The sequence below is a fragment of the Phyllobates terribilis genome, unplaced genomic scaffold, assembly GCF_046119375.1.
Source record: "Phyllobates terribilis strain yellow unplaced genomic scaffold, ASM4611937v1 Scaffold_12__6_contigs__length_324123572, whole genome shotgun sequence".
In the NCBI taxonomy this organism is placed as follows: Eukaryota; Metazoa; Chordata; class Amphibia; order Anura; family Dendrobatidae; genus Phyllobates; species Phyllobates terribilis.
In genome coordinates, this window is record NW_027362772.1 from 35355243 (window position 1) to 35427331 (window position 72089).

Genomic DNA, 72089 nt, shown 5'->3' on the forward strand with positions numbered 1-72089 from the left:
CCTCTCCTGTGTGATACTGTCTGCTGAGCCGTGTATCTAATCCTCTCCTGTGTGATACTGTCTGCTGAGCTGTGTATCTAATCCTATCCTGTGTGATACTGTCTGCTGAGCTGTGTATCTAATCCTATCCTGTGTGATACTGTCTACTGAGCTGTGTATCTAATCCTCTCCTGTGTGATACTGTCTGCTGAGCTGTGTATCTAATCCTATCCTGTGTGATACTGTCTGCTGAGCTGTGTATCTAATCCTAGCCTGTGTGATACTGTCTGCTGAGCTGTGTATCTAATCCTATCCTGTGTGATAATGTCTGCTGAGCTGTGTATCTAATCCTCTCCTGTGTGATACTGACTGCTGAGCCGTGTATCTAATCCTATGCTGTGTGATACTGTTTGCTGAGCCGTGTATCTAATCCTCTCCTGTGTGATACTGTCTGCTGAGCTGTGTATCTAATCCTATCCTGTGTGATACTGTCTACTGAGCTGTGTATCTAATCCTCTCCTGTGTGATACTGTCTGCTGAGCTGTGTATCTAATCCTATCCTGTGTGATACTGTCTGCTGAGCTGTGTATCTAATCCTATCCTGTGTGATACTGTCTACTGAGCTATGTATCTAATCCTCTCCTGTGTGATACTGTCTGCTGAGCTGTGTATCTAATCCTATCCTGTGTGATACTGTCTGCTGAGCTGTGTATCTAATCCTAGCCTGTGTGATACTGTCTGCTGAACTGTGTATCTAATCCTCTCCTGTGTGATACTGTCTGCTGAGCTGGGTATCTAATCCTATCCTGTGTGATACTGTCTGCTGAGCTGCGTATCTAATCCTTTCCTGTGTGATACTGTCTGCTGAGCCGTGTATCTAATCCTCTTCTGTGTGATACTGTCTGCTGAGCTGTGTATCTAATCCTATCCTGTGTGATACTGTCTGCTGAGCTGTGTATCTAATCCTCTCCTGTGAGATACTGTCTGCTGAGCTGTGCATCTAATCCTATCCTGTGTGATACTGTCTGCTGAGCTGTGTATCTAATCCTATCCTGTGTGATACTGTCTGCTGAGCTGTGTATCTAATCCTCTCCTGTGTGATACTGTCTGCTGAGCTGTGTATCTAATCCTCTCCTGTGTGATACTGTCTGCTGAGCCGTGTATCTAATCCTCTCCTGTGTGATACTGTCTGCTGAGCCGTGTATCTAATCCTCTCCTGTGTGATACTGTCTGCTGAGCCGTGTATCTAATCCTCTCCTGTGTGATACTGTCTGCTGAGCCGTGTATCTAATCCTCTCCTGTGTGATACCGTCTGCTGAGCTGTATATCTAATCCTCTTCTGTGTGATACTGTCTGCTGAGCTGTATATCTAATCCTCTTCTGTGTGATACTGTCTGCTGAGCCGTGTATCTAATCCTCTCCTGTGTGATACTGTCTGCTGAGCCGTGTATCTAATCCTATCCTGTGTGATACTGTCTGCTGAGCCGTGTATCGTATCCTATGCTGTGTGATACTGTCTGCTGAGCTGTGTATCTAATCCTATCCTGTGTGATACTGTCTACTGAGCTGTGTATCTAATCCTCTCCTGTGTGATACTGTCTGCTGAGCCATGTATCTAATCCTCTCCTGTGTGATACTGTCTGCTGAGCCGTGTATCTAATCCTCTCCTGTGTGATACTGTGTGCTGAGCTGTGTATCTAATCCTCTCCTGTGTGATACTGTCTGCTGAGCCATGTATCTAATCCTATCCTGTGTGATACTGTCTGCTGAGCTGTGTATCTAATCCTCTCCTGTGTGATACTGTCTGCTGAGCTGTGTATCTAATCCTATCCTGTGTGATACTGTCTGCTGAGCTGTGTATCTAATCCTATCCTGTGTGATGCTGTCTGCTGAGCGGTGTATCTAATCCTATCCTGTGTGACACTGTCTGCTGAGCTGTGTATCTAATCCTCTCCTGTGTGATACTGTCTGCTGAGCCGTGTATCTAATCCTCTACTGTGTGATATTGTCTGCTGAGCTGTGTATCTAATCCTATCCTGTGTGATACTGTCTGCTGAGCCGTGTATCTAATCCTCTCCTGTGTAATACTGTCTGCTGAGCTGTGTATCTAATCCTCTCCTGTGTAATACTGTCTGCTGAGCCGTGTATCTAATCCTCTCCTGTGTAATACTGTCTGCTGAGCTGTGTATCTAATCCTCTCCTGTGTGATACTGTCTGCTGAGCTGTGTATCTAATCCTCTCCTGTGTGATACTGCCTGCTGAGCTGTGTATCTAATCCTATGCTGTGTGATACTGTCTGCTGAGCCGTGTATCTAATCCTATCCTGTGTGATACTGTCTGATGAGCTGTGTATCTAATCTTATCCTGTGTGATACTGTCTGATGAGCTGTGTATCTAATCCTATGCTGTGTGATACTGTCTGCTGAGCCGTGTATCTAATCCTATCCTGTGTGATACTGTCTGCTGAGCTGTGTATCTAATCCTATCCTGTGTGATACTGTCTGATGAGCTGTGTATCTAATCCTATCCTGTGTGATACTGTCTGCTGAGCTGTGTATCTAATCCTATCCTGTGTAATACTGTCTGCTGAGCCGTGTATCTAATCCTATCCTGTATGATATCATCTGCTGAGCTGTGTATCTAATCCTCTCATGTGTGATACCGTCTGCTGAGCCGTGTATCTAATCCTTTCCTGTGTAATACTGTCTGCTGAGCTGTGTATCTAATCCTATCCTGTGTGATACTGTCTGCTGAGCCGTGTATCTAATCCTCTCCTGTGTGATACTGTCTGCTGAGTCGTGTATCTAATCCTCTCCTGTGTGATACTGTCTGCTGAGCCGTGTATCTAATCCTATCCTGTGTGATACTGTCTGCTGAGCCGTGTATCGTATCCTATGCTGTGTGATACTGTCTGCTGAGCCTGTATCTAATCCTCTCCTGTGATACTGTCTGCTGAGCTGTGTATCTAATCCTCTCCTGTGTGATACTGTCTGCTGAGCAGTGTATCTAATCCTATCCTGTGTGACACTGTCTGCTGAGCTGTGTATCTAATCCTCTCCTGTGTGATACCATCTGCTGAGCTGTGTATCTAATCCAGTCCTGTGTGATACTGTCTGCTGAGCAGTGTATCTAATCCTCTCCTGTGTGATACTGTCTGCTGAGCCGTGTATCTAATCCAGTCCTGTGTGATACTGTCTGCTGAGCAGTGTATCTAATCCTCTCCTGTGTGATACTGTCTGCTGAGCTGTGTATCTAATCCTCTACTGTGTGATATTGTCTGCTGAGCTGTGTATCTAATCCTATCCTGTGTGATACTGTCTGCTGAGCTGTGTATCTAATCCTCTCCTATGTGATACTGTCTGCTGAGCTGTGTATCTAATCCTCTCCTTTGTGATACTGTCTGCTGAGCTGTGTATCTAATCCTCTCCTGTGTGATACTGTCTGCTGAGCCATGTATCTAATCCTCTACTGTGTGATATTGTCTGCTGAGCTGTGTATCTAATCCTCTACTGTGTGATATTGTCTGCTGAGCTGTGTATCTAATCCTCTCCTGTGTGATACTGTCTGCTGAGCTGTGTATCTAATCCTCTCCTGTGTGATACTGTCTGCTGAGCTGTGTATCTAATCCTATCCTGTGTGATACTGTCTGCTGAGCTGTGTATCTAATCCTATCCTGTGTGATACTGTCTGCTGAGCCGTGTATCTAATCCTCTACTGTGTGATATTGTCTGCTGAGCTGTGTATCTAATCCTATCCTGTGTGATACTGTCTGCTGAGCCGTGTATCTAATCCTATCCTGTGTGATACTGTCTGCTGAGCTGTGTATCTAATCCTATCCTGTGTGATACTGTTTGCTGAGCTGTGTATCTAATCCTATCCCGTGTGATACTGTGTGCTGAGCCGTGTATCTAATCCTATCCTGTGTGATACTGTCTGCTGAGCTGTGTATCTAATCCTCTCCTGTGTGATACTGTCTGCTGAGCCGTGTATCTAATCCTCTCCTGTGTGATACTGTCTGCTGAGGTGTGTATCTAATCCTCTCCTGTGTGATACTGTCTGCTGAGCCGTGTATCTAATCCTATCCTGTGTGATACTGTCTGCTGAGCCGTGTATCTAATCCTATCCTGTGTGATACTATCTGCTGAGTTGTATCTAATCCTATCCTGTGTGATACTATCTGCTGTGCCGTGTATCTAATCCTATCCTGTGTGATACTGTCTGCTGAGCCGTGTATCTAATCCTCTCCTGTGTGATACCGTCTGCTGAGCTGTGTATCTAATCCTCTCCTGTGTAATACTGTCTGCTGAGCTGTGTATCTAATCCTATCCTGTGTGATACTGTCTGCTGAGCTGTGTATCTAATCCTATGCTGTGTGATAGTGTCTGCTGAGCTGTGTATCTAATCCTCTCCTGTGTGATACTGTCTGCTGAGCCGTGTATCTAATCCTATCCTGTGTGATACTGTCTGCTGAGCTGCGTATCTAATCCTCTCCTGTGTGATACTGTCTGCTGAGCCGTGTATCTAATCCTATTCTGTGTGATACTGTCTGATGAGCTGTGTATCTAATCCTATCCTGTGTGATACTGTCTGATGAGCTGTGTATCTAATCCTATGCTGTGTGATACTGTCTGCTGAGCCGTGTATCTAATCCTATCCTGTGTGATACTGTCTGCTGAGCTGTGTATCTAATCCTATCCTGTGTGATACTGTCTGATGAGCTGTGCATCTAATCCTATCCTGTGTGATACTGTCTGCTGAGCTGTGTATCTAATCCTATCCTGTGTAATACTGTCTGCTGAGCCGTGTATCTAATCCTATCCTGTATGATATCATCTGCTGAGCTGTGTATCTAATCCTCTCATGTGTGATACCGTCTGCTGAGCCGTGTATCTAATCCTTTCCTGTGTAATACTGTCTGCTGAGCTGTGTATCTAATCCTCTCCTGTGTGATACTGTCTGCTGAGCCGTGTATCTAATCCTCTCCTGTGTGATACTGTCTGCTGAGCCGTGTATCTAATCCTATCCTGTGTGATACTGTCTGCTGAGCTGTGTATCTAATCCTATCCTGTGTTATACTGTCTGCTGAGCCGTGTATCTAATCCTATCCTGTGTGATACTGTCTGCTGAGCTGTATCTAAGCCAGTACCTTCATACCTGACATGGCAGCGGTCAGCACGGACAGCCATCCTACAGCGAAGGACCAGGAGAAGGTGTACAGTGACCCGAATAACGAGTTGAACACAACGACTGAATGAACCATGGCGGCGAAGCCCAAGAGCGCTGCAGAGACAGAGGAGAGCGCGGAGGTGAGTGTTGGGTGAGTGCTGGGTGAGCGCATGAGTCATCATGCTCTGCTAAGCACGGATAAAACTCCAATTTTAAAAAAACTGTGCTTCCTGTTGCCTCCACTAGATGTTTAGCCATCTGTACATGGATCTCATTGACAGGAACAGACTGGTAGAGCTCCCCCTAGTGGCGACAACAGGTAACTGAGAGTTTTACAAGTCGTTTCTGCTGCTGCACTTACTCATGAGCAAAGAAAATCCGCCTAGGAAATCAAAGCAAGCGAAGGTCCGGATGAGCTCCATAATGCCACAAGTCAGGGAGAGTACAGCAGAAAAGAGGAAAACGACGATCAGGAGGTTCTGGACGTCATCTGCAAGGACAGAAATGAGGGCACCCAAAAAGTCAAAAGAATCCCCAGCAACCAAAGCCCCTGAGTAGCCCCTCTGGAACTATAGTCATTGTTGATAGCGCCACCTAATGGCCATAAAGAGAAGAACTAAGTCAGGTTAGGATCAAGGTGAAGATGATGAGGGTTGTGATCTCCTTACCTGCTCCGATGAGCGTCCCAGAGGAACACGACTCGTTCTCGTCACAAATTATCGTCAAGCCGAAGTGTAAGGACTGAGATGGGACTCGCCCCCAGTGACTGGAGACCATGGCGGAGATCGCCAGCACGCTGGTGCCGAAGAGCAGCAGGACCACCACGTAGGTCAGAAGCTTAGACTGCCAGGACATGCCGCCCGATCACCTGAAGGATCTGCTGTATGAGAAAAGGAGGGGGAGGAGGTGAGCTGTGCCATAATCTACTCTATATAGAGGTGTTATCAGTCATTGTACAGGAGGAGAAGGTGAGCTGTGCCATCATCTACTCTATATAGAGGTGTTATCAGCCATTCATTGTACAGGAGGAGGAGGTGAGCTGTGCCATCATCTACTCTATATAGAGGTGTTAACAGTCATTGTACAGGAGGAGAAGGTGAGCTGTGCCATCATCTACTCTATATAGAGGTGTTATCAGCCATTCATTGTACAGGAGGAGGAGGTGAGCTGTGACATCATCTACTGTATATAGAGGTGCTATCAGTCATTGTACAGGAGGAGGAGGAGGTGAGCTGTGACATCACCTATTGTGAATGGTGGATCCTGTGTTATCTACTGTATATAGAGGTGTTATCAGTCATTGTACAGGAGGAGGAGGTGAGCTGTGCCATCATCTACTCTATATAGAGGTGTTATCAGTCATTCATTGTACAGGAGGAGGAGGTGAGCTGTGACATCATCTACTGTATATAGAGGTGTTATCAGTCATTGTACAGGAGGAGGTGAGCTGTGACATCACCTATTGTGTATGGTGGATCCTGTGTTATCTACTGTATATAGAGGTGTTATCAGTCATTATACAGGAGGGGGAGGAGGTGAGCTGTGCTATCATCTACTCTATATAGAGGTGTTATCAGCCATTGTACAGGAGGAGGAGGAGGAGGTGAGCTGTGACATCACCTATTGTGTATGGTGGATCCTGTGTTATCTACTGTATATAGAGGTGTTATCAGTCATTGTACAGGATGAAGAGGAGGTGTGCTGTGATATCATCTATTGTGAATCGTGGATCCTGTGTTATCTACTGTATATAGAGGAGCTATCAGTCATTTTACAGGAGGAGGAGGTGAGCTGTGACTTCACCTATTGTGAATGGTGGATCCTGTGTCATCTACTATATATAGAGGTGTTATCAGTCATTGTACAGGAGGAGGAGGTGAGCTGTGATATCATCTATTGTGAATGGTGGATCCTGTGTTATCTACTGTATATAGAGGTGTTATCAGTCAGTGTACAGGAGGAGGAGGTGAGCTGTGACATCACCTATTGTGAATGGTGGATTCTGTGTTATCTACTGCATATAGAGGTGTTATCAGTCATTGTACAGGAGGAGGAGGTGAGCTGTGATATCACCTAATGTGAATGGTAGATCCTGTGTTATCTACTGTACATAGAGGTGTTATCAGTGATTGTACAGGAGGAGGAGGTGAGCTGTGACATCGCCTATTGTGAATGGTGGATCCTGTGTTATCTACTGTATATAGAGGTGTTATCAGTCATTGTACAGGGAAATGGAGGAGGTGAGCTGTGACATCACCTAGTGTGAATGGTGGGTCCTGTGTTATCTACTGTATATAGAGATGTTATCAGTCATTGTACAGGAGGAGGAGGTGAGCTGTGACATCACCTATTGTGAATGGTGGATCCTGTGTTATCTACTGTATATAGAGGTGTTACCAGTCATTATACAGGAGGATGAGGTGAGCTGTGACATCACCTATTGTGAATGGTGGATCCTGTGTTATCTACTGTATATAGAGGTGTTATCAGTCATTGTACAGGAGGAGGAGGTGAGCTGTGACATCACCTATTGTGAATGGTGGATCCTGTGTCATCTACTATATATAGAGGTGTTATCAGTCATTGTACAGGAGGAGGAGGTGAGCTGTGATATCATCTATTGTGAATGGTGGATCCTGTGTTATCTACTGTATATAGAGGTGTTATCAGTCAGTGTACAGGAGGAGGATGTGAGCTGTGACATCACCTATTGTGAATGGTGGATTCTGTGTTATCTACTGTATATAGAGGTGTTATCAGTCATTGTACAGGATGAAGAGGAGGTGTGCTGTGATATCATCTATTGTGAATCGTGGATCCTGTGTTATCTACTGTATATAGAGGAGCTATCAGTCATTTTACAGGAGGAGGAGGTGAGCTGTGACTTCACCTATTGTGAATGGTGGATCCTGTGTCATCTACTATATATAGAGGTGTTATCAGTCATTGTACAGGAGGAGGAGGTGAGCTGTGATATCATCTATTGTGAATGGTGGATCCTGTGTTATCTACTGTATATAGAGGTGTTATCAGTCAGTGTACAGGAGGAGGAGGTGAGCTGTGACATCACCTATTGTGAATGGTGGATTCTGTGTTATATACTGCATATAGAGGTGTTATCAGTCATTGTACAGGAGGAGGAGGTGAGCTGTGATATCACCTAATGTGAATGGTGGATCCTGTGTTATCTACTGTACATAGAGGTGTTATCAGTGATTGTACAGGAGGAGGAGGTGAGCTGTGACATCGCCTATTGTGAATGGTGGATCCTGTGTTATCTACTGTATATAGAGGTGTTACCAGTCATTATACAGGAGGAGGAGGTGAGCTGTGACATCACCTATTGTGAATGGTGGATCCTGTGTTATCTACTGTATATAGAGGTGTTATCAGTCATTGTACAGGGAAATGGAGGAGGTGAGCTGTGACATCACCTAGTGTGAATGGTGGGTCCTGTGTTATCTACTGTATATAGAGATGTTATCAGTCATTGTACAGGAGGAGGAGGTGAGCTGTGACATCACCTATTGTGAATGGTGGATCCTGTGTTATCTACTGTATATAGAGGTGTTACCAGTCATTATACAGGAGGAGGAGGTGAGCTGTGACATCACCTATTGTGAATGGTGGATCCTGTGTTATCTACTGTATATAGAGGTGTTATCAGTCATTGTACAGGAGGAGGAGGTGAGCTGTGACATCACCTATTGTGAATGGTGGATCCTGTGTCATCTACTATATATAGAGGTGTTATCAGTCATTGTACAGGAGGAGGAGGTGAGCTGTGATATCATCTATTGTGAATGGTGGATCCTGTGTTATCTACTGTATATAGAGGTGTTATCAGTCAGTGTACAGGAGGAGGATGTGAGCTGTGACATCACCTATTGTGAATGGTGGATTCTGTGTTATCTACTGCATATAGAGGTGTTATCAGTCATTGTACAGGAGGAGGAGGTGAGCTGTGATATCACCTAATGTGAATGGTGGATCCTGTGTTATCTACTGTACATAGAGGTGTTATCAGTGATTGTACAGGAGGAGGAGGTGAGCTGTGACATCGCCTATTGTGAATGGTGGATCCTGTGTTATCTACTGTATATAGAGGTGTTACCAGTCATTATACAGGAGGAGGAGGTGAGCTGTGACATCACCTATTGTGAATGGTGGATCCTGTGTTATCTACTGTATATAGAGGTGTTATCAGTCATTGTACAGGGAAATGGAGGAGGTGAGCTGTGACATCACCTAGTGTGAATGGTGGGTCCTGTGTTATCTACTGTATATAGAGATGTTATCAGTCATTGTACAGGAGGAGGAGGTTAGCTGTGACATCACCTATTGTGAATGGTGGATCCTGTGTTATCTACTGTATATAGAGGTGTTACCAGTCATTATACAGGAGGAGGAGGTGAGCTGTGACATCACCTATTGTGAATGGTGGATCCTGTGTTATCTACTGTATATAGAGGTGTTATCAGTCATTGTACAGGAGGAGGAGGTGAGCTGTGACATCACCTATTGTGAATGGTGGATCCTGTGTCATCTACTATATATAGAGGTGTTATCAGTCATTGTACAGGAGGAGGAGGTGAGCTGTGATATCATCTATTGTGAATGGTGGATCCTGTGTTATCTACTGTATATAGAGGTGTTATCAGTCAGTGTACAGGAGGAGGATGTGAGCTGTGACATCACCTATTGTGAATGGTGGATTCTGTGTTATCTACTGTATATAGAGGTGTTATCAGTCATTGTACAGGAGGAGGAGGAGGAGGTGAGCTGTGACATCATCTATTGTGAATGGCGGATCTTGTGTTATCTACTGTATATAGAGGTGTTATCAGTCATTGTACAGGAGGAGGAGGAGGTGAGCTGTGACATCATCTATTGTGAATGGTGGATCCTGTGTAATCTACTGTATATAGAGGTGTTATCAGTCATTGTACAGGAGGAGGTGAGCTGTGACATCACCTATTGTGAATGGTGGAGCCTGTGTTATCTACTGTATATAGAGGTGTTATCAGTCATTGTACAGGAGGAGGAGGAGGTGAGCTGTGACATCTATTGTGAATGGAGGATCCTGTGTTATCTACTGTATATAGAGGTGTTATCAGTCATTGTACAGGAGGAGGAGGAGGTGAGCTGTCACATCACCTATTGTGAATGGTGGATCCTGTGTAATCTACTGTATATAGAGATGTTATCAGTCATTGTACAGGAGGAGGAGGTGAGCTGTGACCTATTCACCTACTGTGAATGGTGGATCCTGTGTTATCTACTGTATATAGAGGTGTTATCAGTCATTGTACAGGAGGAGGAGGAGGTGAGCTGTCACATCACCTATTGTGAATGGTGGATCCTGTGTAATCTACTGTATATAGAGGTGTTATCAGTCATTGTACAGGAGGAGGTGAGCTGTGACCTATTCACCTATTGTGAATGGTGGATCCTGTGTTGTTTCCCTGTCATCTCTAGAGAATAGTAAGTATGAGTCTAGTATTTGGGATAATGGCCGTATTAAAGTTGTAAATTTTCATTTTTCCCCCATAAATATAATATGAAAAATTAAAAACAACGTTATTATTGTTATTTTTAAAAATGAATTTAACATAAAATTCCTGATTGAATGTTACCAGGTGATGTTCACGTTACATTTCCCTTTATAATCAGATCCCAGTGCCGCAGGGACAGGACAGGGATGGGGTCTTATTATCATGGACAGTACAGAGTTGGGGTCTTAGTCCTATTATCAGGGACAGGAGCCGCTATAATGAACCATATTAAAAACACTGCAACAATAGAAAATATCCACCTTGTCTTCATACGATCGACTATCGGTGGCAACAACCCCCCGAGACTTCAGGACACCCCTAAAACTTTCCTCTCTTCCTTATCACACTGCAGAGGTCCAGGAACTGAGATACAGGGGCTGAGATACAGGGGCTGAGATACAGGGGCTGAGATACAGGAGCTGAGATACAGGGGCTGAGATACAGGAGCTGAGATACAGGAGCTGAGATACAGGGGCTGAGATACAGGGGCTGAGATACAGGAGCTGAGATACAGGGGCTGAGATACAGGGGCTGAGATACAGGGGCTGAGATACAGGAGCTGAGATACAGGGGCTGAGATACAGGGGCTGAGATACAGGAGCTGAGATACAGGGGCTGAGATACAGGAGCTGAGATACAGGGGCTGAGATACAGGAGCTGAGATACAGGGGCTGAGATACAGGAGCTGAGATACAGGAGCTGAGATACAGGGGCTGAGATACAGGAGCTGAGATACAGGGGCTGTTTGTCAGTGTGCTCGTTCTGCAGAATTCCCATATCTCAGCTCCCAGCGCCTCAGTTATGGGGGTCCACAGGGACGGCAGTAATGCTGTAGGGGGTCTGCTTACCTCGCCCCTCGCTGTCCTGTGGGTCTCCAGTATCTGCTGCGTTCTGGCCCCAGGACATTGGTGAATAAGGGACCAGGAAGGAACTTTTGCAACATTATTGCAGTTTCCCTGTAACGTCTGTGGATTTACTCAATGTTCTGGTGTTAGGAAATTATTATCACACATTATACAGAGAAATCACTGCCCGGCACTGATATGGGGGGACTCTAGTCATCCTTCTTATGGGGGCTCTCTGGCCAGCTCTATTATGGGGCTCTCTGGGTATCTCTATTATGGGGGCTCTTGGCCATATCTATCATGGGGGCTCTCTGACCATCCCCGTTATGGGGGCTTTTTGGCCATCCCTGATATGGGGGCTCTTAAGCCATCCTTGTTATGGGGGCACTTTAGCCATCCTTGTTATGGGGGCTCTTTGGCCATCCCTGTTATCGGGGCTCTTTGGCCATCCCTTTTATGGGGGCTCTTTAGCCATCATTGTTATGGGGGTCTTTAGCCATCCCTGTTATTGGGGTTCTTTGGCCATCCCTGTTATGGGGGCTCTTTGGCCATCCTTTTTATGGGGGTCTTTGGCCATCCCTGTTATGGGGACTTTTTGGCTATCCATGTAATGGGGGCTCTTTGTCTCTCCATGTTATGGGGGCATTGTTATAGTATCATGTTATGTCCTTGCTAAGGGGGTACTGTGGCCATTTCTTTTATGATGGCACTATGATTATCTCTGTTGTGGGGGATTTCTTGCTGTCTCTGATATTGGGGTACTGAGTCAGACTTTATTATTATTCCTGAAATGTCAAAGGGGTTTTCAGAGACTTTAACATTGATGTCTGATGTCTTATAAACAAGAGGAGGTCTGAAGCCCCCGCGGTCACATAGGGGGCAGTGGTATTAAAATGGCTCACACAGTGGGGGACCCAGGTAGTGCATTTGTGTGGGGTCCCTGGAGCTTAGGAGGTTATTGCCCAAAGAGCAAGTTTTCCCCTATCTATAGTGCAAGGAATAACTTGCTGATCTGTGGGGGTCCGATCGCTGTCACCCTGGAGAAAGCTGAATATGGCGCTCCGCTATTTATGGAAGTTCCATCGACAATAAATGAAGAGGGTGTCAAGTATGCAGACCCCTTTCTTGGGAGCACTTGGGGTCCAGAGTGGTTGAATCCCTTGTTGTTAGCAAGTCATGTTCTGTCCTATGGATAAGGAACAACCTGCGTTAAAAATATTCCATCTGGACCTGTTCATCCAAAGCCTCCTGGTTCATGAATGGAATCCCAGACTACAGTGGAAGGTGACACTGAGGATGTAATAAAAACTTACTTAACGGGGTTATTACCATCTTCACATGTTGATATTGTTGGATAGAGCGCATAAAAATGAACACTTTTGCAATTTACTGCCTATTAAAATTTGCAGCCGTTCTTAAGATATCAACACTTTTTTCTTTTGTTTACATCTCGTTGCCTTGGAGACCGACCACTGCAGCAGCGCTTACAAGTGTTAATATCTCAGGAACGGCTGAAAATTTTAATAAGCAGTAAATCGCAAAAGTGTTCATTTTTACAAGATCTATCCAACAATATTGATTTCTGAAGATGGGAAAAACCACTTTAAGTAGCTTTTTGTTACATTCTCAGGGCTCCTTAGGTGCAATGTGTCACCTTCCACTGTAATCTGGCATTCCATTCATGAACAAGGAAGCCCTGGATGAACAATATTTTTTAATGCTGCACTACCTGTAGCAGTGACGTGCGATTTTTTTTTTTTTTTTACCGGTTATTCTGCTTCTGCGGCTGCACTTTGTGGGGCTTCCTGGAACATAAACAGAAAGACCACCCTCATATCTCACACCATTAAGGTGACAGCTTTCTCAGCCGCTCCCCTGCAGTCACATTTACCAGCCACATCGCTCAGGAAGCAGAATAACAGCGACCACGCTCCCCAGAAAGAGGTGACTATGATCTATATACTGAGCGCACGGGGATGTAGCAGAGCCGAGGCTATTAATGGGGGCATCTTGTTATGTCCAAATCTTATTGTATATTGGAGGGGCATATAGAGGAAGGGGTACCCCAATTTCTAGGACTGGCTCCATATTGAACACGGGCCCATATCACAACTTTTGCAAGGTGGAAATTCAAAGATACCTGAGCCACACATAGGGGGGATTAGTTTCTATCCCCCTATACTATTATACTATATACCCATAGTACGCCCCCACTTGCCATAGATCCTAAGGGAAAAAAAAGTCAATAAACCATGTTGGAATTTTTTGGACATTGACTTTTTCTTTTTTGATAAGCGGTGCCAGATGCATCCAGAAGCTGCTTGTCCTTCAATGAGCAAATCATTATTATTGCATATTATCTCTGGGTGTAAGGACATCACATACTGGAGACAATGGAGATTTATTATAAGATGTATATGTGCAAGAGCGTAACACCAGAACCGATAAAACAAATTCAGCTCTGCTACATCTGCATGTCTCACCATCACTTTGATACAATTGTTATTTCTATTCACAAATATAAATGAAGCTTAGGAGCAGGGCCGGCTCCAGGTTTTTCTGGGCCCCGGGCGAAAGAGTCTCAGTGGCCCCTTTAACACATACCACGATTCATGATGCAGAGATACAGCGGAGAAATATATATATATATATATATATATATATATATATATATATATATATATATATAGTACAATGCAAAGATTTCACTTCTTACATTACATGAGTGATATCTATTGTAAATTCCACAATAGCTCAGAAACCGGTGAATCGCTCCACACAGAAGACTGGCCCCCATATAAGGCTCCATACGGAATACTGGCCCCCATATAAGGCTCCATACGGAATACTGGCCCCCATATAAGGCTCCATACGGAATACTGGCCCCCATATAAGGCTCCATACGGAATACTGGCCCCCATATAAGGCTCCATACGGAATACTGGCCCCCATATAAGGCTCCATACGGAATACTGGCCCCCATATAAGGCTCCATACAGGATACTGGCCCCCATATAAGACTCCATACAGGATACTGGCCCCCATATAAGACTCCATACAGGATACTGGCCCCCATATAACGCTCCATACAGGATACTGGTCCCCATATAATGCTGCATGCAGGCTGTTACCCCCCACATAATGCCCCATACAGCCCCCCCCTTATAATGCTCCATGCAGGCTGTTCCCCCCCACATAATGCACTATGCAGTCTGCCCCCCCCCCTTTATAATGCCCCATGCAGGCTGTTCCCCACCTTATAATGCCCCATGCAGGATGTCCCCCCCTCTTTATAATGCCCCATGCAGGATGTCCCCCCCCCTCTCTTTATAATGCCCCATGCAGGATGTCCCCCCCTCTCCTTATAATGCCCCATGCAGGATGTCCCCCCCTCTCCTTATAATGCCCCATGCAGGATGTCCCCCCCTCTCTTTATAATGCCCCATGCAGGATGTCCCCCCCTCTCTTTATAATGCCCCATGCAGGATGTCCCCCTCCTCTTTATAATGCCCCATGCAGGATGCCCCCCCCCTTCTCTTTATACTGCCCCATGCAGGCTGTCACCCCCCCTCTTTATAATGCCCCATGCAGGCTGTCACCCCTCCTCTTTATACTGCCCCATGCCTCCATACATTAAAAAAAAAAATCAAATACTCACCTCCCTTCTCCTCACCTGCTGCCCGCTGCTCGGGTCCGAACTCCAGCGTTGTCGGCATCTTCCCGCTCAGCGCTCCCTGTGACGGCTCAGGGGAGGGCGCGGTGTAAAGACGTCACCGCGCCCTCTGACCTCACACGTCACAGGGAGCGCAGAGCAGGAAGACGGCTGATCTGCGGAGGCACGGGGAGAGGTAAGTATCCAGCTGCCGGGGCCCTGAGCAAGCTGGGGGAAGGGCGGGCGCTGACACCGCTCTCCTCCGCCCACAGCCCAGCGGGGTGCGCGACCGCCAGTGGGCCCCTCTGCCTGCTCAGGGCCCCGGCATTTGCCCGGGTGCGCCGGGTGCTGACGCCGGCCCTGCTTAGGAGACTTAGAATAAAAGTCACAAACAGCAGCACATCCTGTGTGATCTGCGGCTTCTCTGTGACACATAGTAAGTTTCCAACAAGATCAGAAGCCGCAGCTCGTACCAGAGAGAGCGATTCCGATCACTGAGGCCATAATATGTACAAGAATATAACTACTATAATACTGCCCCTATGTACAAGAATATAACTACTATAATACTGCTCCTATGTACAAGAATATAACTACTATAATACTGCTCCTATGTACAGGAATATAACTACTATAATACTGCCCCTATGTACAAGAATATAACTACTATAATACTGCTCCTATGTACAAGAATATAACTACTATAATACTGCCCCTATGTACAAGAATATAACTACTATAATACTGCTCCTATGTACAGGAATATAACTACTATAATACTGCCCCTATGTACAAGAATATAACTACTATAATACTGCCCCTATGTACAAGAATATAACTACTATAATACTGCTCCTATGTACAAGAATATAACTACTATAATACTGCCCCTATGTAGAAGAATATAACTACTATAATACTGCCCCTATGTACAAGAATATAACTACTATAATACTGCTCCTATGTACAGGAATATAACTACTATAATACTGCCCCTATGTACAAGAATATAACTACTATAATACTGCCCCTATGTACAAGAATATAACTACTATAATACTGCTCCTATGTACAAGAATATAACTACTATAATACTGCCCCTATGTAGAAGAATATAACTACTATAATACTGCCCCTATGTACAAGAATATAACTACTATAATACTGCTCCTATGTACAGGAATATAACTACTATAATACTGCCCCTATGTACAAGAATATAACTACTATAATACTGCCCCTATGTACAAGAATATAACTACTATAATACTGCCCCCTATGTACAAGAATATAACTACTATAATACTGCCCCCTATGTACAAGAATATAACTACTATAATACTGCCCCTATGTAGAAGAATATAACTACTATAATACTGCCCCTATGTACAAGAATATAACTACTATAATACTGCTCCTATGTACAGGAATATAACTACTATAATACTGCCCCTATGTACAAGGATATAACTACTATAATACTGCCCCTATGTACAAGAATATAACTACTATAATACTGCTCCTATGTACAAGAATTTAACTACTATAATACTGTCCCCTATGTACAAGAATAGAACTACTATAATACTGCCCCCTATGTACAAGAATATAACTACTATAATACTGCTCCTATGTAGAAGAATATAACTACTATAATACTGCCCCTATGTACAAGAATATAACTACTATAATACTGCTCCTATGTACAGGAATATAACTACTATAATACTGCCCCTATGTACAAGGATATAACTACTATAATACTGCCCCTATGTACAAGAATATAACTACTATAATACTGCTCCTATGTACAAGAATTTAACTACTATAATACTGTCCCCTATGTACAAGAATAGAACTACTATAATACTGCCCCCTATGTACAAGAATATAACTACTATAATACTGCTCCTATGTACAAGAATATAACTACTATAATACTGCCCCTATGTATAAGAATAGAACTACTATAATACTGCTCCTATGTACAGAATATAACTACTATAATACTGTCCCTATGTATAAGAATATAACTACTATAATACTGCCCCTATGTATAAGAATATAACTACTATAATACTGCTCCTATGTACAGAATATAACTACTATAATACTGCTCCTATGTATGAGAATATAACTACTATAATACTGCTCCTATGAACAGAATATAACTACTATAATACTGCCCCTATGTACAAGAATATAACTACTATAATACTGCTCCTATGTACAAGAATATAACTACTATAATACTGCCCCCTATGTACAAGAATATATCTACTATAATACTGCTCCTATGTACAAGAATATAACTACTATAATACTGCCTCCTATGTACAAGAATATAACTACTATAATACTGCCCCTGTGTACAAGAATATAACTACTATAATACTGCTACAATGTACAAGAATATAACTACTATAATACTGCCCCTATGTACAATAATATAACTACTATAATACTGCTCCCTATGTACAAGAATATAACTACTATAATACTGCTCCTATGTACAAGAATATAACTACTATAATGCTGCCCCTATGTACAAGAATATAACTACTATAATACTGCCCGCTATGTACAAGAATATAACTACTATAATACTGCTCCTATGTACAAGAATATAACTACTATAATACTGCTCCTATGTACAAGAATATAACTACTATAATACTGCTCCCTATGTACAAGAATATAACTGCTATAATACTGCCCCTTTGTACAAGAATATAACTACTATAATACTGCTCCTATGTACAAGAATATAACTACTATAATACTGCCCCCCATGTACAAGAATATAACTATTATAATACTGCTCCTATGTACAAGAATATAACTACTATAATACTGCCTCCTATGTACAAGAATATAACTACTATAATACTGCCCCTGTGTACAAGAATATAACTACTATAATACTGCTACAATGTACAAGAATATAACTACTATAATGCTGCCCCTATGTACAAGAATATAACTACTATAATACTGCCCTCTATGTACAAGAATATAACTACTATAATACTGCTCCTATGTACAAGAATATAACTACTATAATACTGCTCCTATTTACAAGAATATAACTACTATAATACTGCTCCCTATGTACAAGAATATAACTGCTATAATACTGCCCCTTTGTACAAGAATATAACTACTATAATACTGCCCCTATGTACAAGAATATAACTACTATAATACTGCCCCCTATGTACAGGAATATAACTACTATAATACTGCTCCTATGTACAAGAATATAACTACTATAATACTGCTCCCTATGTACAAGAATATAACTGCTATAATACTGCCCCTTTGTACAAGAATATAACTACTTTAATACTGCCCCTATGTACAAGAATATAACTACTATAATACTGCCCCCTATGTACAAGAATATAACTACTATAATACTGCCCCTATGTCCAAGAATATAACTACTATAATACTGCCCCCTATGTACAAGAATATAACTACTATAATACTGCTCCTATGTACAAGAATATAACTACTATAATACTGCTCCCTATGTACAAGCATATAACTACTATAATACTGCCTCCTGTGTACAAGAATATAACTACTATAATACTGCTCCTATGTACAAGAATGTAAGTACTGTTATACTGCGCCCTATGTACAAGAATATAACTACTATAATACTGCTCCCCTATGTACAAGAATATAACTACTATAATACTGCCCCTATGTACAAGAATATAACTACTATAATACTGCTCCTATGTGCAAGAATATAACTACTATAATACTGCCCCCTATGTACAAGAATATAACTACTATAATACTGCTCCTATGTACAAGAATATAACTACTATAATACTGCCTCCTATGTACAAGAATATAACTACTATAATACTGCCCCTGTGTACAAGAATATAACTACTATAATACTGCTACAATGTACAAGAATATAACTACTATAATACTGCTCCTATGTACAAGAATGTAACTACTGTAATACTGCCCTCTATGTACAAGAATATAACTACAATAATACTGCTCCCCTATGTACAAGAATATAACTGCTATAATACTGCCCCCTATGTACAAGAATATAGCTAGTATAATACTCCTCCTATGTACAAGAATATAACTACTATAATTCTGCTCCTATGTACAACAATATAACTACTATAATACTGCCCCTATGTACAAGAATATAACTACTATAATACTGCTCCCTATGTACAAGAATATAACTGCTATAATACTGCCCCTTTGTACAAGAATATAACTACTATAATACTGCCCCTATTTACAAGAATATAACTACTATAATACTGCCCCCTATGTACAAGAATATAACTACTATAATACTGCCCCTATGTCCAAGAATATAACTACTATAATACTGCCCCTATGTACAAGAATATAACTACTATAATACTGCTCCTATGTACAAGAATATAACTACTATAATACTGCTCCCTATGTACAAGCATATAACTACTATAATACTGCCTCCTGTGTACAAGAATATAACTACTATAATACTGCTCCTATGTACAAGAATGTAAGTACTGTTATACTGCCCCCTATGTACAAGAATATAACTACTATAATACTGCTCCCCTATGTACAAGAATATAACTACTATAATACTGCCCCCATGTACAAGAATATAACTACTATAATACTGCTCCTATGTACAAGAATATAACTACTATAATACTGCCCCCTATGTACAAGAATATAACTACTATAATACTGCTCCTATGTACAAGAATATAACTACTATAATACTGCCTCCTATGTACAAGAATATAACTACTATAATACTGCCCCTGTGTACAAGAATATAACTACTATAATACTGCTACAATGTACAAGAATATAACTACTATAATACTGCCCCTATGTACAAGAATATAACTACTATAATACTGCTCCTATGTACAAGAATATAACTACTATAATACTGCTCCTATGTGCAAGAATATAACTACTATAATACTGCCCCTATGTACAAGAATATAACTACTATAATACTGCCCCTATGTACAAGAATATAACTACTATAATACTGCCCCTATGTACAAGAATATAACTACTATAATACTGCCCCCTATGTACAGGAATATAACTACTATAATACTGCTCCTATGTACAAGAATATAACTACTATAATACTGCTCCTATGTACAAGAATATAACTACTATAATAATGACCATATGTACAAGAATATAACTACTATAATACCGCCCATATGTACAAGAATATAACTACTATAATACTGCCTCCTATGTACAAGAATATAACTACTATAATACTGCTCCCTATGTACAAGAATATAACTACTATAATACTGCCCCTATGTACAAGAATATAACTACTATAATACCACCCCCTATGTACAAGAATATAACTACTATAATACTGCCCCCTATGTACAAGAATATAACTACTATAATACTGCCCCTATGTGCAAGAATATAACTACTATAATACTGCTCCCTATGTACAAGAATATAACTGCTATAATACTGCCCCTTTGTACAAGAATATAACTACTATAATACTGCTCATATGTACAAGAATATAACTACTATAATACTGCCCCCTATGTACAAGAATATAACTACTATAATACTGCCCCTATGTCCAAGAATATAACTACTATAATACTGCCCCTATGTACAAGAATATAACTACTATAATACTGCTCCTATGTACAAGAATATAACTACTATAATACTGCTCCCTATGTACAAGCATATAACTACTATAATACTGCCTCCTGTGTACAAGAATATAACTACTATAATACTGCTCCTATGTACAAGAATGTAAGTACTGTTATACTGCCCCCTATGTACAAGAATATAACTACTATAATACTGCTCCCCTATGTACAAGAATATAACTACTATAATACTGCCCCCATGTACAAGAATATAACTACTATAATACTGCTCCTATGTACAAGAATATAACTACTATAATACTGCCCCCTATGTACAAGAATATAACTACTATAATACTGCTCCTATGTACAAGAATATAACTACTATAATACTGCCTCCTATGTACAAGAATATAACTACTATAATACTGCCCCTGTGTACAAGAATATAACTACTATAATACTGCTACAATGTACAAGAATATAACTACTATAATACTGCCCCTATGTACAAGAATATAACTACTATAATACTGCTCCTATGTACAAGAATATAACTACTATAATACTGCTCCTATGTACAAGAATATAACTACTATAATACTGCCCCTATGTACAAGAATATAACTACTATAATACTGCCCCTATGTACAAGAATATAACTACTATAATACTGCCCCTATGTACAAGAATATAACTACTATAATACTGCCCCCTATGTACAGGAATATAACTACTATAATACTGCTCCTATGTACAAGAATATAACTACTATAATACTGCTCCTATGTACAAGAATATAACTACTATAATAATGACCATATGTACAAGAATATAACTACTATAATACCGCCCATATGTACAAGAATATAACTACTATAATACTGCCTCCTATGTACAAGAATATAACTACTATAATACTGCTCCCTATGTACAAGAATATAACTACTATAATACTGCCCCTATGTACAAGAATATAACTACTATAATACCACCCCCTATGTACAAGAATATAACTACTATAATACTGCCCCCTATGTACAAGAATATAACTACTATAATACTGCCCCTATGTGCAAGAATATAACTACTATAATACTGCTCCCTATGTACAAGAATATAACTGCTATAATACTGCCCCTTTGTACAAGAATATAACTACTATAATACTGCCCCTATGTACAAGAATATAACTACTATAATACTGCCCCCTATGTACAAGAATATAACTACTATAATACTGCCCCTATGTCCAAGAATATAACTACTATAATACTGCCCCTGTGTACAAGAATATAATTACTATAATACTGCTATAATGTACAAGAATATAACTACTATAATACTGCCCCTTTGTACAAGAATATAACTACTATAATACTGCTCCTATGTACAAGAATATAACTACTATTATACTGCCCCTATGTACAAGAATATATCTACTATAATACTGCTCCTATGTACAAGAATATAACTACTATAATACTGCTCCTATGTACAAGAATATAACTACTATTATACTGCCCCTATGTACAAGAATATATCTACTATAATACTGCTCCTATGTACAAGAATATAACTACTATAATACTGCTCCTATGTACAAGAATATAACTACTATAATACTGCCCCTATATACAAGAATATAACTACAATAATACTGCCCTCTATGTACAAGAATATAAATACTATAATAATGCCCCTATGTATAAGAATATAACTACTATAATACTGCCCCTATGTACAAGAATATTACTACTATAATACTGCTCCTATGTACAACAATATAACTACTATAATACTGCCCCCTATGTATAAGAATATAACTACTATAATATTGCTCCTATGTACAAGAATATTACTACTATAATACTGCTCATATCTACAAGAATATATCTACTATAATACTGCCCCTATGTACAAGAATATTACTACTATAATACTGCTCATATCTACAAGAATATGTCTACTATAATACTGCCGCTAACAAACACATACTTGGTTCTGCACATACAATTATACCGTCTCATGTTGGGTACAATATTACCGTTATCTCTCTGCCTCTCTAGGATTTTGCAGATTTGGTGTGTGCCTCGCAGTGCATCATGTTGATGAATATTTTTGGCCTCGGTTGCTCCTGTCTCAGCTTCGTTCTCCTGCTCACCGGGCTCCTCACTGACTTCTGGTTGGTTGGTTTCGGGTCTGACTTGTTTCATATGGGATTGTGGCAAACTTGTACTAAGAACATATGTACTAAAGTGTCGGGGAGCGGTGAGTATTTCATTATGACATTCTGTACCTGGGGATATTGAGAAAATACTTTTTAGTGTGAATCTATTATTGTGGTGAGATAAAATACTTACTAGAAAGTAGAAACCTTGATGACAGCAATATTGACCAGTGTAGCTGTGAATCCTGTGGAGGGATAAAACAATTACTAGAAAGCAGCAGCATGACTGACTTTATACAGCAGTACTGAACAGTGTAGCTGTGAATCCAGTACTGTGTTGAGATAAAACAACTAGAAAGCAGCAGCATGACTGATTCTATACAGCAGTACTGAACAGTGTAGCTGTGAATCCTGTGGTGAGATAAAACAACTAGAAAGCAGCAGCATGACTGATTCTATACAGCAGTACTGAACAGTGTAGCTGTGAATCCTGTGGTGAGATAAAACAACTAGAAAGCAGCAGCATGACTGATTCTATACAGCAGTACTGAACAGTGTAGCTGTGAATCCAGCACTGTGTTGAAATAAATAACTTACTGGAAAACAGCAGCCTGGATGACTTTTTACAGCAGTACTGGAGAGTATAGCTGTGAGATAAAATACCTACTTGAAAAGAATGCAGAACCATTGATGACTTTATACAGCAGTACTGAGTAGTGTACCTGAATGCAGCACTGGCATTAGATGAAACACTTACTAGAAAGCAACAGTGCCATCTCTGTGTGTCTCTCTGCTTATTGTATTCTTTTCTTGTCTTCTATACTGCTTCCCCTCTCCTCTCCATAGACTTCAATAAGCAGCTGCAGATTGAGCTGGAAGTCCATTTATTCTTAGCCAATGCAGATTTTCACAGAATGTAAGTGTGAATGATGAGCTGGGGAGGCAGGCTGAAGATCAGAAAGTGGCTCATAAGTGGAGAAAGAGGCAGATTTCTCTGATAAAATGTTTTACAAGGTTTCTTTTAATCGCTTATATTATGGATTTATCTATAAATTAATTTTATTTACTCTTTTTACTTCTAAAAGTTGTCTGTAGTGGTTTCAGCACCGGTTTTCTGGTATAGAGCTCCATAATCTCAGCTTTCCTCCTAACAGCCATTTAGCTAAATTATAAAATAATATCTGCTTTAAGTCACCACTAGAGGGAGCTCACTGCAAAAGGATTTATATGCAGTGAGCTCCCCCTAGTGGTGGGTTCTGCTCACTGATTATATTATGATCTGGTATATAGTGACGATCATTACATGATGGCTCGGTGTGTTCTTCCTCCAGGATACATCAATGCCACCAGAGGGTTAGTTATCTTCTCCACCTCGCTTCTCATCTTTGGGATGATATTTTCCTGCCTCACATTTCTCAAGTTCCATGTAGGAAGAATCACTGCCTGCCTCGGGTCTGCTGTCCTGGAAAGCTTATCAGGTGAGCACAAGTCATGTACATAAGTGACTATCATCTCGATCAGGCTTGATATTTTTTCCAACACTAGATGGCACTGCATTATTATATCACAGCGCCCCCTGGTAACACAAGAGCTAAACTGAAGGGAATAAAAGACCTTACACTAGTAGGGATGGGGAGGTCATTTTAGAAATCTTGTATACTAAAGGGCTTTTTCAAGATTTCCCCACTGGTTGTCGCTGTTTCTGGTATGGCAGTAAGTGAAAAAAAAAGTGAGCTGTAATACCACACTCAGCCACAACTTAATGTGTGGCGCTGTGCCATGTAAAATATGATGAAGACTTTTCAGCCAATTTCATAATGAATGCAGCTCTTGGGGTCCTTGTGGTTCATTCTGCGCCCTTATGTTTTGCAGCCATGTTTCTTCTCATCGGGATGTCCGTCTACACGGCTGAGACGTCCAATGTAGTCCTCAACAGTTCATGTAATTACCAGTGGTCCTTCTACCTGTGCTGGACCGCCAATGCCCTCCTCATCATTTCAGGTTAGTCTGCTGTCTCTTCCCAATCTAAAAACCAGCTAAAATCCCCATAAGAGAGAGTGTATAACATATACATTTTTATTAAATACTGGTTAAAAACATTCTTACAAATAACCAGGACAGGCAAAATAGCAACAAGCAAAAACCCCGGGGTAGGGAAAACACAGCAACATGCGAGTGTAGAAGGTATTATATCATGACTAGTGATGAGCGAACGCGCTCGCCACTACTCGGTACTCACCTGAGCATCAAGGTGCTCGACAAGCTCGGCGCTCGGCGAGAATTTCCGGGTTGCTCGGGCGGGAACTCGGGTCACCGCCCTGCATGTTTGGATCTCTTTAGAGCAGGGATTGCCTGCCACTCACTGTAATGCTGCAGCCATGTTGGTTGTGGTATTACAGTGATTGGCTGGCCGCACAGCGTCATCAGGTGTATATCAGACCTGGCACCGCCGTGCTCATCACAGTCACTCCGGATCAGACAATGTAGGGAGAGCTGCTGCTGAGCTAGGGAGAGATTTGGTTGTGTATTAGGTAGTGTAGGGAGAAAAACCGTACATTACACATATCCATCTTAACAAACAATCCTTCTGAGGACTAATCCATCTGCAGAGATATCAGGCAGGCAGGGTATATAGGCAGGCAGGCAGGGTATATAGCAGACTGCAGTGCACATAGCACAAGAGGCTCCATTCCAATTCTGCCTTCTGCTGCTGTTAGATATTTCTATACAAAGACCCAGGTCTCAGGGGCGAGGAATACTTTTCTTTGCATCTTAATCCTCATTATTTGCTTAAAAGCAATCCAGAGAACACTGTTTTTCTGTGCCATTTGCTTGTTGGCACTGCAGAATACAGCCAGGTCCTTTCCATATTACAGCGCTAGAAGCCCAGCTATTTAAAACTGTGTTTTCTCCATCACACGGATCACATATACGTTGTCAGAAAATACTGCCATTTCTGGCCTCCATTAAAAATTTCCTTCAGTGTGTCAGTGAAGCAATTCACCGGAGTTTGCTGGTCAAACTACTTACCTACAGGCCAGGTATTTAAAACTCGGTTTTCTCCGGCACACGGATCACATATAAGTTCGCTCCAAATTCAGTCATTTGTAGTGAGCGTGGAAGATACTGTCCTCCATTTAAAATGGGCAAGGCACGTGTCAAGGGACGGGGAACTGGACGTAATGGTAATGGTGCATGCAGAGGCCGAGGACAAGGCCGTGGGCAAGCCGAAATTGTGCCACAGAAAAACACCCACATCTTCTCGCCCGACCTTCCTGTCCCAATTTCTAGGGGACCGCAGCACACCACTATTGAACCCAGAGCAGTGTCAAAAGGTTGTTGGTTGGATAGCGGATAATGCTTCCAGTCACTTAGCCACCACCACCACCCTGTCTTCCACACGGTCAAGTCTCAGAAGCCGTGAGTCTGGACCGCATATTCCTCACCCTGATCCTCCTTCCTCCCACCATGCCGAGTGCCCAGAGACAACTGATCCCACACTGGGACACTCTGAAGAGCTGTTCACTTTTCCATTTATAGATTCGGGCCTCTCGCCGGGTCCACTTGAAGCGGGGCAAGAGGAGATTGCGTGTAGCGATGCCCAAATATTTGAGCAGCCACGGTCACACGAAGGCGACGGTGGGAAAGTGCCACAAGAGGTGGACGATGATGAGACACAATTGCCAGAAAGTCAGGAGGAGGACCAGGGTGCGGAAGTGGAAGACGAGGTGGTGGATGATATAGTAACTGACCCAACCTGGCAGGAGGACATGCAGAGCGAGGACAGCAGCACACAGGGGGAGGGAGGCAAAGCACCCTAACAGGCAGGAAGAAGCAGTATGGTGGCCGCAGACAGAAGGCAGGCAACCGTTCCCTGTAACACCAACACGAAGGAAGTTACCAGTACAACTGTTAGGTCTTCCCGAGTCTGGTTGTTTTTTAAAGACTCTGAAGATTACCCCAAAAAGGCCATTTGCAACACCTGCCAGGCCAGCATCAGCAGGGGTGGTGAAACGACCAGCCTGACCACCACCAGCATGATCAGGCTCATGGCAGCAAAGCACCCGACTTTGTGGGCCGAACCCCAGGGTCCAGGAACAGTGTGTGCGGGTGGCACCATTGCTTCTTCCGCTGTTGTGCATGCAAGCCAATCCCCTGTCCATGGTGCATGCAAAGATGCCTCCTGCCCTGCACCTGTCGTTGCACACTCTCAAGTAGCAGCATCAGGAAGCAAGTCCATGTCCTTGTCTCAGCGCAGCGTTCAGTTTTTCCATACCCCAGTCCTTGGAATGCAAGCACAAATACGCAGCCAACGCCCCACAGGCCACACTACTAAATTCTCACATTTCACGACTGCTTGTGCTCGAAATGTTGCCTTTTAGGCTCGTGGAAACTGAAGCATTCCGCAACCTGATGGCGGCGGCCATCCCTCGGTACTCGGTCCCCAGCCGCCACTATTTCTCCCGGTGTGCCGTCCCTGCATTACACAAGCACGTGTCCCAAAACATTAGCCGTGCTCTCAACAACGCATTTACTGGTAAAGTCCACCTAACCACGGACACGTGGACAAGTGCTTGTGGGCAGGGAGGGTACATCTCGCAGACGGCACACTGGGTTAACTTAGTGGAAGCCGGGACACAGTCGGACCTTGGGACGGTACACGTCCTCCCGACGCCAAGAATTGCGGGCCCTAGGTTAATCAGGGTTGCCCCCACGGTCTACAGTTCCTGCACCTCATCCTCCTTAGCCTCCTCCTCCTCTTCAGCCTCCATCTCCGAAATGACCACATTAGTCACAAGCTGGAAGCACTGCAGCACAACCTCAGCCAAGTGGCAACAGGCTGTGCTGAAGCTAATATCTTAGGTGAAAAAACGCACAATGCTGAAGAATTGTGGACAGCTCTGAAAGAGCAGGAAGATCTGTGGCTCACACCGCTGAACCTACAGCCAGGCATGGTCATGTGTGACAATGGACGGAACCGGGTGGCAGCTCTGAGGCGAGGCGAGCTCACACATGTACCATGCCTGGCCCATGTGCTTAACCTCGTGGTTAAGCGGTTTCTCAAATCCTACCCGGAGCTGCCGGATCTGCTTGTTAAAGTACGCCTGTGTGCCCATTTTAGAAAGTCAGCTACAGCTTCTGCCGCCCTTGCAGTGTTTCAGCAGCATTTGCAGCTTCCGGCTCACAGACTGGTGTGTGATGTCCCCATGCGTTGAAACTCTACACTGCAGATGTTGGGAAGGATTTGTGAGCAGAAGAGGGCAGTTGTTGAGTACCAGCATCAACAAGGCCGTCGGTATTCAGTTCAGACTCCACACATAAGACTTCAGGAGTGGACATGGATGTCTGACATATGTACCATCCTCCAAATCTTTGAGGACTCCACCAAGATGGTGAGCGGCGATGACGCCATAATTAGCATCACCATCCCGCTTCTCTGTCTTCTGAAACGCTCTCTGCTCACAATCAAAGAGGATGCATTGCAGGCAGAGCACGATGAAATGGAGCAAGGAACCATACAGGGTGATTACACACAGCCCAGCATCATCTCACCCCAACATGGATTGGGTGACAATGAGGAAGAGGAGGAAGGACAGGATCTAGTTTCATGCACTATAGACGGTACTACCTGCACAACTGTCATACCGTCTGTTCAGTGTGGATGGCCAGAGGACAGAGAGGAGGAGGAGGAGGAGGAGAGCATGGTCAGTCATCCTCTTGGTGAGGACACGTAAGTCTTGCCTGTTAGTAGTCTGGCACGCATCGCTGAATTTATGTCACGCTGCCTTTCCCATGACACTCGCGTTCTCAAAATTTTGGGTGACAGTCATTACTGGTTGGTGACACTTCTAGACCCACGCTACAAGGAGAACTTTATATCTCTTATTCCTGAGGCGGACAGGTCTACAAAAATGGGGCAGTACCAGAAGGCCCTTGTTGCGGAACTATTAAAAAAATTCCCATCTGAAAACGCTGGCGGCAGAGGGCACACTTCATTGGACAACCAAGGAGTACAGGCGAGAGAGACACAACTTCAATCCAGCAGAGGCAGGGGAACACTGTGAAACTTCTGGGAGAGTTTTCTCAGACCCTCCCATCGCACAGGCCCTGAGGCGCGGGGTACTCTCACAAGGAGTGCAAAGTTTCGGAAGATGCTGAGGGAGTACCTTGCCGACCATACCAACGTCCTCCGTGATTCCCCTGTGCCTTATAATTATTGGGTATCCAAGCTGGATACGTGGAATGAACTGGCTCTCTACGCCTTGGAGGTCCTGGCCTGCCCTGCCGCCAGCGTTTTATCAGAGCGGGTTTTTAGTGCCGCTGGTGGAATTATAACTGATAAGCGCATCCGCCTGTCAACTGAAAATGCTGACAGGCTGACTCTTATAAAAATGAACAAGGGCTGGATTGGGCCAGACTTCGCAACACCACCGAATGATAGCAGCGTAACATAAACTCCAATCCAGTGTCTTTTCTTGGGAGGTGTATTCCCAAGCACCTCTTCACACCCACACATGGGTATATGCTTCCTGATTTTGGCTATTTGCTCTTGTCCTCCTCCTTCTCCTCATCCTCCACCACCATATCACCAGGGTGACCGTGGTCCGTGATGCAGCACCCACCTAATTTTTTTTAAAGGGTGTTTATGATGCCCGTAAAAAAAATTTTTTATACAGTATGTTCATGTATACCCCCCAGGGGTAAATGTTTGTCAGCCCATACACTTAGTGCATGGGCATTACAAGTATAGGAGGCCCGCTCCTTTCTAATGGGAACATTTTTTTATGAGGCCCTCCTCCACGTCTCTTCCAAGGGGCATTGAAGTGTCTCCAAATTTTTGGCAGCCCTTGCATTCACTGCATAGGCCAACACTATGGGAGACTCTCTGCTTTCTAATGGGAATTTGTCGTTACTGTGGCCCTGCTCTATGTGTCTTTAAATTCTTAGTGGGGTTTTTCCTAAAATTGGTCAGACATTGGACTCACTGCATACCCTATAACTGTATAGCAGACCCTCTCCTTTCTAATGGGAACATGTCGTACCTTGTTACTGTGGCCCTGCTCTGTGTGTCTTTAAATTCTTAGTGGGGTTTTTCCTAAAATTGGTCAGACATTGGACTCACTGCATACCCTATAACTTTATAGCAGACCCTCTCCTTTCTAATGGGAACATGTCGTACCTTGTTACTGTGGCCCTGCTCTATGTGTCTTAAATTCTTAGTGGGGTTTTTCCCAAATTTTGGCAGCCCTTGCAGTCACAGCATGGGCATTACCAATATAGGAGACCCGCTCCTTTATAATGGGAACATTTTTTTTTACTGAGACCCTCCTCTATGTCTCTTCAAAGGGGTATTGGGTTGCGTCCAAATTTTTGGCAGCCCTTGCAGTCACTGGATACGCAATAATGGTATAGGAGACCCATTTGTTAATAATGGGAACAACAAAGCATATCTGGCTGATGGCTCTCTAACAATAGCTAGGGCCGACTGCTGGCCTTTTAAGAATAGTAAGGGCCGTCTGATGTCCCTATAAAAATAGGCTTTATGACTTTCAGAGTCCCTCCATCATAAATAAAACAGGATGTGTCGGATGATATGTCACACACCACATTGCCAGATAAGGTTGTAAAATGTTAAAATGACATTTCCTGGTGAATGCATTTGTCTTAAAAAATAACGTAAAAAAGCCAAAACAATAGGATCTTTCTTTAGTAGAAAAAACAGCGTCACCAATTTAACCTCAATGTAATCACATTGTTTAGCTCATGCACCTCCTCCTCCATCTCCGAAATGACCACATCAGTCACAATCTGACAGCACTGCAGCACTGCCTTGGCCAAGCGGCAACAGGCTGTGCTGAAGATAACATGCTTAATGCTTAATTGACAAACCGCCCAGCGCTGCAGAGTTGTTGAAAGCTGTAACACAGCAGCCTGATCTGGCTCTCACAGCTGAACATACAGCCAAGCATGGTCGTGTGTGACAATGGGCAAAACCTCGTGACGGAGAAATGACAGCCGGGGTAGATACGGTTTCCCTCTATGCCAGTCCTTTCACCGAGCTAAAGAATATGGCTGTGGTGAAATACAAGTCCCACTGAGAAGCTGTTTCAGATTGAAAAACATTGTGCCCACCAGAGGATTTGATTCTGAGGGCTCCCCCGCTCAAGAGCCCCATAGCAGCTGCAAAGTTACTGCTATCATGAACTATCCTGAGGTATAAGCCAAGGCACACCAGAGGATTCTCTGGTGGGACCGTCCAACCCTGACGAGAAGTAGTCCTGGCTAAGAAAAGTGTGTGGAAAGGTTCCCGGACACTCTATGGCTGCTTTTTTACTGAGGTGGAAACCCACGCAAACACGGGGAGAAAATACTTGCAGATATTGTCCTTGCTGGGATTTGAACCCAGGATCCCAGCGCTGCAAGTCTTCAGTGCTAACCACTGATCCAATGTGCTGCCGTTCACCCTCTAATATCTAACAGGCTGGAGAAACTTGCACCTACTGCCTTTCTATCTTCAGTTCCTTTGTTAGAAAATGTATTTGGGCAGCCACTCAGTCTACCAAATAAAATTCCTGAGAAGGAAATTGGGGATGGCTTCACTACTGGTACTGGGGGCAGTGCTAATACCATGGCGTCGTACCATAGTTTGCTGGAAATATTCCAGGCTGGTAGGAGGCAAGCAAATTCCCACAGAAAAGTACCAGCAGTAATGTTCAAGGACCCGCGCTTGTAGAAGATGGAGACAACACCAGGAGAAAAAGTGACGGCTGGGGACCGAGTATGGACACGAGGCATGTGGTTGTGAAAAGCTTCCGCCTCCACGAGCCTAAAAGGCCACATTTCAAGTGAAAGCAGCTTTACAGGACTTTCTGGGGGAAATGACAAGCAGGGTAGATACGTTTTCCTTGTATGCCAGTCCTTTCACAAAGCTAAATACAACTGTCAGCAATAAAAGTTGTGGACTGGCTCTGTACCGTCCCTGGCCACATTCACCTGTCCACGTGTTTGTGGTTAGGTGGTCCTTCCCAGTAAGTGCACTGGGGAAGGCACGGATAATGTTGTGGGACCCGTACTTGTGGAAGGCGGAGGCGATACTAGGAAATATAGTGGCGGCTGGGGACCGAGTATGGACACCCGGCCGCCGCTGGCATGAGGTTGTGAAAAGCTTCCGCCTCCACGAGCCTAAAAGGCCACATTTCAAGTGCAAGCAACTGTCAAAAATTTGGCAGTATAGTATTGCAACCTGCGGGTGGGTGGGTGGCTGCATACTTGCGTTTGCATTCCAAGGAATGGGGTAGGGACAGCTGAACGCTTCAGTGGGACAAGGATGTGGACGGTGATTGTTGCAAGTCTGCAATGACAGGTTCATGGTGGGAGGCATCTTCGCATGCGTCAAGGATCACTTATGATGAGCACACTTTTAGGCAGTGACCTGGGAGTCAGAGATGCTTCCAGTGGTCTTCCCCATGCTGTTCCCATGACTTTTCAGCACTGTATGCATGTGTCTGATGATGTGTCACACACCACATGGCCAGATAAGGTTGTAAAATGTTAAAATGACATTTCCTGGTGAATGCATTTGTCTTGGTTGAAAGCAATGCAAAAGTGCAAAAACGCATCAAAAACGCTACGTGTGATCATAGCCCAAGGTGTGGAGGAGTATTTTTGTTTTTGGTTATTTATTTTGCATTATATACATTGTACATGTCATGGAAAGGATGTTCCTTAACATATTTCCCAGGAAAATCCATTTTAGTTTTGTTTTTGTATGTTTTATTGTGAGTCCGTAAAAGTGGCGTAATACTCTGACTACATTGTTGACAGAAGTGACCTGGGAGTCAGAAATGCTTTCAGGGGTCTTCCCCATGCTGTCCCCATGTCATTTGAGCACTGTTCTCATCGATTTGGGCAATTTTTAGGCCCTCTGCAGACCGCCGTGGGGAGCTGTCTGAAAAATGCTTGAGTTTCCCATAGACTTACATTGGGCTCTTAGTGCTCGCTCATCACTAATTATGACTGATAGGTGGAATCTTGACATGTATGCAATCTGTCCTATGTCACACATGTGTAAATGAAAGTACTTCAGAAAAAACATCATTGAATAATTCAATGAAAAGAAACCTTACCCATGTGGCAGGTGAAGCACAAGCAGAAAGTGCAGAGCCCTACGTACGCACATTTCAAGTGTCAAATACACGCTTTCTCAAGGGTACTGAGTAGTGTAGCTATGAATCCAGCAGTACTGAGTAGTGTAGCTGTGAATTCAGCAGTAATGAGTAGTGTAGCTGTGAATCCAGAAGTGCTGAGTAGTGTAGCTGTGAATCCAGCAGTACTGAGCAGTGTAGCTGTGAATCCAGCAGTATTGAGTAGTGTAGATGTGAATCCAGCAGTACTGAGTAGTGTAGATGTGAATCCAGCAGTACTGAGTAGTGTAGGAGTGAATCCAGCAGTACTGAGTAGTGTAGCTTTGAATCCAGCAGTACTGAGTAGTGTAGCTGTGAATCCAGCAGTACTGAGTAGTGTAGCTGTGAATCCAGCAGTACTGAGTAGTGTAGCTGTGAATCCAGCAGTACTAAGTAGTGTAGCTGTGAATCCAGCAGTACTGAGTAGTATAGCTGCGAATCCAGCAGTACTGAACAGTGTAGCTGTGAATCCAGCAGTACTGAGTAGTGTAGCTGTGAATCCAGCAGTACTAAGTAGTGTAGCTGTGAATCCAGCAGTACTGAGTAGTATAGCTGCGAATCCAGCAGTACTGAGCAGTGTAGCTGTGAATCCAGCAGTACTGAGTAGTGTAGCTTTGAATCCAGCAGTACTGAGTATTGTAGCTGTGAATCCAGCAGTACTGAGTATTGTAGCTGTGAATCCAGCAGTACTGAGTAGTGTAGCCGTGAATCCAGAAGTACTGAGAAGTGTAGCTGTGAATCCAGCTCTGCCTGTTACCACTTAGGCTGTCACACATGGTGTCTCGTTGCTGCTCCCTGTAGTCACACAGTACATTCTGTGAATACTAAATGTATGGAAGCGGCTGTAAGATATGGGATGTCAAAGCAAGCTATCAGGTATAGTGGCGGCCAGTAGTATTGTGATTGCAGCTCTGTATGTGAATGGTAACTGAAGCCAAAGCACATCTAGTGACCTATTGGTTGGGAACATGGAGTCACAGAGTACCAGGTAAACAATATATAGACACATGTTTAATACATGTTATATCTTGTGCTGTTGTTTCTTCAGGGATTTGCCACCTCCTGGCTCATCGATCGTCACCAATACCCGGATACGAGTCGGTGTAAACACTGGTATCATCCACAGCTGCTGTCCTCCTCCTCATCATCAGATTCCTCCTCTTCTTGCTCCACACTGATTTCTACATCTGACGTCCAGTCCTTCACCCATGAGTCCATAAATTAGTAATAGCTGCAAAAGATTGAACATCCCTGTTCATTCAATGTTTTCCTTGTTCTTATTGGAATGTGCACACTGCAAATTCAGCCTGAAGGCAGCAAAACCACGAAGAAACACATAAGGAAAGAAGGAGTAAAGAGACATATGAGAAACAAACTAGAACTTGTGTTACACCTTAGATTTCTCATGTATTCCCCCTGTTACTCTGAATACAGCTTTACATCCCGCTGGTGTTCTCTCCAGTCACTTCATCAGGTCATCAGCTGGAATGGCTGCCAATAAACAGGTATATCTCGTGGAATCACAAATAATAGTCCTTCATTACTTTAAGACATGAAGGTCATTCAATCCGGAAACATGCTAGAACCTTGAAGGTAACCACACTGGTCCTCATGAGGAAATGAAGCTCAAGAATGACCTCTGCTGCAGAAGATAAGTTCATCAGAGTTACCAGCCTCAGAAGCACCTCAGATAACAGCGCTCATAAATAATATACAGACATCAAGTGACAGAGACATCTCAACATCAACTGTCCAGAGGACACCAGTCAGGATAAGTAAGGGTGATGTGACCTAGAATGAGAGGGATGGAGTCTGTGTCAGATGACATGGCCTCCACAATCACTTGATACTCTACGGAGATGGTTTGGTATGAGATGGACACAGAGTGAAGGCAAAGCAGCTGACAAGAGCTCAGCATCTCTGAAGACTTCTTCAAGACTCTTAGAAGCTATTCCAGGTGACTACCCAACGAAGCTGTTTGAGAGAAGCCAAAGGAGTGTAAAATGGTCATCGAGGTAAAATAGGAGGAATTTGAGGGGTAACACTTCTTCTGGTTTATTTCACACGTTTCTTCTCTCCTTGTTTTCATGTGTTTTGCAGCTTTCTGTCTGAATCTGCAATGTGCACATTCCAAAAAGAACATGCATGAACTTGAACAGGGGTGTCCAAACTTTTGACCGGTGCTGTATATGCTCTATCAGCCCCTGTTATATAACAGTTCCCATATTATTAATGTATCTGTGGTCAGACATTGATTTTTTTTAGGATTTTAGGATGACCTGTTCCTGCTTTTTCTTAGTACCTATGAATATATGGCAGGTAGTGTAGCAGTCAATGATGGGGCTCGTATTAATTATTCCAAAATGTGCATATTAAAGCAAAAATCTATTAAAACTTTTTGAATAACTTTTATTTTTACATGTATTAATTTTCTTCTACTAGAACAGCAGGGGCGGAGGTTCAACGTCTCTTGATTATCCCTCCCCCGATTTCTACTATAACTGTGTACATACGGCTAAAAAGTTACAATGTTATGAAAAATAAACATCTTCATTATTTGTCGTTTATTCTTGATTCCTTGATTCTCTTTTTTTTTTTTTTTTAAGAATTCAGTTTTTTATTGCATTTTCAACATAAAAGTTTGAAACTTTTAGAAACTCGAGAAAACGTTATTCAATGTTTTGAACTTTTGTAAAAACATAACTTTTTTTTTTCTTGTTGTAAATGAAGGGATTTGCCTTTTAAGCAATAATGAGAGCGGAAAATGAATGAAGCAACAAGATTAACTGATCTGGGAATAAAAGCCAAATTTCCAGCAAAGGGCAAAATGCTAAATAGTTAGCATTAACTCATAGGGAGATTCCGTGCCGTGCAGCGGGATTATGATATCACAAAAGAAATGATGACATCACTCTTCTAGAACAGCCAGAGGGAAGTTCTATGCTTCACATATCTGGACCTGACCACTGACCGAACACAGGACTGATCACAGCGCTGAAAACATGCTCCGGTGAGGTTACATTTTCATATTATTTTGCCTGTAGGTGGCAGCATTTTATTAGAACATCCAGACCTGACAATGTATTATTGTTGGGTTTTCTTATAATTACGAGGCTGGAGTTTTGGGGGGCGGCTTGTGTTGGGTCACCCTGGCGCTATTGGTGGCTTGTGTTGGGTCACCCTGGCGGTATTGGTGGTTGTGTGGGGTCACCCTGGCTCTAATGGTGGTTGAGTTGGGTCACCTTAGCGCTATTGGTAGCTTGTGTTGGGTCACCCTGCCGCTATTGGTGGCTTGTGTTGGGTCACCCTGGCACTATTGGTGGCTTGCGTTGGGTCACCTTGGCGCCATATGTTGTTCCATGAGTTTTTTTTGCCCATTCATAATTTTGCTTAAAATTTCAGATTTCCAAAAAATGATGAGCATCAAAATGAAGAATCCGAGGCTCCTCCGAACACAGCGGGCACCACCGATGCGCCGAGGACACTTGATAAGGATCAGAAAAAAATGTATTTCTTCCAAGTGGGCGCCGCCAGCGCTCGAAGATTACTGGAAAGCGTCCCTCAAAGAGGCTACCCATCCCCGGCGGACGCGACTACCGCGTCATCTCTGACGGCTTGCCCAATCTCAGTGGATGCCACCCCAAGACCTCTTGAAACAGTTCCACATCCAATATTGACCACAGACCAAGTCCTAACGCCACTTGTGAAATCTCCACGACCAGAGGAGACAGTCAGTAAGGAAGCCGTGCTGTGGAAAATGGACGCTGAGGACGTGCCGCAGATGTCTGTGAAGCCCCTGCCTCAACCACAGGCGACCACAAGCTCAGGCGCGACCACGAACATCCAGACGTCTTCTCTGATGGCTCCTCCAAAGGCCAGACCTGCGAAAATACCAAGGATGTCAGCCAACCCTGGAGAGGGGCCGAGTCGTTACCCTGTACGGGTGAGGCGTACACCCAGGCGGCTCGCTTACTGAAGAAACCACCATGAAAAAACTGCGACCAATAAAAAATAGACTCTGAGTCGTTACATGTTAGAATCTACCGAGTCATTATATGTATTTGCATGTTTGCAGTAGATCCTCACCGGTGCCGGGGTCACACACACAAGTTTTCTCTCCCGTCACCCTGAACGTGAGCAGATCTCTGTTTAAAGAGATATTGGGCAACCAATATTAAATGGGTTAAAAAAAAGACCCCAACATGTAACAAAGATGACAGTGGCCACTAGGGGGCACAAAAGTAAAAAAACAAAACTTTATTCCTCCATACACTTATGAGCTTGATAAAACTCTATGGCGGAATAAAAGTTTTTTTTTTTACTTTTGCAACCTCTGGCAAGCGCTGTCATCATTCTATGTTGGTCAAATATTTTAAAGGGGGTTGTCCTGCAGCTAAAGCATGAAATCTAATCGTCCATACGAACAACTTCCCTCCTGTCTGCAGTTTTCTCATTTACAGACCTTCTGTATCCTGACACTAGAGGTATAAATGTGTATGAAGTGGCGACATCTAGCGGACACATAGTGCAATAGCACAATCTAAAATTTGAACTTTTTTTTCTTCCTTAATGATTATTTTTTTTTTTTTAGATGCAAGGGGTTAATTCTTCTTATAGGCCAGTTTTTGCTTCGTATTGCATCATCTTGCTCTCAGACCGATCATCCTCGCGGCATCGCTCGCAATGTGGAGTATTTCTGCTCTGTCTGCCATAAAACTCATCGGAAAAGTAATCTTTACCTTCTCCCAATACAAATAGAGATCTGAATATGAAAAGAGTGAAGAATTTGGGACCGATACCCCTATACCTCCACTATGGATGACTTCTCATGTCACTGATTTGCATGACGCGTCTCCTGAAGTGTCAGGATTTTTAAGAACAGATTTGTATTATTATTTTTTCCCGTAGATTGGAGACATTGGCGGCTTTCCTTCTATTTAAAGGGAATTTCTAGATTTATTAAAATCATAAAGGGATAAAAGGGTTGCGTACCATGCCTGGCCCATGTGTTAACCTCGTGGTTCAGCGGTTTTTCAAATCCTACCCGGAGCTGCTGGATTTGCTTGTTAAAGTGCTCCGCCTGTGTGCCCATTTTAGAAAGTCACCGCCCGCAGTGTTTCAGCAGGGTTTGCAGCTTCCGGCTCACCGACTGGTGTGTGATGTCACCACACGTTGGAACTCTACACTGCAGATGTTGGGAAGGATTTGTGAGCAGAATAGGGCAGCTGTTGAGTACCAGCATCCACAAGGCCATCAGTATTCAGGTCAGACTCCACATATAAGACCTCAGGAGTGGTCATGGATGTCAGACATATGTACCATCCTCCAAATCTTTGAGGACTGCACCAAGATGGTGAGCGGCGATGAGGCCATAATTAGCGTCACCATCCCACTCCTCTGTCTTCTGAAACGCTCTCTGCTCACAATCAAAGAGGATGCATTGCAGGCGGAGCACGATGAGATGGAGCAAGTAACCATACAGGGTGATTACACACAGCCCAGCCTCATCTCATCCCAACGTGGATTGGGTGACAATGAGGAAGAGGAGGAGGAGGAAGGACAGGAGTAGGTTCATGCACTATAGACCGTACTACCTGCACAGCTGTCATACCATCTGTTCAGAGTGGATGGCCAGAGGACAGAGAGGAGGAGGAGTAGGAGAGAATGGTCACTCGTCCTCTTGGTGAGGACACGGAAGTCTTGCCTGTTAGTATCTGGCACGCATGGCCGAGTTTATGTCACGCTGCCTTTCCCATGACCCTCGCGTTCTCAAAATTTTGGGTGACAGTCATTACTGGTTAGTGACACTTCTAGACCCACGCTACAAGGATAACTTTATATCTCTTATTCCTGAGGCGGACAGGTCTACAAAAATGGGGCTGTACAAGAAAGCCCTTGTTGCAGAACTATTAGAAAAATTCCCATCTGAAAACGCTGGCGGCAGAGGGCACACTTCATTGGACAACCAAGGAGTACAGGTGAGAGAGACACAACTTCAATCCAGCAGAGGCAGGGGAACACTGTCAAAGTTCTAGGAGAGTTTTCTCAGACCCTCCCATCGCACAGGCCCTGAGGCGCGGGGTACTCTCACAAGGAGTGCAAAGTTTGGGAAGATGCTGAGGGAATACCTTGCCGACCGTACCCATGTCCTCCGTGATTCCGCTGTGCCTTATAATTATTGGGTATCCAAGCTGGATACGTGGAATGAACTGGCTCTCTATGCCTTGGAGGTCCTGGCCTGCCTTACCACCAGCATTTTATCAGAGCGGGCTTTTAGTGTCACTGGTGGAATTATAACTGATAAACGCATCCGCCTGTCAACTGAAAATGCTGACAGGCTGACTGTTATAAAAATGAACAAGGGCTGGATTTGGCTAGACTTCTCAACACCACCGAATGACAGCAGCATAATATAAACTCCAATCCAGTGTCTTTTCTTGGGAGGTGTATTCCCATGCACTTTTTCACACCCACACATGGGTATACGCTTCCTGATTTTGGCTTTTTGCTCTTGTCCTCCTCCTTCTCCTCATCCTCCACCACCATATCACCAGGGTGACCGTGGTCCGTGATGCAATACCCACCTAATTTTTTTAAAGGGTGTTTATGGTGCCCGTAAAATTTTTTTTTTATAAAGTATGTTCATGTATACCCCCCAGGGGTAAATGTTTGTCAGCCCATACACTTAGTGCATGGGCATTACAACTATAGGAGGCCCGCTCCTTTCTAATGGGAACATGTCGTACCTTGTTACTGTGGCCGTGCTCCATGTGTCTTTAAATTCTTAGTGGGGTTTTTCCTAAAATTGGTCAGCCGTTGGACTCACTGCATACCCTATAACGGTATAGCAGACCCTCTCCTTTCTAATGGGAACATGTCGTACCTTGTTACTGTGGCCCTGCTCTATGTGTCTTTAAATTCTTAGTGGGGTTTTTCCGAAATTTTGGCAGCCCTTGCAGTCACTGGATACGCAATAACAGTATAGGAGACCCACTTGTTAATAATGGGAACAACAAAGCATAGCCGGCTGATGGCTCTCTAACAATAGCTAGGGCCGACTGCTGGCCTTTTAAGAATAGTAAGGGCCGTCTGATGTCCCTATAAAAATAGGCTTTATGACTTTCAGAGTCCCTTCATCATAAATAAAACACGATGTGTCTGATGATGTGTTACACACCACATTGTCAGCTAAGGTTGTAAAATGTTAAAATGACATTTCCCGGTGAATGCATTTGTCTTAAAAAATAACGTAAAAAAACAAAACAATAGGATCTTTCTTTAGTATAAAAAACAGCGTTACCAATTTAAACTCAATGTAATCACATTGTTCAGCTCATGCACCTCCTCCTCCATCTCCAAAATGACCACATCAGTCACAAGCTGACAGCACAGCAGCACTGCCTTGGCCAAGCGGCAACAGGCTGTGCTGTAGATAACATGCTTAATTCTTATTTGACAAACCGCCTTGCGCTGCAGAGTTGTTGAAAGCTGTAACACAGCAGCCTAATCTGTGGCTCTCACCGCAGAACATACAGCCAGGCTTGGTCGTGTGTGACAATGGGCGGAACCTGGTGACGGAGAAATGACAGCCGGAGTAGATACGGTTTTCCTCTATGCCAGTCCTTTCACCGAGCTAAAGAATATGGCTGTGGTGAAATACAACTCCCACTGAGAAGCTGTTTCAGATTGAAAAACCTTGTGCCCATCAGAGGATTTGATTCTGAGGGCTAACCTTTCTTCCCCACTCAAGAGCCCCATAGCAGCTGCAAAGTAAACGCTATCATGAACTCTCCTAAGGTAGAAGCCAAGGCACACCAGAGGATTCTCTGGTTGGACCGTCCAACCCTGCTGAGAAGCAGTTCTGGCTAAGAAAAGTGTGTGGAAAGGTTCCCGGACACTCTATGGCTCCTTTTTTACTGAGGAGGAAACACACACAAACACGGGGAGAACATACAAAGTCCTTGCAGATGTTGTCCTTGCTGGGATTTGAACCCAGGATACCAGCGCTGCAAGTCTTCAGTGCTAACCACTGATCCATTGTGCTGCCATTCACCCTCTAATATCTAACAGGCTGGAGAAACTTGCACCCACTGCCTTTCTATCTTCAGCTCCTATGTGAGAAAATGTATTTGGGCAGCCTCTCAGTCTACCAAATAAAATTCCTGAGAAGGAAATTAGGGATGGCTTCGCTACTGGTACTGGGGGCAGTGCTAATACCATGGCGTCGTACCATAGTTTGCTGGAAATATTCCAGGCTGGTAGGAGGCAAGCAAATTCCCACAGAAAAGTACCAGCAGTAATGTTCAGGGACTCGCGCTTGTAGAAGACGGAGACAACACTGGGAGAAATAGTGACGGCTGGGACCGAGTATGGACACGAGGCATGTGGTTGTGAAACGCTTCCGCCTCCACGAGCCTAAAAGGCCACATTTCAAGTGAAAGGAGCTTTACAGGACTTCCTGGAAGAAATGACACGCAGGGTAGATAGGGTTTCCCTCTATGCCTGTCCTTTCACCGAGCTAAATGCAACTGTCAGCAAAAAAGTTGTGGACTGGCTCCGTACCGTCCCTGGCCACTGTTACGGGTCCGGGTGGTGGAACCTCTGTGCTGTGGTGCAAGGAGGGACCCAGAGGGGCGTGACTAAGTATCAACCCGGACCGACCCTGGTCGTACGGCGGCTAACGACTCCGTGACCAGGGAGGGACCGAGCAGAGGGACCAGGTGCTACTCTGGGGACGACCTTGTAAGAGAGCAGGTGATTCCCACGGGTCAGATGGCTGGGACTGACCAGTATAGCAGATGACACAGCAGGCAGGCTGACGAGTGGTCCTGGAGGATGGACTGGTAGGCACGGCAGGTGACAGGCGGGGCCTCCGGGTAGGCTGTCAGGTGGTCACGGCAAGTGACAGGCAGAAGTATCTAGATGGACGGTCTGGTAACAGGCAGGTAACAAGCGAGCGCTCCCAGGTGAGTGGGCTGACAGACATGACAGGTAACAGGCGGGTGCTCCCAGGTGAGCGGGCTGACAGACAAGGCAGGTAACAGGTGAGCTCTCTCAGGTGAGCGGGCTGACAGATACGGCAGGTAACAGGTGGATGCTCCCAGGTGAGTGGGCTGACAGACAAGGCAGGTAACAGGCAGGTAACAGGTGAGCACTCCCAGGTGAGCAGGTTGACAGACAAGGCAGGTAACAGGCAGGTAAGAGGTGAGCGCTCCCAGGTGAGCGGGCTGATGGACACGGCAAGTAACAGGCGGGTGCTCCCAGGTGAGCGGGCAGACAGACAAGGCAGGTAACAGGCAGGTAACAGGTCCTGCTTAGGCTCAGGCAGAATCACCTCTATGCAAAATACGAGAAGTGCCTCTTCGAGCAGACCTCTCTTCCATTCCTGGGCTATGTTATCTCCCAGACAGGCTTGCGAATGGCTTGCGTCAGAACATCCCTCCGGTGTGTGGGACGATCCGGAGAGAAGACCAAGATGTCGTCCAGGTACACCACCACGCAGGAGTAAAGAAGATCACGGAAGATGTCGTTGACCAATTCTTGGAAGACGGCGGGAGCATTGCAGAGGCCGAAGGGCATCACACGGTATTCGTAGTGACCATCCCGGGTATTGAATGCCGTCTTCCACTCGTCTCCTTGACGGATCCGGACCAGGTTATACGCCCCACGTAGATACAGCTTGGAAAAGATCCTAGCGCCCTTAAGGCGGACAAACAACTCGAAGATGAGCGGCAGGGAGTATTTATTTTTGACCGTGATCTGGTTGAGTCCTCTATAGTCTATACAGGGACGTAGCGAGCCATTCTTCTTTTTGACAAAGAAGAATCCGGCTCCGGCTGGGGAGGTAGATTTCTGGATGAATCCCCTAGCCTGATTCTCCTTGATGTACTCCGACACGGCCCGGGTTTCGGCCGATGACAACGGGTAAATACGCCCACGGGGCGGAGTGGCTCCAGGTACCAGGTCGATCGGGCAATCATGTGGCCTATGAGGTGGCAGTGTCTCTTCTTCCTTTTTATCGAAGACATCTGCATAGGACCAGTAAGATGCCGGTAAACCGGGGAGATTAGCCGGGGTGAGTGGAGGGCGAACCGGGCGGACAGGGACCAGGCAGGTCCCATGGCACTCCTGCCCCCAACAGAGAACCTCGCCGGATTGCCAATTCAGTACGGGTTCATGTCTCTGCAGCCAGGGTAGGCCTAGCAATAGGGAGTGAGAGAGTCCGGAAAGTACATGGAAGGAGATCCTCTCAGAGTGCAGCATTCCCACCTGCAGGGTTATAGGCTCAGTGACGAGCAGGATGGATACTGGAAGAAGTCCTCCATCCACGGTGGCGACAGCCAATGGTTCAGCCAGAGGTTTGGTGGGGATGTGATATCTCACTACCAGGGACTGGGAGATGAGGTTCCCAGCAGCTCCGGAATCTAGGTGTGCAAGTTCAAAATAGCGGTTCTCTCCCCAGGAGATAGAGACAGACAAAGTCAGGGAAGGAGAGGATTTACTTTTGCCTAGGATGACCTCTCCGAGCGGTCCTAGACACTGGCGTTTCCCGGCCTCACCGGGCAGGAACAGATGAAGTGCTCCTTACTGCCACAGTAGAAACTTCTCCCCTCGGCTCGGCGAGACTCTTGGCGAGATTCGAACATCTTGGTCTGGTCGACCTGCATAGGTTCAGGCGAGCGTGCCCGGGAAGTGGCTGATTGAGAGACAGGTCTCTGTAAGGTAGGAGCCAGACGAGGAAATCTTTGCTCCCGGGTAGTCTCTTTAACACGCTCCAGGAAACGGATATCAATCTGGGTAGTTAGCGTCACCAGGCCATCCAGGGTGGTAGGAATGTCCCGTCCGGCTAACTCGTCCTTAATCCGACCGGAAAGGCCCTCCCAGAAGATGGACACCAGGGCCTCGTTGTCCCAGGCGAGCTCAGAAGCGAGGGTACGGAACCGTATGGCATATTGGCCCACGGTGAGACTCCCTTGGTGGATAAGAAGCAGAGAGGAGGCTGAAGAGGTTTTTCGTCCAGGTTCTTCGAAGACTTTCCGGAAAGCAACGAGGAAAGACGACAGATCGGACACCAGGGGATCCCCTCTCTCCCACAGGGGATTCAGCCATGCCACTGCCTCTCCAGAGAGGTGGCACATGATGAAGGCCACCTTGGCACGATCGGAGGGAAACTGGTGTGCCAAAAGTTCAAAGTGCAAGGTGCACTGATTTATGAAACCCCGAGCTAGCGCGGGGTCGCCTCCGAAACGAGGAGGTGCAGAAAGCCGGGGGCCAAGGCTGGATGCCATGGCACTGGTGGGCAGTGACGCTGCCGGAGCGGGAGTCGTACGAGTCGCGGCAGACGTAGGTGGAACATTCAGTGAGTCCAGGCGGGAGTTGACACTCCGCAGGTAGTTTAGGATGGTTTCCTGTTGGGATGTCTGACAGGAAACCTCCTGGAATAGGTCAGAGAGCGAGGGAGCTTGGGTGCCACCGGGTTCCATGGCCCGAGCAAACAGTTACGGGTCTGGGTGGTGGAACCTCTGTGCTGTGGTGCAAGGAGAGACCCAGAGGGACGTGACTAAGTATCAACCCGGACCGACCCTGGTCGTACGGCGGCTAACGAGTCCGTGACCAGGGAGGGACTGAGCAGAAGGACCAGGTGCTACTCTGGGGACGACCTTGTAAGAGAGCAGGTGACTCCCACGGGTCAGATGGCTGGGACTGACCGGTATAGCAGATGACACAGTAGGCAGGCTGACGAGTGGTCCTGGAGGATGGACTGGTAGGCACGGCAGGTGACAGGCGGGGCCTCCGGGTAGGCTGTCAGGTGGTCACAGCAAGTGACAGGCAGAAGTCTCTAGATGGACGGTCTGGTAACAGGCAGGTAACAGGCGAGCGCTCCCAGGTGAGCGGGCTGACAGACACGGCAGGTAACAGGCGGGTGCTCCCAGGTGAGCGGGCTGACAGACAAGGCAGGTAACAGACAGGTAACAGGTGAGCGCTCCCAGGTTAGCAGGCTGACGGACACAGCAGGTAACAGGCGGATGCTCCCAGGTGAGCGGGCTGACAGACAAGGCAGGTAACAGGCAGGTAAGAGGTGAGCACTCTCAGGTGAGCGGGTTGACAGACAAGGCAGGTAACAGGCAGGTAACAGGTGAGCGCTCCCAGGTGAGCGGGCTGACGACACGGCAGGTAACAGGCGGGTGCTCCCCGGTGAGCGGGCAGACAGACAAGGCAGGTAACAGGCAGGTAACAGGTGAGCGCGCCTAGGTGAGCGGGCTGATGGACACGGCAGGTAACAGGCTGGCAGGCAAGACGAGGAGTCAGGCTAGCAGCAGAACCTGAGGGCTGAAGCAGAGATAAGTAACACTGTGCAACAACTTTGCTCGGCCACCTCCATTTTGGAGGAGGTGCCCTATATATGGGAGGACCCTCGGCTATTGGCTGGGGACTCCTTAGGACGGCACAGTGCACGGGGGACTGCGCGCACTGACAGCAGGGAGAGAAGGAGAGCGGGGAGTGCGGGGAGAGGGGAGGTGAGAGGGACAGCGTCTCTGCCTGGCAGGAGGCAGAGACGCCGATGCTACAGCCACATTCACCTGTCCACGTGTTTGTGGTTAGGCGGTCCTTCCCAGTAAGTGCACTTGGGAGGGCACGGGTAATGTTGTGGGACCCGTACTTGTAGAAGGCGGAGGCGATACCAGGAAATATAGTGGCGGCTGGGGACCGAGTATGGACACCCGGCTGCCGACGGCATGAGGTTATGAAAAGCTTCCGCCTCCACGAGCCTAAAAGGCCACATTTCAAGTGCAAGCAGCTGTCAAAAATTTGGCAGTATAGTATTGCAGCCTGTGGGTGGGTGGGTGGCTGGCTGCATACTTGCGCTTGCATTCCAAGGAATGGGGTAGGGACAACTGAACGCTGCAGAGGGACAAGGACGTGGATGGTGATTGTTACAAGTCTGCAACGACAGGTTCATGGCGGGAGGCATCTTCACATGCGCCAAGGATCACTTATGATGGGCACACTTTTAGGCAGTGACCAAGGAGTCAGAGATGCTTCCAGGGGTCTTCTCCATGCTGTTCCCATGTCTTTTCAGCACTGTATGCATGTGTCTGATGATGTGTCACACACCACATGGCCAGATAAGGTTGTAAAATGTTAAAATGACATTTCCTGGTGAATGCATTTGTCTTGGTTGAAAGCAATGAAAAAGTGCAAAAATGTATCAAAAACGCTATGTGTGAACATAGCCCAAGGTGTGGAGGAGTATTTTTGCTTTTGGTTATTTATTTTGCCTTATATATATTGTACATGTCATGGAAAGGATGTTCCTTAACATATTTCCCAGGAAAATTCATTTTGGTTTCGTTTTGGTATGTTTTATTGTGAGTCCGTAAAAGTGGCGTAATACTCTGACCACGTTGTTGACAGCAGTGACCTGGGAGTCAGAAATGGTTTCAGGCGTCTTCCCCATGCTGTCCCCATGTCATTTGAGCACTGTTTGCATCGATTTGGGTAATTTTTAGGCCCTCTGCAGACCGCCGGGGGGAGCCTCCTGAAAAATGCTTGAGTTTCCCATAGACTTACATTGGGCTCTTAGTGCTCGCTCATCACTAATTATGACTGATAGGTGGAATCTTGACATGTATACAATCTGTCCTAAGTCACACATGTGTAAATGAAAGTACTTCAGAAAAAACACCATTGAATAATTCAAGCACAAGCAGAAAGTGCAGAGCCCTACGTACGCACTTTTCACGTGTTAAATACACGCTTTCTCAAGGGTACTGAGTAGTGTAGCTATGAATCCTGCAGTACTGAGTAGTGTAGCTGTGAATCCAGAAGTACTGAGCAGTGTAGCTTTGAATCCAGCAGTACTGAGTAGTGTAGCTGTGAATCCAGCAGTACTGAGCAGTGTAGCTGTGAATCCAGCAGTACTGAGCAGTGTAGCTGTGAATCCAGCAGTACTGAGTAGTGTAGATGTGATTCCAACAGTACTGAGTAGTGCAGCTGTGAATCCAGCAGTACTGAGTTGTGTAGCTGTGAATCCAGCAGTACTGAGTAGTGTAGCTGTGAATCCAACAGTACTGAGCAGTGTAGATGTGAATCCAGCAGTACTGAGCAGTGTAGCTGTGAATCCAGCAGTATTGAGTAGTGTAGATGTGAATCCAGCAGTACTGAGCAGTGTAGCTGTGAATCCAGCAGTACCGAGAAGTGTAGCTGTGAATCCAGCAGTATTGAGCAGTGTAGCTGTGAATCCAGCAGTACTGAGCAGTGTAGCTTTGAATCCAGCAGTACCGAGAAGTGTAGCTGTGAATCCAGCAGTACTGAGTAGTATAGCTGCGAATCCAGCAGTACTGAGCAGTGTAGCTGTGAATCCAGCAGTACTGAGTAGTGTAGCTTTGAATCCAGCAGTAATGAGCAGTGTAGTTGTGAATCCAGCAGTACTGAGTAGTGTAGCTGTGAATCCAGCAGTACTGAGTAGTGTAGCTTTGAATCCAGCAGTACTGAGTAGTGTAGCTGTGAATCCAGCAGTAATGAGTAGTGTAGCCGTGAATCCAGAAGTACTGAGAAGTGTAGCTGTGAATCCAGCTCTGCCTGTTACCACTTAGGCTGTCACACATGGTGTCTCGTTGCTGCTCCCTGTAGTCACACAGTGCATTCTGTGAATACTAAATGTATGGAAGCGGCTGTAAGATATGGGATGTTAAAGCAAGCTATCAGGTATAGTGGCGGCCAGTAGAATTGTGATTGCAGCTCTGAATGTGAATGGAAACTGAAGCCAAAGCACATCAAATGACCTATTGGTTGGGTACATGGAGTCACAGAGTAACAGGTAAACAATATATAGACACATGTTTAATACATGTTATATCTTGTGCTGTTGTTTCTTCAGGGATTTGTCACCTCCTGGCTCATCGATCGTCACCAATACCCGGATACGAGTCGGTGTAAACACTGGTATCATCCACAGCTGCTGTCCTCCTCCTCCGATTCATCCTCTTCTTGCTCCACACTGATTTCTACATGTGACGTCCAGTCCTTCACCACTGAGTCCATAGATTAGTAATAGCTGCAAAAGATTGAACATCCCTGTTCATTCAATGTTTTCCTTGTTCTTATTGGAATGTGCACACTGCAAATTCAGCCTGAAGGCAGCAAAACCACGAAGAAACACATAAGGAAAGAAGGAGTAAAGAGACATATGAGAAACAAACTAGAACTTGTGTTACACCTTAGATTTCTCATGTATTCCCCCTGTTACTCTGAATACAGCTTTACATCCCCCTGGTGTTCTCTCCAGTCACTTCATCAGGTCATCAGCTGGAATGGCTGCCAATAAACAGGTATATCTCGTGGAATCAGAAATAACAGTGCATAATTACTTTAAGACATGAAGGTCATTCAATCCGGAAACATGCTAGAACCTTGAAGGTAACCACACTGGTCCTCATGAGGAAATGAAGCTCAAGAATGACCTCTGCTGCAGAAGATAAGTTCATCAGAGTTACCAGCCTCAGAAGCACCTCAGATAACAGCGCTCATAAATAATATACAGACATCAAGTGACAGAGACATCTCAACATCAACTGTCCAGAGGACACCAGTCAGGATAAGTAAGGGTGATGTGACCTAGAATGAGAGGGATGGAGTCTGTGTCAGATGACATGGTATTAATTATTCCAAAATGTGCACATTAAAGCAAAAATCTATTAAAACTTTTTGAATAACTTTTATTTTTACATGTATTAATTTTCTTCTACTAGAACAGACCCAGCAGGGGCGGAGGGTCAACGTCTCTTGATTATCCCTCCCCCGATTTCTACTATAACTGTGTACATACGGCTAAAAAGTTACAATGTTATGAAAAATAAACATCTTCATTATTTGTCATTTATTCTTGATTCCTTAATAAAGTTCTTTTTTTTTTTAAGAATTCTGTTTTTTATTGCATTTTCAACATAAAAGTTTGAAAATTTTAGAAACTCGAGAAAACGTTATTCAATGTTTTGAACTTTTTGTAAAAACATAACTTTTTTTTTTCTTGTTGTAAATGAAGGGATTTGCCTTTTAAGCAATAATGAGAGCGGAAAATGAATGAAGCAACAAGATTAACTGATCTGGGAATAAAAGCCAAATTTCCAGCAAAGGGCAAAATGCTAAATAGTTAGCATTAACTCATAGGGAGATTCCGTGCCGTGCAGCGGGATTATGATATCACAAAAGAAATAATGACATCACTCTTCTAGAACAGCCAGAGGGAAGTTCTATGCTTCACATATCCGGACCTGACCACTGACCGAACACAGGACTGATCACAGCGCTGAAAACATGCTCCAGTGAGGTTACATTTTCATATTATTTTGCCTGTAGGTGGCAGCATTTTATTAGAACATCCAGACCTGACAATGTATTATTGCTGGGTTTCCTTATAATTACGAGGCTGGAGTTTTGGGGGGCAGCTTGTGTTGGGTCACCCTGGCGCTATTGATGGCTTGTGTTGGGTCACCCTGGCGCTATTGGTGGTTGTGTTGGGTCACCCTTGCGCTATTGTTGGTTGTTTTGGGTCACCCTGGCTCTAATGGTGCTTGAGTTGGGTCACCTTGGCGCTATTGGTAGCTTTTGTTGGGTCACCCTGGCGCTATTGGTGGCTTGTGTTGGTCAACGCTGGTGCTATTGGTGGTTGTGTTGGGTCACCCTGGCACTATTGGTGGCTTGTGTTGGGTCACCATGGCGCTATTGGTAGCTTGTGTTGGGTCACCCTGGCGCCATTGGTGGTTGTGTTGGTCAACGCTGGCGCTATTGGTGGTTGTGTTGAGTCACCCTGGCGCTATTGGTGGCTGGTGTTGGGTCACCCTGGCGCTATTGGTGGTTGTGTTGGTCAACGCTGGCGCTATTGGTGGCTTGTGTTGGGTCACCCTGGCACTATTGGTGGCTTGTGTTGGGTCACCCTGGCGCTATTGGCGGCTTGTGTTGGGTCACCCTGGCACTATTGCTGGCTTGTGTTGGGTCACCCTGGCGCTATTGGTGGTTGTGTTGGTCAACGCTGGCGCTATTGGTGGCTTGTGTTGGGTCACCCTGGCACTATTGGTGGCTTGTGTTGGGTCACCCTGGCGCTATTGGCGGCTTGTGTTGGGTCACCCTGGCACTATTGGCGGCTTGTGTTTGGTCACCCTGGCACTATTGGTGGCTTGTGTTGGGTCACCCTGGCGCTATTGGCGGCTTGTGTTGGGTCACCCTGGCACTATTGCTGGCTTGTGTTGGGTCACCCTGGCGCTATTGGCGGCTTGTGTTGGGTCACCCTGGCGCTATTGGCGGTTTGTGTTGGGTCACCCTGGCACTATTGGTGGCTTGTGTTGGGTCACCCTGGCGCTATTGGTGGCTTGTGTTGGGTCACCCTGGTGCTATTGGTGGCTTGTCTTGTCACCCTGGCGCTATTGGTGGTCGTGTTGGTCCACGCTGGCGCTATTGGTGGCTTGTATTTGGTCACCCTGGCACGATTGGTGGCTTGTGTTGGGTCACCCTGGCGCTATTGGTGGTTGTGTTGGGTCACCCTGGCACTATTGGTGGCTTGTGTTGGGTCACCCTGGCGCTATTGGTGGCTTGTGTTGGGTCACCCTGGTGCTATTGGTGGCTTGTCTTGTCATCCTGGCGCTATTGGTGGTTGTGTTGGTCCACGCTGGCGCTATTGGTGGCTTGTATTTGGTCACCCTGGCACGATTGGTGGCTTGTGTTGGGTCACCCTGGCGCTATTGGTGGTTGTGTTGGGTCACCCTGGCACTATTGGTGGCTTGTGTTGGGTCACCCTGGCGCTATTGGTGGCTTGTGTTGGGTCACCCTGGTGCTATTGGTGGCTTGTCTTGTCATCCTGGCGCTATTGGTGGTTGTGTTGGTCCACGCTGGCGCTATTGGTGGCTTGTATTTGGTCACCCTGGCACGATTGGTGGCTTGTGTTGGGTCACCCTGGCGCTATTGGTGGCTTGTTTTGGGTCACCCTGGCACTATTGGTGGTTGTGTTGGGTCACCCTGGCACTATTGGTGGCTTGTGTTGGGTCACCCTGGCGCTATTGGTGGCTTGTGTTGGTCCATGCTGGCACCATTGGTGGCTTGTGTTGGGTCACCTTGGCGCCATATGTTGTTCCATGAGGTTTTGTTTTGCCCATTCATAATTTTGCTTAAAATTTCAGATTTCCAAAAAATGATGAGCATCAAAATGCCGAATCCGAGGCTGCTCCGAACACAGCGGGCACCACTGATGCGCCGAGGACACTTGATAAGGATCAGAAAAAAATGTACTTCTTCCAAGTGGGCGCCGCCAGCGCTCGAAGATTACTGGAAAGCGTCCCTCAAAGAGGCTACCCATCCCCGGCGGACGCGACTACCGCGTCATCTCTGACGGCTTGCCCAATCTCAGTGGATGCCACCCCAAGACCTCTTGAAACAGTTCCACATCCAATATTGACTACAGACCAAGTCCTAACGCCACTTGTGAAATCTCCACGACCAGAGGAGACAGTCAGTAAGGAAGCTGTGCCATGGAAAATGGACGCTGAGGACGTGCCGCAGATGTCTGTGAAGCCCCTGCCTCAACCACAGGCGACCACAAGCTCAGGCGCGACCACGAACATCCAGACGTCTTCTCTGATGGCTCCTCCAAAGGCCAGACCTGCGAAAATACCAAGGATGTCAGCCAACCCTGGAGAGGGGCCGAGTCGTTACCCTGTACGGGTGAGGCGTACACCCAGGCGGCTCGCTTACTGAAGAAACCACCATGAAAAAACTGCGACCAATAAAATATAGACTCTGAGTCGTTACATGTTAGAATCTACCGAGTCATTATATGTATTTGCATGTTTGCAGTAGATCCTCACCGGTGCCGGGGTCACACACACAAGTTTTCTCTCCCGTCACCCTGAACGTGAGCAGATCTCTGTTTAAAGAGATATTGAGCAGCCAATATTAAATGGGTTAAAAAAAAGACTCCAAACATGTAACAACAATGACAGTGGCCTCTAGGGGGCACAAAAGTAAAAAAAACAAAACTTTATTCCTCCATACACTTATGAGCTTGACAAAGGCCATAAAAGTCTATGGCGGAATAAAAGTTTTTTTTCTACTTTTGCAACCTCTGGCAAGAGCTGTCATCATTCTATGTTGGTCAAATATTTTAAAGGGGGATGTCCTGCAGCTAAAACATGAAATCCAGGACATCTACTCGTCCATACGAACAACTTCCCTCCTGTCTGCAGATTTCTCATTTACAGATCTTCTGTATCCTGACACTAGAGGTATAATATATGTGTATGAAGTGGCGACATCTAGTGGACACATAGTGCAATAGCACCATCTAAAAAATTTTTTTTTCCTTAATGATTTTTTTTTTTTAAATGCAAGGGGTTAATTCTTCTTATAGGCCAATTTTTGCTTCCTATTGCATCATCTTGTTCTCAGACTGATCATCCACGCACCATCGCTCGCAATGTGGAGTATTGCTGCTCCGTCTGCCATAAAACTCATCGGAAAAGTAATCTTTACCTTCTCCCAATACAAATAGAGATCTGAATATGAAAAGAGTGAAGAATTTGGGACGGATACCCCTATACCTCCACTATGGATGACTTCTCATGTCACTGATTTGCATGACGGGTCTCCTGAAGTGTCAGGATTTTTAAGAACAGATTTGTATTATTATTTTTTCCCGTAGATTGGAGACATTGGCGGCTTTCCTTCTATATAAAGGAAATTTCTAGATTTATTAAATTCATAAAGGGATAAAAGGGTTGTGTACCATGCCTGGCCCATGTGCTTAACCTCGTGGTTCAGCGGTTTCTCAAATCCTACCCGGAGCTGCCGGATCTGCTTGTTAAAGTGCTCCGCCTGTGTGCCCATTTTAGAAAGTCAGCTACAGCTTCCGCCGCCCTTGCCATGTTTCAGCAGCGTTTGCAGCTTTCGGCTCACAGACTGGTGTGTGATGTCCCTACGTGTTGGATCTCTACACTGCAGATGTTGGGAAGGATTTGTGAGCAGAAGAGGGCAGTTGTTGAGTACCAGCATCAACAAGGCCGTCGGTATTCAGTTCAGACTCCACACATAAAACCTCAGGAGTGGATACGGATGTCAGACATATGTACCATCCTCCAAAACTTTGAGGACATCACCAACCCACTTCTCTGTCTTCTGAAATGCTCTCTGCTCACAATCAAAGAGGATGCATTGCAGACAGAGCACGATGAGATGGAGCAAGGAACCATACAGGGTGATTACACACAGCCCAGCCTCATCTCATCCCAACGTGGATTGGGTGACAATGAGGAAGAGGAGGAAGGACAGGAGCTAGTTTCATGCACTATAGACGGCTCTACCTGCACAGCTGTCATACCGTCTGTTCAGCGTGTATGGCCTGAGGACAGAGAGGAGGAGGAGGAGGAGGAGAGCATGGTCAGTCATCCTCTTGGTGAGGATACAAAAGTCTTGCCTGTTAGCAGTCTGGCACACATGGGTGAGTTTATGTTACGCTGCCTTTCCCATGACCCTTGCGTTCTCAAAATTTTGGGTGACAGTCATTACTGGTTGGTGAGACTTCTAGACCCACGCTACAAGGAGAACTTTATCTCTCTTATTTCTGAGGCGCACAGGTCTAAAAAAATGGGGCTGTACCAGAAGGCCCTTGTTGCGGAACTATTAGAAAAATTCCCATCTGAAAACGCTGGCGGCAGAAGGCACACTTCATTGGACAGCCAAGGATTACAGGCGAGAGAAACATAACTTCAATCCAGCAGAGGCAGGGGAACACTGTCAAAGTTCTGGGAGAGTTTTCTCAGCCCCTCCCATCGCACAGGCCCTGAGGCGCGGGGTACTCTCACAAGGAGTGATAGCAGCGTAACATAAACTCCAATCCAGTGTCTTTTCTTGGGAGGTGTATTCCCATGCACCTTTTCACACCCACACATGGGTATACGCTTCCTGATTTTGGCTATTTGCACTTGTCCTCCTCCTTCTCCTCATCCTCCACCACCATATCACCAGGGTGACCGTGGTCCTTGATGCAACACCCACCTAATTTTTTTAAAGGGTGTTTATGATGCCCGTAAAAAAAATTTTTTATACAGTAAGTTCATGTATACCCCCCAGGGGTAAATGTTTGTCAGCCCATATACTTAGTGCATGGGCATTACAAGTATAGGAGGCCCGCTCCTTTCTAATGGGAACATTTTTTTAAGAGGCCCTCCTCCTCGTCTCTTCCAAGGGGCATTGAAGTGCCTCCAAATTTTTGGCAGCCCTTGCATTCACTGCATAGGCCAACACTATGGGAGACTCTCTCCTTTCTAATGGGAATTTGTTGTTACTGTGGCCCTGCTCTATGTGTCTTTAAATTCTTAGTGGGGTTTTTCCGAAATTTTTGTCAGCCCTTGCAGTCACTGGATACGCAATAACAGTATAGGAGACCCACTTGTTAATAATGGGAACAACAAAGCATAGCCGGCTGATGGCTCTCTAACAATAGCTAGGGCCGACTGCTGGCCTTTTAAGAATAGTAAGGGCCGTCTGATGTCCCTATAAAAATAGGCTTTATGACTTTCAGAGTCCCTCCATCATAAATAAAACACGATGTGTCTGATGATGTGTTACACACCACATTGTCAGATAAGGTTGTAAAATGTTAAAATGACATTTCCCGGTGAATGCATTTGTCTTAAAAAATAGCGTAAAAAAAACAAAACAATAGGATCTTTCTTTAGTATAAAAAATAGCGTCACCAATTTAACCTCAATGTAATCACATTGTTTAGCTCATGCACCTCCTCCTCCATCTCCGAAATGACCACATCAGTCACAATCTGACAGCACTGCAGCACTGCCTTGGCCAAGCGACAACAGGCTGTGCGGAAGATAACATGCTTAATGCTTAATTGACAAACCGCCCAGCGCTGCAGAGTTGTTGAAAGCTGTAACACAGCAGCCTGATCTGTGGCTCTCACCGCTGAACATACAGCCAGGCATGGTCGTGTGTGACAATGGGCGGAACCTGGTGACGGAGAAATGACAGCTGGAGTAGATACGGTTTCCCTCTATGCCAGTCCTTTCACCGAGCTAAAGAATATGGCTGTGGTGAAATACAACTCCCACTGAGAAGCTGTTTCAGATTGAAAAACATTGTGCCCACCAGAGGATTTGATTCTGAGGGCTAATCTTTCTCCTCCGCTCAAGAGCCCCATAGCAGTAGCAAAGTTAGCGCTATCATGAACTTTCCTAAGGTATAAGCCAAGGCACACCAGAGGATTCTCTGGTGGGACCGTCCAACCCTGCCGAGAAACAGTCCTGGCTAAGAAAAGTGTGTAGAAAGGTTCCCGGACACTCTATGGCTCCTTTTTTACTGAGGAGGAAACGCACGCAAACACGGGGAGAACATACAAAGTCCTTGGAGATGTTGTCCTTGCTGGGATTTGAACCCAGGATCCCTGCAAGTCTTCAGTGCTAACCACTGATCCAATGTGCTGCCGTTCACCCTCTAATATCTAACAGGCTGGAGAAACTTGCACCTACTGCTACTCTATCTTCAGCTCCTTTGTGAGAAAATGTATTTGGGCAACCACTCAGTCTACCAAATAAAATTCCTGAGAAGGAAATTGGGGATGGCTTCACTACTGGTACTGGGGGCAGTGCTAATGCCATGGCATCGTACCATAGTTTGCTGGAAATATTCCAGGCTGGTAGGAGGCAAGCAAATTCCCACAGAAAAGTACCAGCAGTAATGTTCAGGGACCCGCGCTTGTAGAAGACGGAGACAACACCGGGAGAAATAGTGACGGCTGGGACCGAGTATGGACACGAGGCATGTGGTTGTGAAACGCTTCCGCCTCCACGAGCCTAAAAGGCCACATTTCAAGTGAAAGGAGCTTTACAGGACTTCCTGGAAGAAATGACACGCAGGGTAGATAGGGTTTCCCTCTATGCCTGTCCTTTCACCGAGCTAAATGCAACTGTCAGCAAAAAAAGTTGTGGACTGGCTTCGTACTGTCCCTGGCCACTGTTACTGGTCCGGGTGGAGGAACCTCTGTGCTGTGGTGCAAGGAGGGACCCAGAGGGGCGTGACTAAGTATCAACCCGGACCGACCCTGGTCGAACGGCAGCTAACGACTCCGTGACCAGGGAGGGTCCAAGCAGAGGGACCAGGTGCTACTCTGGGGACGACCTTGTAAGAGAGCAGGTGACTCCCACGGGTCAGATGGCTGGGACTGACCAGTATAGCAGATGACACAGCAGGCAGGCTGACGAGTGGTCCTGGAGGATGGACTGGTCGGCACGGCAGGTGACAGGCGGGGCCTCCGGGTAGGCTGTCAGGTGGTCACGACAAGTGACAGGCAGAAGTCTCTAGATGGACGGTCTGGTAACAGGTAGGTAACAGGCGAGCGCTCCCAGGTGAGTGGGCTGACAGACAAGGCAGGTAACAGGCGGGTAACAGGTGAGCGCTCCCAGGTGAGCAGGCTGACGGACACGGCAGGTAACAGGCGGATGCTCCCAGGTGAGCGGGCTGACAAACAAGGCAGGTAACAGGCAGGTAACAGGTGAGCGCTCCCAGGTGAGCGGGTTGACAGACAAGGCAGGTAACAGGCGGATGCTCCCATGTGAGCAGGCAGACAGACAAGGCCGGTAACAGGCAGGTAACAGGTGAGCGCTCCCAGGTGAGCGGGCTGACGGACACGGCAGGTAACAGGCTGGCAGGCAGGACGAGGAGTCAGGCTAGCAGCGGAACCTGAGGGCTGAAGCAGAGATAAGTAACACTGTGCAACAACTTTGCTCGGGCACCTCCATTTTGGAGGAGGTGCCCTATATATGGGAGGACCCTCGGCAGGGCCGGCTCCAGGTTTTTCTGGGCCCCGGGCAAAAGAGTCTCAGTGGGCCCCTTTAATACATACCAAAATTCATGATGCACAGATACCGCAAAGAAATATATATATATAGTACAATGCAAAGATTTCACTTCTTACATTACATGCGTGATATCTACTGTAAATTCTACAATAGCTCAGAAACGGGCGAATCGCTACACACAGAATACTGGCCCCCATATAAGGCTCCATACGGAATACTGGCCTCCATATAAGGCTCCATACGGAATACTGGCCCCCATATAAGGCCCCATACGGAATACTGGGCCCCATATAACGCTTCATACGGAATACTGGCCCCAATATAAGGCTCCATACGGATTACTGGCCCCCATATAAGGCTCCATACGGAATACTGGCCCCCATATAAGGCTCCATACGGAATACTGGCCCCCATATAAGGCCCCATACGGAATACTGGCCCCCATGTAAGGCTCCATACGGAATACTGGCCCCCATATAAGGCCCCATACGGAATACTGGCCCCCATATAAGGCCCCATACGGAATACTGGCCTCCATATAAGGCTCCATATGGAATACTAGCCCCCCATATAAGGCTCCATACGGAATACTGGCCCCCATATAAGGCTCCATACGGAATACTGGCCCCCATATAAGGCTCCATACGGAATACTGGCCCCCATATAAGGCTCCATACGGAATACTGGCCCCCATATAAGGCCCCATACGGAATACTGGCCCCCATATAAGGCCCCATACAGAATACTGGCCCCCATATAAGGCCCTATACTGAATACTGGCCCCCATATAAGGCCCCATACGGAATACTGGCCCCCATATAAGGCTCCATACGGAATACTGGCCCCCATATAAGGCTCCATACGGAATACTGGCCCCCATATAAGGCCCCATACGGAATACTGGCCCCCATATAAGGCCCTATACTGAATACTGGCCCCCATATAAGGCCCCATACGGAATACTGGCCCCCATATAAGGCCCCATACGGAATACTGGCCCCCATATAAGGCCCCATACGGAATACTGGCCCCCATATAAGGCCCCATACGGAATACTGGCCCCCATATAAGGCTCCATACGGAATACTGGCCCACATATAAGGCTCCATGCGGAATACTGGCCCCCATATAAGGCTTCATTCAGAATACTGGCCCCCATATAAGGCCCCATACGGAATACTGGCCCCCATATAAGGCCCCATACGGAATACTGGCCTCCATATAAGGCTCCATACGGAATACTGGCCCCCTATATAAGGCTCCATACGGAATACTGGCCCCCATATAAGGCCCCATACGGAATACTGGCCCCCATATAAGGCCCCATACGGAATACTGGCCCCCATATAAGGCCCCATAAGGAATACTGGCCCCCATATAAGGCCCCATACGGAATACTGGCCCCCATATAAGGCTCCATACGGAATACTGGCCCCCATATAAGGCTCCATGCGTAATACTGGCCCCCATATAAGGCCCCATAAGGAATACTGGCCCCCATATAAGGCCCCATACGGAATACTGGCCCCCATATAAGGCTCCATGCGGAATACTGGCCCCCATATAAGGCTCCATACAGAATACTGGCCCCCATATAAGACTCCATATGGAATGCTGGCCCCCATATAAGGCTCCCTACGGAATACTGGCCCCCATATAAGGCCCCATACGGAATGCTGGCCCCCATATAAGGCTCCATACGGAATGCTGGCCCCCATATAAGGCTCCATACAGAATACTGGCCCCCATATAAGGTTCCATACAGAATACTGGCCCCCATATAAGGCTCCATACGGAATACTGGCCCCCATATAAGGCTCCATACGGAATGCTGGCCCCCATATAAGGCTCCATACAGAATACTGGCCCCCATATAAGACTCCATACAGAATACTGGCCTCCATGCGGAATACTGGCCCACATATAAGGCTCCATACAGAATACTGGCCCCCATATAACGCTCCATACAGGATACTGGCCCCCTTATAAAGCTCCATACAGGAAACTGGTCCCCATATAATTCTGCATGCAGGCTGTTACCCCGCACATAATGCCCCATACAGACTGTCCCCCCCCCTTATAATGCTCCATACAGGCTGTTACCCCCTCATAATGCACTATGCAGGCTTCCCCCCCCTTATAATGCCCCATGCAAGCTGTCCCCTCCCCCTTATAATGCCCCATGCAGGCTGTCACCCCCTCTCTCTATAATGCCCCATGCAGGATGTCACCCCCTCTCTCTATAATGCCCCATGCAGGATGTCACCCCCCCCTCTCTTTATAATGCCCCATGCAGGATGTCACCCCCCTTCTCCTTATAATGCCCCATGCAGGCTGTCACCCCCTCTCTCTATAATGCCCCATGCAGGATGTACCCCCTTTCTGTCTATAATGCCCCATACAGGATGTCACCCTCTCTCTCTATAATGCCCCATGCAGGATGTCACCCCCACTCTCTATAATGCCCCATGCAGGCTGTCACCCCCTCTCTCTATAATGCCCCATGCAGGCTGTCACCCCCTCTCTCCATAATGCCCTGCGCAGGCTGTCACCCCCTCTCTCCATAATGTTCCATGCAGGCTGTCACCACCTCTCTCCATAATGCCCCATGCAGGATGTCACCTCCTCTCTCTATAATGCCCCATGCAGGCTGTCACCCCATATCTCATAATACCCCAGGCAGGCTGTCACCCCCTCTCTCCATAATGCCCCATGCAGGCTGTCACCCCCTCTCTCCATAATGCCCCACGCAGTATGTCACCCCCTCTCTCTATAATGCCCCATGCAGGATGTCACACCCCTCTCTCTATAATGCCCCATGCAGAATGTCACCCCCTCTCTCCATAATGCCCCATGCAGGATGTCACCCCCTTTCTCTATAATGCCCCATGGAGGCTGTCACCCCCTCTCTCTATAATGCCCCATGCAGGCTGTCACCCCTCTCTCCATAATGCCCCATGCAGGCTGTCACCCCCTCTCTCCATAATGCCCCATGCAGGCTGTCACCCCCTCTCTCCATAATGCCCCATGCAGGCTGTCACCCCCTCTCTCTAAAATGCCCCATGCAAGATGTCACCCCCCCTCTCTTTATAATGCCCCATGCAGGATGTCACCCCCCCTCTCTTTATAATGCCTCATGCAGGCTGTCACCCCCTCTCTCTATAATGCCCCATGCAGGCTGTCACCCCCTCTCTCCATAATGCCCCATGCAGGCTGTCACCCCCTCTCTCCATAATGCCCCATGCAGGCTGTCACCCCCTCTCTCTATAATGCCCCATGCAGGCTGTCACCCCCTCTCTCTATAATGCCCCATGCAGGCTGTCACCCCCTCTCTCCATAATGCCCCATGCAGGCTGTCACCCCCTCTCACCATAATGCCCCATGCAGTCTGTCACCCCCTCTCTCCTTAATGCCCCATGCAGGCTGTCACCCCCTGTCTCCATAATGACCCATGCAGGCTGTCACCCCCTCTCTCCATAATGCCCCATGCAGGATGTCACCCCCTCTCTCTATAATGCCCCATGCAGGATGTCACCCCCCCTCTCTTTATAATGCCCCATGCAGGCTGTCACCCCCACTCTCTATAATGCCCCATGCAGGTTGTCACCCCCTCTCTCTATAATGCCCCATGCAGGCTGTCACCCCTCTCTCCATAATGCCCCATGCAGGCTGTCACCCCCTCTCTCTATAATGCCCCATGCAGGGTGTCACCCCCTCTCTCCATAATGCCCCATGCAGGCTGTCACCCCCTCTCTCTATAATGCCCCATGCAGGCTGTCACCCCCTCTCTCCATAATTCCCCATGCAGGCTGTCACCCCCTCTCTCCTTAATGCCCCATGCAGGCTGTCACTCCCTCTCTCCATAATGCCCCATACAGGCTGTCACCCCCTCTCTCCATAATGCCCCATGCAGGCTGTCACCCCCTCTCTCCATAATGCCCCATGCAGGCTGTCACCCCCTCTCTCCATAATGCCCCATACAGGCTGTCACCCCCTCTCTCTATAATGCCCCATGCAGGATGTCACCCCCTCTCTCTATAATGCCCCATGCAGAATGTACACCCCTTCTCTCTATAATGCCCCATGCAGGATGTCACCCCCTCTCTCCATAATGCCCCATGCAGGCTGTCACCCCCTCTCTAGATAATGCCCCATGCAGGCTGTCACCCCCTCTCTCTATAATGCCCCATGCAGGCTTTCAACCCCTCTCTCCATAATGCCCCATGCAGGATGTCACCCCCTCTCTCTATAATGCCCCATGCAGGCTGTCACTCCCTCTCTCCATAATGCCCCATGCAGGCTGTCACCACCTCTCTCCATAATGCCCCATGCAGGCTGTCACCCCCTCTCTCCATAATGCCCCATGCAGGCTGTCACCCCCTCTCTGTATAATGCCCCATGCAGGCTGTTACCCCCTCTCTCTATAATGCCCCATGCAGGCTGTCACCCCCTCTCTCTATAATGCCCCATGCAGGCTGTCACCCCCTCTCTCCATAATGCCCCATGCAGGCTGTCACCCCCTCTCTCCATAATGCCCCATGCAGGCTGTCACCCCCTCTCTCCATAATGCCCCATGCAGGATGTCACCCCCTCTCTCCATAATGCCCCATGCAGGATGTCACCCCCTCTCTCTATAATGCCCAATTCAGGATGTCACCCCCCCTCTCTTTATAATGCCCCATGCAGGATGTCACCCCCACTCTCTTTATAATGCCCCATGCAGGCTGTCACCCCCTCTCTCTATAATGCCCCATGCAGGATGTCCCCCCCTTCTCTCTATATTGCCCCATGCAGGATGTCACCCCCTCTCTCTATAATGCCCCATGCAGGCTGTCACCCCCTCTCTCTATAATGCCCCATGCAGGCTGTCACCCCCTCTCTCTATAATGCCCCATGCAGGCTGTCACCCCCTCTCTCTATAATGCCCCATGCAGGCTGTCACCCCCTCTCTCCATAATGCCCCATGCAGGCTGTCACCCCCTCTCTCTATAATGCCCCATGCAGGCTGTCACCCCCCCTCTCTTTATAATGCCCCATGCAGGATGTCACCCCCCCTCTCCATAATGCCCCATGCAGGTGTAGCACCCCGAGGACTCGGCTGCTACAGGGGTATTGCACCTCAGGCCAGAGGTGTGGTATTCCACTCCCGGGTAAGGATGGAGGGTGGGACTGAGCTCAGTTAGTTGCATGCACTACACTCATCCCATTTCCGGGGGACAGAACAACGGTACTCCCACCAGATAGATGTGCAGGTACGACAGCGTCTGTCCCTCGCTGGAGTGGGAGGGGGGGAGGAACATCCCAGTAGTGTAGGAGCAGTCAGGGGAGGGACTCTGGGCATAGGAAGGAGCCCATTGGGTGCTAGTCACCTGGGCTCGGGTGTCAGAGGGAGTATAAGAGGTGGGCACCATCTTTAGACAGGGTCCTGTTCAGAGGAGAGTCTGTGCAGAGAGGAGCTCAGCCAGAGAGGGCTGACAGGGAGCTGCGGCTCCGTCTGGGCCCAGCTCCAGAGCCAGGCCTGAAGCACAGAGAGGAGGAACAGAAACACCAAGAAAGGCCCAGAGACGTAAGAATAGAGGGAACCCTGAGATCCCACAAGAGAACAAGTTAACGGGTGAAGGGTTGGCAGAAGAGGGTACCGGATCCCAAACTGGTAGAGGCTAAACATCCTTAGCCAGGAACCGGAGGTCGTGGACAAGTTTTGGCGCGACCCCTCACCATATCCACCAGGAAGGCAAACCACGCATAGGGTCAGGGAAGCCGGGAAAGGTTTCGCCACTAAAAGACCCGAGGGAGCCGGACAAAGGTGGGTCCCTGGTGAGGACGGCCCGTAGGAAGGAATAGAGGGGAGCTTGGGACCACGCTCTGGAACTGCCTGGGGGTTGGCCGAGTCCCGCACCTGGTGGACGCAGCACGGCTCGGGTGGTCACTGCTGGCCAAAGTGACCGGAGCAACACCTGTGAGTAAAAGCCTTGAAACTGCACCACACGTCTCTGAGCTTCCTTGCTGCACCATCACTACCACTATCTTCCACATCTGCTGCCCTGAGGTCATACCCCTCCCGTTGGGGGTTCTACCAGCTACGCTGCACAACCTTACCACCGGCCTCAGAGGTCTGCCCTGCAGCGGCGGCTTCATAGCCGCATTCAACGGGTGGCGTAGTCGAACATTCTAACATCTACTGCTAAAGACTGCCGCTCAGTTTGACTCCCTGGGCACGGACCGGGTCACCGCCACGAGACTACTACCCCCATCTGATCCGGCTCCGGGTAAGCCCCCGTGCGCGCGATGCCGCACGACACAGCAGGCCCAGGGGCGCGTCACAGGCTGTCACCCCCTCTCTCCATAATGCCCCATGCAGGCTTTCACCCCCTCTCTCCATAATGCCCCATGCAGGCTGTCACCCCCTCTCTCCATAATGCCCCATGCAGGATGTCACCCCCCCCATATAATGCCCCATGCCTCCATACATTAAAAAAAGAAAATCAAATACTCACCTCCCTCCTCTTCACCTGCTGCAGCTGCTCGGGTCCGGACACCAGCGTTGTCGGCATCTTCCCGCTCTGCGCTCCCTGTGACGGCTCAGGGAGGGGCGCGGTGGAAAGACGTTACCGCACCCTCTGACCTGAGACGTCACAGGGAGCGCAGAGCAGGAAGACAGCGGATCTGCGGAGGCACGGGGAGAGGTAAGTATCCCGCTGCCGGGGCCCTGAGCAAGCAGGGAAGAAGGGCGGGCGCTGACACCGCTCTCCTCCGCCCATAGCCCAGCAGGGAGCACGACTCCAGTGGGCCCCTCTGCCTACTCAGTGCCCCAGCACTTGCCCGGGTGCGCCGGGTGCTGACGCCGGCCCTGACCCTCGGCTATTGGCCGGGGACTCCTTAGGACGGCGTGCGTGGCCCCTTTAAGAGGGGGGGGCGCACGCGCTCCCTAAGCACAGTGCCCGGGGGACTGCACTCCGAAAGCAGGAAGAGAAGGAGAGCGGGGAGCGCGGGGAGAGAGGAGGTGAGAGGGACGGCGTCTCTGCCTGGCAGGAGGCAGAGACGCCGATGCTACAGCCACATTCACCTGTCCACGTGTTTGTGGTTAGGCGGTCCTTCCCAGTAAGTGCACTTGAGAGGGCACGGGTAATGTTGTGGGACCAAAACTTGTAGAAGGCGGAGGCGATACCAGGAAATATAGTGGTGGCTGGGGACTGAGTATGGACACCCGGCCGCCGCCGGCATGAGGTTGTGAAAAGCTTCCGCCTCCACGAGCCTAAAAGGCCACATTTCAAGTGCAAGCAGCTGTCAAAAATTTGGCAGTATAGTATTGCAGCCTGTGGGTGGGTGGGTGGCTGGCTGCATACTTGCGCTTGCATTCCAAGGAATGGGGTAGGGACAACTGAACGCTCCAGTGGGACAAGGACATGGACGGTGATTGTTGCAAGTCTGCAATGACAGGTTCATGGCGGGAGGCATCTTCGCATGTGCCAAGGATCAATTATGATGGGCACACTTTTAGGCAGTGACCTGGGAGTCAGAGATGCTTCCAGTGGTCTTCCCCATGCTGTTCCTATGTCTTTTCAGCACTGTATGCATGTGTCTGATGATGTGTCACACAGCACATGGCCAGATAAGGTTGCAAAATGTTAAAATTACATTTCCTGGTGAATGCATTTGTCTTGGTTGAAAGCAATGAAAAAGTGCAAAAACGCATCAAAAACGCTACGTGTGAACATAGCCCAAGGTGTGGAGGAGTATTTTTGTTTTTGGTTATTTATTTTGCTTTATATACATTGTACATGTCATGGAAAGGATGTTCCTTAACATATTTCCCAGGAAAATCCATTTTGGTTTCGTTTTCGTATGTTTTATTGTGAGTCTGTAAAAGTGGCGTAATACTCTGACCACGTTGTTGACAGAAGTGACCTGGGAGTCATAAATGCTTTCAGGGGTCTTCCCCGTGCTGTCCCCATGTCATTTGAGCACTGTTCACATCGATTTGGGTAATTTTTAGGCCCTCTGCAGACCGCCGGGAGGAGCCACCTGAAAAATGCTTGAGTTTCCCATAGACTTACATTGGGCTCTTAGTGCTCGCTCATCACTAATTATGACTGATAGGTGGAATCTTGACATGTATACAATCTGTCCTATATCACACATGTGTAAATGAAAGTACTTCAGAAAAACCACCATCGAATAATTCAATGAAAAGAAACCTTACCCATGTGGCAGGTGAAGCACAAGCAGAAAGTGCAGAGCCCTACGTACGCACGTTTCACATGTTAAATACACGTTTTCTCAAGGGTACTGAGTAGTGTAGCTATGAATCCAGCAGTACTGAGTAGTGTAGATGTGAATCCAGCAGTACTGAGTAGTGTAGCTGTGAATTCAGCAGTAATGAGTAGTGTAGCTGTGAATCCAGAAGTACTGAGTAGTGTAGCTTTGAATCCAGCAGTACTGAGTAGTGTAGCTGTGAATCCAGCAGTACTGAGTAGTGTAGATGTGAATCCAGCAGTACAGAGTAGTGTAGATGTGAATCCAGCAGTACTGGGCAGTGTAGATGTGAATCCAGCAGTACTGAGCAGTGTAGCAGTGAATCCAGCAGTATTGAGTAGTGTAGATGTGAATCTAGCAGTACTGAGCAGTGTAGCTTTGAATCCAGCAGTACTGAGTAGTATAGCTGTGAATCCAGCAGTACTGAGTAGTGTAGCTTTGAATCCAGCAGTAATGAGTAGTGTAGCTGTGAATCCAGCTCAGTACTGAGCAGTGTAGCTGTGAATCCAGCAGTACTGTGCAGTGTAGCTGTGAATCCAGCTCAGTACTGAGCAGTGTAGCTGTGAATCCAGCAGTACTGTGCAGTGTAGCTTTGAATCCAGCAGTACTGAGCAGTGTAACTTTGAATCCAGCAGTACTGAGTAGTGTAGCTTTGAATCCAGCAGTAATGAGTAGTGTAGCTTTGAATCCAGCAGTACTGAGTAGTGTAGCTTTGAATCCAGCAGTACTGAGAAGTGTAGCTGTGATTCCAACAGTACTGAGTAGTGTAGCTGTGAATCCAGCAGTACTGAGTAGTGTAGATGTGAATCCAGCAGTACTGGGCAGTGTAGATGCGAATCCAGCAGTACTGAGCAGTGTAGCAGTGAATCCAGCAGTATTGAGTAGTGTAGATGTGAATCTAGCAGTACTGAGCAGTGTAGCTTTGAATCCAGCAGTAATAAGTAGTGTAGCTGTGAATGCAGCTCAGTAATGAGCAGTGTAGCTGTGAATCCAGCAGTACTGTGCAGTGTAGCTGTGAATCCAGCAGTACTGAGCAGTGTAGCTGTGAATCCAGCAGTACTGTGCAGTGTAGCTGTGAATCCAGCAGTACTGTGCAGTGTAGCTGTGAATCCAGCAGTACTGAGCAGTGTAGCTGTGATTCCAGCAGTACTGAGCAGTGTAACTTTGAATCCAGCAGTACTGAGTAGTGTAGCTTTGAATCCAGCAGTAATGAGTAGTGTAGCTTTGAATCCAGCAGTAATGAGTAGTGTAGCTTTCAATCCAGCAGTACTGAGAAGTGTAGCTGTGATTCCAACAGTACTAAGTAGTGTAGCTGTGAATCCAGCAGTACTGAGTAGTGGAGATGTGAATCCAGCAGTACTGGGCAGTGTAGATGCGAATCCAGCAGTACTGAGCAGTGTAGCAGTGAATCCAGCAGTATTGAGTAGTGTAGATGTGAATCTAGCAGTACTGAGCAGTGTAGCTTTGAATCCAGCAGTAATGAGTAGTGTAGCTGTGAATGCAGCTCAGTACTGAGCAGTGTAGCTGTGAATCCAGCAGTACTGTGCAGTGTAGCTGTGAATCCAGCAGTACTGAGCAGTGTAGCTGTGAATCCAGCAGTACTGAGCAGTGTAACTTTGAATCCAGCAGTACTGAGCAGTGTAACTTTGAATCCAGCAGTACTGAGTAGTATAGCTGTGAATCCAGCAGTACTGAGTAGTGTAGCTTTGAATCCAGCAGTACTGAGTAATGTAGCTGTGAATCCAGCAGTACTGAGTAGTGTAGCTGTGAATCCAGCAGTACTGAGTAGTGTAGCCGTGAATCCAGCAGTACTGAGAAGTGTAGCTGTGAATCCAGCTCTGCCTGTTACCACTTAGGCTGTCACACATGGTGTCTTGTTGCTGCTCCCTGTAGTCACACAGTACATTCTGTGAATACTAAATGTATGGAAGCGGCTGTAAGATATGGGATGTCAAAGCAAGCTATCAGGTATAGTGGTGGCCAGTAGAATTGTGATTGCAGCTCTGAATCTGAATGCAAACTGAAGCCAAAGCACATCTAGTAGTGACCTATTGGTTGGGTACATGGAGTCACAGAGTACCAGGTAAACAATATATAGACACATGTTTAATACATGTTATATCTTGTGCTGTTGTTTCTTCAGGGATTTGTCACCTCCTGGCTCATCGATCGTCACCAATACCCGGATACGAGTCGGTGTAAACACTGGTATCATCCACAGCTGCTGTCCTCCTCCTCCGATTCATCCTCTTCTTGCTCCACACTGATTTCTACATGTGACGTCCAGTCCTTCACCACTGAGTCCATAGATTAGTAATAGCTGCAAAAGATTGAACATCCCTGTTCATTCAATGTTTTCCTTGTTCTTATTGGAATGTGCACACTGCAAATTCAGCCTGAAGGCAGCAAAACCACGAAGGAACACATAAGGAAAGAAGGAGTAAAGAAACATATGAGAAACAAACTAGAACTTGTGTTACACCTTAGATTTCTCATGTATTCCCCCTGTTACTCTGAATACAGCTTTACATCCCCCTGGTGTTCTCTCCAGTCACTTCATCAGGTCATCAGCTGGAATGGCTGCCAATAAACAGGTATATCTCGTGGAATCAGAAATAACAGTCCATAATTACTTTAAGACATGAAGGTCATTCAATCCGGAAACATGCTAGAACCTTGAAGGTAACCACACTGGTCCTCATGAGGAAATGAAGCTCAAGAATGACCTCTGCTGCAGAAGATAAGTTCATCAGAGTTACCAGCCTCAGAAGCACCTCAGATAACAGCGCTCATAAATAATATACAGACATCAAGTGACAGAGACATCTCAACATCAACTGTCCAGAGGACACCAGTCAGGATAAGTAAGGGTTATGTGACCTAGAATGAGAGGGATGGAGTCTGTGTCAGATGACATGGTATTAATTATTCCAAAATGTGCACATTAAAGCAAAAATCTATTAAAACTTTTTGAATAACTTTTATTTTTACATGTATTAATTTTCTTCTACTAGAACAGACCCAGCAGGGGCGGAGGGTCAACGTCTCTTGATTATCCCTCCCCCGATTTCTACTATAACTGTGTACATACGGCTAAAAAGTTACAATGTTATGAAAAATAAACATCTTCATTATTTGTCATTTATTCTTGATTCCTTAATAAAGTTCTTTTTTTTTTTAAGAATTCTGTTTTTTATTGCATTTTCAACATAAAAGTTTGAAACTTTTAGAAACTCGAGAAAACGTTATTCAATGTTTTGAACTTTTTGTAAAAACATAACTTTTTTTTTTCTTGTTGTAAATGAAGGGATTTGCCTTTTAAGCAATAATGAGAGCGGAAAATGAATGAAGCAACAAGGATAACTGATCTGGGAATAAAAGCCAAATTTCCAGCAAAGGGCAAAATGCAAAATAATTAGCATTTACTCATAGGGAGATTCCGTGCCGTGCAGCGGGATTATGATGTCACAAAAGAAATGATGACATCACTCTTCTAGAACAGCCAGAGGGAAGTTCTATGCTTCACATATCCGGACCTGACCACTGACCGAACACAGGACTGATCACAGCGCTGAAAACATGCTCCGGTGAGGTTACATTTTCATATTATTTTGCCTGTAGGTGGCAGCATTTTATTAGAACATCCAGACCTGACAATGTATTATTGTTGGGTTTTCTTATAATTACGAGGCTGGAGTTTTGGGGGGCAGCTTGTGTTGGGTCACCCTGGCGCTATTGATGGCTTGTGTTGGGTCACCCTGGCGCTATTGGTGGTTGTGTTGGGTCACCCTGGCGCTATTGGTGGTTGTGTTGGGTTACCCTGGCTCTAATGGTGCTTGAGTTGGGTCACCTTGGCGCTATTGGTGGCTTGTGTTGGTCAACGCTGGCGCTATTGGTGGTTGTGTTGGTTCACCCTGGCACTATTGGTGGCTTGTGTTGGGTCACCATGGCGCTATTGGTAGCTTTTGTTGGGTCACCCTGGCGCTATTGGTGGCTTGTGCTGGTCCACGCTGGCGCTATTGGTGGTTGTGTTGGTTCACCCTGGCACTATTGGTGGCTTGTGTTGGGTCACCATGGCGCTATTGGTAGCTTGTGTTGGGTCACCCTGGCGCTATTGGTGGTTGTGTTGGTCAACGCTGGCGCTATTGGTGGTTGTGTTGAGTTACCCTGGCGCTATTGGTGGCTTGTGTTGGGTCACCCTGGCGCTATTGCTGGTTGTGTTGGTCAACGCTGGTGCTATTGGTGGCTTGTGTTGGGTCACCCTGGCACTATTGGTGGCTTGTGTTGGGTCACCCTGGCGCTATTGGCGGCTTTTGTTGGGTCACCCTGGCACTATTGGTGGCTTGTGTTGGGTCACCCTGGCACTATTGCTGGCTTGTGTTGGGTCACCCTGGCGCTATTGGCGGCTTGTGTTGGGTCACCCTGGCGCTATTGACGGCTTGTGTTGGGTCACCCTGGCACTATTGGTGGCTTGTGTTGGGTCACCCTGGCGCTATTGGTGGCTTGTGTTGGGTCACCCTGGTGCTATTGGTGGCTTGTCTTGTCACCCTGGTGCTATTGGTGGCTTGTGTTGGGTCACCCTGGCACTATTGCTGGCTTGTGTTGGGTCACCCTGGCGCTATTGGCGGCTTGTGTTGGGTCACCCTGGCGCTATTGACGGCTTGTGTTGGGTCACCCTGGCACTATTGGTGGCTTGGGTTGGGTCACCCTGGCGCTATTGGTGGCTTGTGTTGGGTCACCCTGCTGCTATTGGTGGCTTGTCTTGTCACCCTGGTGCTATTGGTGGTTGTGTTGGTCCACGCTGGCGCTATTGGTGGCTTGTATTTGGTCACCCTGGCACGATTGGTGGCTTGTGTTGGGTCACCCTGGCGCTATTGGTGGCTTGTGTTGGGTCACCCTGGCACTATTGGTGGTTGTGTTGGGTCACCCTGGCACTATTGGTGGCTTGTGTTGGGTCACCCTGGCGCTATTGGTGGTTGTGTTGGTCAACGCTGGCGCTATTGGTGGTTGTGTTGAGTTACCCTGGCGCTATTGGTGGCTTGTGTTGGGTCACCCTGGCGCTATTGGTGGTTGTGTTGGTCAACGCTGGCGCTATTGGTGGCTTGTGTTGGGTCACCCTGGCACTATTGGTGGCTTGTGTTGGGTCACCCTGGCGCTATTGGCGGCTTTTGTTGGGTCACCCTGGCACTATTGGTGGCTTGTGTTGGGTCACCCTGGCACTATTGCTGGCTTGTGTTGGGTCACCCTGGCGCTATTGGCGGCTTGTGTTGGGTCACCCTGGCGCTATTGACGGCTTGTGTTGGGTCACCCTGGCACTATTGGTGGCTTGTGTTGGGTCACCCTGGCGCTATTGGTGGCTTGTGTTGGGTCACCCTGGTGCTATTGGTGGCTTGTCTTGTCACCCTGGTGCTATTGGTGGTTGTGTTGGTCCACGCTGGCGCTATTGGTGGCTTGTATTTGGTCACCCTGGCACGATTGGTGGCTTGTGTTGGGTCACCCTGGCGCTATTGGTGGCTTGTGTTGGGTCACCCTGGCACTATTGGTGGTTGTGTTGGGTCACCCTGGCACTATTGGTGGCTTGTGTTGGGTCACCCTGGCGCTATTGGTGGCTTGTGTTGGGTCACCCTGGTGCTATTGGTGGCTTGTCTTGTCATCCTGGCGCTATTGGTGGTTGTGTTGGTCCACGCTGGCGCTATTGGTGGCTTGTATTTGGTCACCCTGGCACGATTGGTGGCTTGTGTTGGGTCACCCTGGCGCTATTGGTGGCTTGTTTTGGGTCACCCTGGCACTATTGGTGGTAGTGTTGGGTCACACTGGCACTATTGGTGGCTTGTGTTGGGTCACCCCGGCGCTATTGGTGGCTTGTGTTGGTCCATGCTGGCACCATTGGTGGCTTGTGTTGGGTCACCTTGGCGCCATATGTTGTTCCATGAGGTTTTTTTTGACCATTCATAATTTTGCTTAAAATTTCAGATTTCCAAAAAATGATGAGCATCAAAATGCTGAATCCGAGGCTGCTCCGAACACAGCGGGCACCACCGATGCGCCGAGGACACTTGATAAGGATCAGAAAAAAATATACTTCTTCCAAGTGGGCGCCGCCAGCGCTCGAAGGTTACTGGAAAGCGACCCTCAAAGAGGCTACCAATCTCCGGCGGACGCGACCACCGCGTCATCTCTGAAGGCTTGCCCAATCTCAGTGGATGCCACCCCAAGACCTCTTGAAACAGTTCCACATCCAATATTGACCACAGACCAAGTCCTAACGCCTCTCGTGAAATCTCCACGACCAGAGGAGACAGTCAGTAAGGAAGCTGTGCCATGGAAAATGGACGCTGAGGACGTGCCGCAGATGTCTGTGAAGCCCCTGCCTCAACCACGGTCGACCACAAGCTCAGGCGCGACCACGAACATCCAGACGTCTTCTCTGATGGCTCCTCCAAAGGCCAGACCTGCGAAAATACCAAGGATGTCAGCCAACCCTGGAGAGGGCCCGAGTCGTTACCCTGTACGGGTGAGGCGCACACCCAAGCGACTCGCTTACTGAAGAAACCACCATGAAAAAACTGCGACCAATAAAATATAGACTCTGAGTCGTTACATATTAGAATCTACCAAGTCATTATATGTACTTGCATGTTTGCAGTAGATCCTCACCGGTGCCGGGGTCACACACACAAGTTTTCTCTCCCGTCACCCTGAACGTGTGCAGATCTCTGTTTAAAGAGATATTGGGCAGCCAATATTAAATGGGTTAAAAAAAAAACGACTCC

The 72089-nt window shown here is 46.6% G+C and overlaps 1 protein-coding gene and 1 long non-coding RNA gene across 2 annotated transcripts; both read left to right on the forward strand.

Moving 5' to 3' along the window:
* Nucleotides 1-13391: 13391 nt before the first annotated feature.
* On the forward strand, nucleotides 13392-35712 carry LOC141171994 (epithelial membrane protein 2-like). The gene is made up of 5 exons (XM_073655750.1): nucleotides 13392-13489; nucleotides 22918-23119; nucleotides 24350-24496; nucleotides 24891-25019; nucleotides 34251-35712. The coding sequence occupies exons 2-5, from the start codon at nucleotides 22954-22956 to the stop codon at nucleotides 34307-34309; spliced, it is 501 nt and encodes a 166-aa protein (XP_073511851.1). The 5' UTR covers nucleotides 13392-13489; nucleotides 22918-22953; the 3' UTR covers nucleotides 34310-35712.
* A 28297-nt stretch (nucleotides 35713-64009) lies between these two features.
* Nucleotides 64010-68500, forward strand: LOC141173005 (uncharacterized). Its single transcript, XR_012252569.1, has 2 exons — nucleotides 64010-64161; nucleotides 67460-68500. It is a non-coding gene; the product is annotated as an uncharacterized lncRNA (long non-coding RNA).
* The last annotated feature ends 3589 nt before the right edge of the window (nucleotides 68501-72089 follow it).

What these genes read in the sequence shown, in the direction of transcription:
- LOC141171994 (XM_073655750.1), top strand. Translation starts at nt 22,954, where the DNA reads ATGTTGATGAATATTTTTGGCCTCGGTTGCTCCTGTCTCAGCTTCGTT. An exon ending in TACTAAAGTGTCGGGGAGCG is followed by an intron (nt 23,120 to 24,349) that starts GTGAGTATTTCA and finishes TTCTTCCTCCAG; the next exon opens with GATACATCAATGCCACCAGA. An exon ending in TGTCCTGGAAAGCTTATCAG is followed by an intron (nt 24,497 to 24,890) that starts GTGAGCACAAGT and finishes TATGTTTTGCAG; the next exon opens with CCATGTTTCTTCTCATCGGG.